Genomic DNA, 72,089 nt, shown 5'->3' on the forward strand with positions numbered 1-72,089 from the left:
ACAAAGACTAAACAGCAAACCATAACTTTCATGGACTTTGCAGTGATTTTCTTAAGCAAAATAAAGCCACTTAAGTTTGCATTGCAGCAGTTGATTGAAATTTTAGTTTTAAAAGAGTAAAATGCTCAATAAATATACTCTCTAAAAACAAATTAATGTATTGTTTCAGAGATTTTTCCTTTGCTAGAATATTTTTTTTTTTCCCTAGAAAAAAACCCCCAGCTCACAGAGTTCAATTTTGGAGTGATAGAAAAGGTTTGTTAATGGACAGTGGCACACATTATGAATGTAATTAACACCACTGAATTGTGTAATTTTGAAAGTGGATAAAATGGGAAATCTTAGTATGATATATGGTACCAGAAAAAAACTATAATTTTTTGTTGATAGCTTTACCAATCTAACATTGTTATAGTAAAGAAAGTGTTCGGTGTTATCCTCATTTGAAAAAGAAATGTTTAGAGTCCTTTTTAAAAATGTACTTACAAAAAATATTTGTTGAATATACCGAGCAGACCAACATCTGGAAGTTAGTTAGGCAGTTGTTCTTGGTGCATTTTGTGTGATATTGTGATGAAGGCTGTTACTCACACTGTTTGGCTCCTGCACGAAATTCTTTCATTATGTCTGTACATGTGTACATGCACATCCATTAATTGATACACCTTGTGAAAATAAACAAAGAAGAAGAACAGAAGCTAAATGCATGGAGAATTTCTTTGTCAGTGCTTTCTGTTTCATTCCGTATATCTGAGACATCAATTGAGTTATTTAATAGTGTCATTACATAAGGATACATCTTTCTTTCTTTCCTCCGCTTCCTTTGTTGCCCCCATAACCTGGTCCATAGCTACAGAATGAGGCCTTGTCACATTTTTTTTTCCCCCTAGGATAATGAACTCATCTTCCAAGATGATTCTAAAATTGGCCTCAGGAAAGACTACTTACACACTTAAGAACTATTTTTGTTAGAATTTGACTTTCCTTGTATTAGTCATAAACCTGATTTCTTCCATTCAAATTGCAAAAAATTGAAGTAATTTTTTTATCTGCAAGCTTTGTTGCTGTAAATAGGATTATTATATTCGGTATTATTTTGGGATTTTTTTTACCAGGACAAAAATGGCAAGTTTCCAGCTCATTTCTATCTCCATCATATGACAGCCATATTTTTAATAGGCACTCTAATAATAATAACTAAAATTCATTGAAAAGGCATTAGTACTATGGCCAGGATATGTTCTAAGCACATTTTTGTACTAACTCATTTAATGATCAAAACAACCATATAAAGAAGGTGCTATTATTAGTCCCAATGGGGCGATGGAGGCCAGAGAGGTCAAGTAACCTTCCCTAGTTAAAAGAGTTGTAAATTATTGAGCTTGGGATTTAAAGCTCAGGCAATCTGGTTCTATAGCATATACTCTTAGCCAATAGGTACCTTCCAATGATTTTAGTGTAACTACTGCTATTTTCCATAGCTCCACTAATTGCAGCTGAGGTAGTTAGTGCAGCAAATTATTTCACTGATAACTTTATTTAAGGGAAACTGAGGTACAATTCCACAAGTGTCTGATTTCACTTTGCCTTATTTCAGGTTGTCTGGATGTCCATTATGATCATGCATATTTAACTGGCTTTAAACTTACATTGAAAAAGTTAATTTTCGAACACAGAACTGATCTCCAATTAAAAATAAAATTCCTAAGCTTTTAATTTATTATTTTACTTTATTTTATTATTTTTAAAACTGATTTCAACTTAAAAAAATAAAATAGACAAAAGGCAGCTTAACACATTATGGAAGCATTACTTTAAAAAATCGTGTCCAGGCACATTTATCTTATCTAATCTTAAAAACAGACTCAATTTTTTCCTCAGTATTCTGAATGATGAATAAACAAAGCACAGATTTGTGATATGACATATCCAAGATCTCTTTGTTAATGCAGAAAATGAAAAAAAATGCTTGATCATTTTTACATCTCCTAAAACTAAATCCCATATTCTTTTTTGTATCTTTAGCATCGATATGCTACCTTCTTTGCCTTTACTATAAAATATTACAATATTTTCGTTAACTCGTCTATAAGTTACATTAGTTGTATTTTTCTCATATGTCACCAAATTCTTAACACTTTGTAATAGAGAGAGAGTCTTGTACCTCTATTATTAACCGCAATCCTCCAGGCTTTCTGACTTCTCCAGGTCAGCACAGATATTACCGTCAGGAGTTGAAAGAGCATCTCAATTTAAGGTGAGTGCCCTTACAAAAGAATTGATTGCAGCAACTGGACCATTAGAGAATCTAATAGGGTGGTTGAGGTAGTGGGTACATGGGTAAGGGCAAATCTCTGGGCCAAATTTTCTCCCCCATCCTGTATACTAGTTACCGTCTTCTTAATTCTTTGTCTGTACATATGTGATCCTGAATATAAAAGAGTTAAGAGCCAGTGGAAATGATTAGAATAACCAAAAGCAAGTACATTGGGAAATTGCTAGCACTACCCTCTCTATTTCTCCTGCTAAAATGGGTATTTCATCATTAGTTTATGTTGGTTCTTTCCATAGTATTGGAAAGGCATGTTTCTTTTAGCTGCAAACAGCAGCAGCAACAAAACACTTCTCGGTTCTGTAAAAGTGTAGATGCACTGACACGTGCACTGACTCTTAACTTGAAAGTACTAGGAGGCTCTCAGAAAACAGTTCTTAGAATGTGATTATGGCCAAAATTATTTGAAGACATTCTTGTATGTTGCCCAGAAGCAATACACTTCTATCCACTGACCTTTCAAGTTCTTTCCCTATGTATTTCTCTTAGACCCTTTACAGCCTAATGAAAACCTTCAAAGCAATTTGTGACTTTGCTTATTCCTGGCCCCCACCCTGATCCATTTCCTTCTCAGTGCTTCCCTGCTCTGCCAGCTGTTGAAAGAGCAGGTCCTGCCTCTGTGTGTGTGTGTGTATGTGTGTGTGTATTATTTAAATATTTTAAATATTTCTACTGCCTATGAAGTCCTGACTGCTAAGTTCAGATCAAACCCTTGAATTTATTTTTTATCCAGCAACAAGAGCGGGTCTCTCTGTGCTGCCCTTCCTCAGCCCTTCCTGAACGACTGTGAGCTTCTGGAGTGGTTTTCACAGCAGCACCACTGAACAACAGGCTTAAACTGTAAGGTAAAATCTGTGTTTTTTTTTAATCCCCTTTCTTGAAGTTTCTGTCTTGTGTCCACAGTGCTTTGTGCTTAAAATGACTTTTGTTTTGAACATGTGTTTGTAATTTGAATATCTTTTGCTTGCATAATTCCACTTTTCCCATGGGAAACTCGGTGTTGTTCATGTTGTGCATTATCTCTCAGGCTTTCCATGATCTCTTGTCATGTTCTGGGTTCAAAGGGATGCTTCTGAAACATGCCAGGATCAGGGGCCTCCTCATGAAACTGCAGGTCACCTAAAGGAAAGCGTGAGTCTGCTTCAAATCCTCACATCTCTGCTCCTATCTCGCCTCCACTGCTATACACACACACACACACACCATGCCACTTTACAACATTTTCTGAAAGATAGAATATGTTGCTTACAACATTTATTTCAGTTTCTGGACTCTGACATGTGCCAGACAGGACTGTACTTTGGTACCGTGAAACAAATAGAAGAAATAGTCATTTTGCATTAAAAGAAATATTTAGTTTTAATGTCAGATAACTCAGTTTGTTATTCCTAAGAGGGACATTGTTTTTCATTTTTCTCTTTTATTGCTTAATCTTCCTTAGAGCCAATTTTAGACATTTTAACTTTTAGCCTACAGCTTACCTTGCTGTTGACTAGCCACAACTTGGACAGGCAGCTTTGAGGTGTCATGTAGACTACAATTTATTACTTTATAAAATCATTTGTCACTTTCCAATAGGGTTTAAAAAGGTTTATAAGAACTAGTTTTTATATTTTAAGGTAAATATAATTCACAAACCATCTCTTGGAGTGACTGGTTCAATGATATTAGCTGTATTATATCATCCACTCACACCTACAGCCTTCTCTTCATATAGTTTTGAAATCAGCATCAACCACTGGTCATGATGAGGTAATGCTAATTCATGAATAATATCCTGTATGTTTCTGAATTGGTCACGCCTTCTTCCCAGAGTTGACTAGACTATAAAGAATCAGTTACTTTATTTTCAGCTTGTTACTCATTCTATCTTTTTCTGGCAACATTTTTCCAGCATGAGTATCTTGAGGTTTTTGTAAGAAGGGAATTTGCTTTGTCAAAGAAATTCCTTACAAACTGTGAACACTCTTCTTTGAATGAGATAAATCTTGGACATCTGTTACTTTAGTTCAGGCCCACAGTAGATTTGCAGGATGACCGAGAGAGTAGAATCAGACAAATCTGAGGTCTAATTCTTGGGTTGTCCCACTCTTGCTGTGTGTCTTTCCGAGATTTCTCTGAAATCTCTGTTTCCTAAACTCATGTAAAAATGAAAGCAAATCTTATCTTCAGGGTGGGTAGTGCTTAGAAACAATACCTATTAAGTATAATCAACACATTTTATTTTGTTACAAGACATTGAATTCCTTTCAATATTGTTACATACTAGATTAAGGTCTTTTAAAACCATGATTCTTAAACTTTCCTGTGCATGCACATTACTGGGGGATTTTGCTAAAATATAGATTCTGATTCTGGATTGGGGACTGAGGGTCTGCATTTCTAATAATATTTCAGGTGAAGCCAGTGGTTCGTGGTACTGTGACAAGAACTGCACTTTGAATAACAATTGATAATAAATTATATAAATATAAAACAATAGTGAAAATTAAATTAAAAGTGAATAAATAAAGATAAGGAAAATGATGAGTTAAGATATGAAGTAGAAACAGGAATGATGCCATAAATGACTCACATGATATTAACTACCTACAACACCAGACCAAATTCGTCTGTAAGATTTGTAGCAAAGAGTATGATAAGGGAATTTGCATTCTAAATATTCATTGAGTGAGAAATGAAGATGAGAAATTCCCATTACCTTATTTTCACTGTCTTTCTAGCACAAAATGTCATCGATTTTAAGGCAAGCTTATGATTTAGTAACAACTTATATGGGGAAAGCAAAAAGAAGCATTGTTTCTGTATGTGTATCCATTAATTATAATATATAAATGTGATATATATGTATATGTGTATATATAGATGAATATATTATGCTTAAATATGACATATAACGCATATCTTAGAATAAAATATGCAGACATTTTTGCCTTAACTTTTTTTTTGTTTTGGGTGGGATGGGGGCAGGATGGAGGAATTAGTTACCTCAAAAAATATCAGGCTGTTACAACAGCATATTTTTCCTAATACAAAAAAATACTGCTTCCCATAAACATTTATTTTAGACTACGAGTATAAAACGGAGCTAATTTTTAAATCAGTAATATTTTTAATTGCTCCCTTTACACAAGTAACTATTGAGAGCTTTATCAGTATGATCACTGCTTCAAACACCCTCAAGAAACTTTGGAATCACTAATATTCTTACAAAATATTTCCTGATAAAAATTACATTATTAATCATTTTGAAAACCTATGAGTGGCAATCTTTTATTTAATTATAGTTATTTTATTAGAAGCAATATAGTTGCACCTGAAAATGATGTAATTCAGATTGTAATTAATTCAAAATCTCTCCTTCCATTCAATAGTATTTATTATTTTTATTATTTATTGAAAGATACAAGAAATAAATGAAACAATAGATTTGAAGGATCTTATAATTTACACATTCTATGTTTCCTTCTAGTTCTGGGATATTTCCATTTTTTGGGGGGGGGAAATTAAAGGAGTAGAAACATTGTTAGTTTAGTAAGAGCAAGGCTACAATTTCACTTACAAATTTCAATGGAGATGAAGGGAAAGAAAGATAATAAACAGTTCTCTTTTTGGAGGGGCTAAGCAGGTCAATGGAATTCTAATTCAAATTTATTATTGTATTATTGTGATTACTATTATGATAATGAGTTTTAATTAAGGAGTATGCAAAGATTTTTCTTGAAATACTGATTTAAAATACTTTTTACTTAAGAAAAGAGCTATTTATTCTAGTTCAAGAGATTTAGTAAACGATAGGAAGAAAATGAGGTCTGTTTTCCTTGCTCACATGTATTATGTATAAAAATTTATGTAGTATATTTATGTGTTGTGTCCTACTGAATCAGCAGCAGGACTTACCCCAAAAGAAAGAATAGGGGACGACCCAGCCACGACTGTTCCAAACCACCCCAAAATGGGACATGTTGAGATTCTGAATAAAGGCACTGAATAACCAGGTGATCAGTCCGTAAGCATTTGTTAGGCAGACTTATATACAGAGAGCTGCAGCTACTTTGCCACTTAAAGTGAGACCAGCAAGAAATAACACTCAAGGATGTCCAAACCTATGTCAATCACTCTACAGAGTGTCTATGACTGGGAGACAAAGATGGCTGAGGGACTTGTTTGCAGAGACTTGCAAACAAGTTTTAGGGAAACATTTGGGTATGTGGTCTTTTCTCAAAACAAGATGTGCCAGGGTTGGCCACCTTCGAGGTTATAGAGCCATAGCTCGGATGCTTCCAGGGAGATATGTGGAAGGATGCCTGGGCGGTCAGGGGCAGGAACAATTCTCAGGTAGGAGATGCTACATGTATCATATATCATGATAGAGAGGGGCAATGTAGTACTGACAATCAGAATCCCTTTGTTTAACTTCTCATTTCTCCGAGTTGAACGCTTTACTCCTCAGTAACGTAAGTAGAATGATCAGAAATAGAAAGTAAGGTTGTAGATAGAGGATGTTGAAAATGAGATGAAAAGGGACTGTTTTTCAACAAAAAATTATTAAGGGGTTTTGTCAGTATCTAAGTGGGAAACTAATTAGAAGTTTTTATCAATATCCCACTGTATATCTTTTAGAGTATCATATATTGTTATGTATTCATTAACAGTATAGTAGTTTTGTAGAGTTCTAATTACTCAATGAATTGCAGTAATCTAAATGATCCATTTTAGGGCCTTATTGTTACCAGATTTTATTGAGGTTCTTGGCTATGTTGCAGAAATGAATTTCAAGAGCACGCCAGGTGAGTTAGGCCAGTAATTTATTCAGGTAGGGAGGGACAAGAAATGGGAGATCAGGGGTCCCAGGTAGAGAGGAAGGGGTTGAAAAGTGATAAAGTGGGTTGATTTACAGACTACAATTCCCCATTATAGGTTATAAATTCCCAGGTTTACTTGCATGGCCACATAGCAGAAGAAAAATGGCAAGAGTGGCACACAGAGGGCAGGAATGGGTCCAGAGGCAAGAAAGCAGAACATGTGCATGCTCTGTCCTCGTGGTCTGCTTTATAAACTATTAATTATTCCACCCCTTTGCTAATGGCAGGGGAGGGGTTCTAGCTGTTTGCTGTTTTGATTGATAACCCCTCATCAGTCCCTCAGTGAGGACCCAATGATAAAGTCCTTAGGGAACATCTGGGGCTTTTCTTTGCATCCAGAAGAAGCCTTTGTTCTAGATAGCAGAATGTTGGGGGTGGGGGTCTTCCGGCAGCCATCTTGGGGTTACTGATGTCCATGTGGACTCTCTGCCAGATTGCAGATCCGTCTATTAATTCACTGTCTTACTAGCCTGCTTCATTATAATGACCATTTCCAAAGAATCCCTCCGGGCACACTATATAAAGTGTATATACGCTACCTAAATATGTGTCCTAAAATAAGCCAAAACTTCATTTATAATTATGCTAACTACACTGGAAATGAGAAGGCAGTTAAGAGCTACTGCCAAGTACTAGATTTTAGAAGTGAAAGTGGACTTCTGCTTCTGGGCAAGATGGAATAACAGGAAATGGATTTATTCTCCTGTCTGAAGCATCCAAAACACTGGACCAAGTATATGAATCAATGTTTGTTTGTTTGTATTTTTAAAAAATTAAAACTAAGGAACAAAGGGCAGAGAACTTTGAGATTCAGGGAACAGACAAGCTTAATTCTACAATTACCCCAGTTTACTGCCTTGACAGAATTCTCTGTTCATAACATAGGGAAGAGAAATACAGGCAGGATTTGGTGGACTCCCTGAAATAAGGTGATGGAGCCAACAGCCCCAGGAGAGAAAGGCAGTAAGATTTCGTAGGACAAAGTACTGGAGAAGAGAGAGCTGAACAAAAAGAATATTCCAGAGATTTACAGAAGGGACCCCTCCAGACTTTAGATGAGTAATGATATGAAGATGCCTATTATGAAACTACTCCAAGCAGGGAAATACCATTAGCGAATTATAGGGAATAATGTCAGGTGTACTTATAGAGCCATATTGGAAAATCTCATGATTCACAGGCATTGGATGGAGAACTCAGAAAAATCTTGCCTTGGGGGGGGGGGGGGGGGGTTGGAAATTAGGCCAGACTGAGCACAAGACCAGAATGAATCAAAATGTTACCAAGTAACTCACTTGTGTCCCAGAACAAAGCTCAAGGTTATTTATAGAAACAATATCCAGCACCAAACAAAATAAAATTCATAACACCTGGAAGTCAATAAAGGAATTAGAGATGCAAATAAGCAAAAGTATACAACCCTTAATGAAGAGAAAAACAATCAAGAAAAACTGATCAAGAAAAACAACTAGAATTGACACATTATCAGTAGTAGATAAAGACATTAAACAGTTATTTCTGCCCATATGTTCTAAAAGTAGACACATGAAAAACATTAAAAAGATTCAAATTGAACTTCTAGAGATGATAAAAAATGCACTGAATGGGATTAACAACAGATTGAATATTGCAGAATGAAAGGTTAGTAAACAGGAAGATAAAGCAATAGATGTTATCCAAAATGAAACACAAAGAGGAAAAAACCTGAAAATTAATAGAGCATCAGTGAGCTGCTGAAAATTTCATATGACCTAGTATACAAGTAACTGAATTCTCAGGAGGAGGATTAGGAGCAGAGAAATATTTAAAGAAATGATGAATTAAAAAATTTCCAAATTTAATGAAACCATCATCCACAAATCCAAGAAGCTTAGTGAACTTAAAGCACATACACACAAAATGTATGTAAAGAAACTATGCCAAAGTACATATGACACTATTGTGGGAAAAAACCACATTACATACAGAAGAATAAAGGTAAGAGTGATAGCAGTTTCCCTACGAAGAAAAATGAGGTTCAACTGAAGTGCTAAAAGGAGTGATGGATATATTTTGCTGTAAGTCCTGATTTTTTAACTGTCATATTACTGTGAAATGTGATTTTTAATTCAAAGTAGGATGTGCAGTTCCACTTTTTCCAAAGCTTCCACTTTGGAAGAGACCTTTGTTCTCTTTGTCACTGAGCCAGTTGCTGCCCTTGCAATCTGCAGTTTTATATCCACAGCAATGCCCTTTGTATTTCAATCTCTGTGAACTCAGTGTTTTAAAGGCTGATTATATTTAGTGTGAAGTTGTAGTGCCTTAAGAATAGCAGTAGCTACTCAAATTCTAATTTATATCCTCTTTATTTCTCCATGCTTTGAATTTTAGTAAATATTTCATAAAATATTTGTACAATTTGGTACAGAAATGACTTCCCCACAAGATTTCATGAGAAAAGATCTGCAGGTGGTTCATGGTTGTCCTATGATCCATGCTTTTACAAGCAACTGGGAAAGAATCGAACAGTTCCAAAACAGACTGGATGACATCGTGATAGCCACCTACCCCAAATCAGGTGAGTTTATTGACCTGACAAATGAAGGTCTGACTTTATCCCTTGTTTTCTGGTAATGAACCCATAACAAAATCACTGTCATCCTAAGCAATGTTAATATTCATTTGAGTCGGCAAGTCATTTACTTCTAGTATATAGAGATGGATATTTGAAGTACAGAAAGGGAGGTTCTGCATAATTAAATTTACACAAATAGAATATAATTAAGATTCTGGGCTTTCAATCAATATTTTTACCCCACACTTGGTTGATGGTTATAAAAATTTTACCTTTGACACAGGTACTACCTGGGTTAGTGAAATTGTGGACATGATTCTGAATGATGGAGATGTTGAAAAATGTAAGCGGGATTTCATTACTGTTAAAGTTCCAATGTTGGAAATGGCTCTCCCTGGAATAAGAACTTCAGGTAACTAAAATTTTGTAATCTTATTTACGTACCGTATTCATTGTTGTATTTGTGGTTCTAATTCCAAGAAACGAGTAGATTTGGCAACAGAAAATGGATATTTGCAAGCAATGCAATAACCGAGGCATATGAAGAAATTGTAATGCAGTTTATTGCATATCCAAGTGTGATTACCAAAGATAAAAGAGGTTTATTGTCAAAAACACTTGAACATTTGATTGTTCCTTGTTTTTTTTTTATTTATGTGTGTGTAAAATTTAACAGACTGCAGTGAGCAATAAGATCCTAACTTAGGTCACTGCTGCAGTTCAAAAAAATGGGCAAAGAAGTATGAAACTGCTCGTAAAACATAGGATTTATTATTAATAGAATTAACTTTTATTTTGCATATAATTATTGAGGGCTTCTTAAGGATTATGCAGTCTTCTATAGGTCAGATATAAAATCACTAATAATTTAGATACCCTAACCCCAAAGAGCTTACAGCAATATTATGACAATAAGCAAATGAATGAAAAAGACATAAATGCTATTAGACTTATATATCCAAAGAATAGACCTCTTTGAAAGAGAAAAATTGAAGAATTTACTTTAGATTACATGTTCAAATAAATCTACTCTGAAATGAGACTTCAATCATACACATAGTTGAGGAAAGCATGTTCCAGGAAAGTGAGGTTTTAGGTGTGAGGGCCTTGATACAGAAATGCAGTAGTATGTAGTCCAGGACTAAGAAAAGAACAATGAAAGAAGAGAAAACTGGGATACAAAACAATTAGAGATCAGGCAGAGGCAGATTATTTACGGTTTTGTAGTTCTTAAAAGATTCTTGAATTTTAATCTAAGCACAAGGAGAAAGGCATTGAAAGTTTTTAGACAAGAGCTATTATCTTTTTAAAATTATTATTATTACAAAGACCCCAATGACTGCTGTGTGGAGATGGAAATGAAGATACTAGGCAGGATATACTTTGGTATGGTTGATGGACTGTAAAAGAAAGGTGATGGAAATGAATCAATCTTTGACTCCCAGAGTTTTATTTTAATCAACCATGTGGACTACGGTACCATCTGTTTATATGAAAAACACTTGGGGAGGAACACATTTGGAAGAGGTTAGGGAGGGGAGGTATTAATGCTAATGCTAGGGCTGAGATGTCAGTGGATATTTCAAATATTTAGTTGAAATTATAGTGTTTGGGTTTCCTTCAAGACATGCATTAGGCAGCTGTCAGCATAATTGAGCCTTGGAATCAATGTCATTTCCCAGAGAAAGCCTGCAGAGCACTGTGAGAAAAGTGAAGAACACTAATAGAGGACTGGTAGAGGAGGAAGAGCTAGCAAAGGAAACTTACAGAAAAATAAGACAGTGAGCTAAAAGGAAATCAGAAGAGAACAGTATTCAAGGAGTGAGATGTGGAATTCTCAAATGCAGTTGGAACCTGGGATAAGAAGATGGAAGGATGTTACTAAATTAATCCTATCCTGCCTGTTGGTAATTGATTGATTTTCTAGATTATATTTTCACCCATTATGGATAATTAGTTCTCCATTTTTTTTGCCAAGAAGCCAGTAAAGAGAATATTCTTTTTCTTCTGTCTTTATTTTTTTAACGTTACATTAAAAAAATATGAGGTCCCTATATACTCCCCACCCCCCTCATCGCACTCCTCCCCCCATAACAACAACCTCCTCCATCACCATGAGACATTCATTGCACTTGATGAATACATCTCTGAGCAGCACTGCACCTCATGGTCAATGGTCCACACCATAGCCACACTCTTCCACAGTCCACTCAGTGGGCCATGGGAGGACATACAATGTCTGGTGACTGTCCCTGCAGCACCACCCAGGACAACTCCAACCCCCAAAAATGCCCCCACATCTCATCTCTTCTTCCCACTCCCTACCCCCAGTAGCCACCATGGCCACTTTCTCCACACCAATGACACATTTTCTTTGATTACTAATCATGATAGTTCATGAATAGAATATCAGTAAGTCTACTCTAATCCATACTCTATTCCTCCATCCTGTGGACCTTGGAATGGTTGTGTCCACTCCACATCTGTATCAAGAGGGGGCTTAGATTCGACATGGATGTTGGATGCAATTCTCCAGCTTTCAGTTGTAGGCACTCTTGGCTCCCTGGTGTGGTGTTTGACCTTCTTCACAGAAGACATAAGGCTTGGAAAACACTGATTAACTTTAGGGTAGCATATTTCTATTTTTAAGCAGTCAGAAAGAAGGGACACATGTCTCAACACCTGGCAAAATGGAATCTTCTGTAGTGGTTTCCCAACCAGTGCTCTGGGGACACTATCTCAGGGACAAGTCAGTGTAGTAGCCCGGTGTCTCAAAAACTTTCTTTCCATTGTCATTGCCATGAAAACATACACCAAAGGGAATTGCCAAGGACATGGACTTTGTGGCTTCCATCTTGTGGAATATAACTAGAATTTTACTTTTCCCTGTATGCCCTCAGGAGGCAAATCAACTATAGCCAATTTTTGCAGGAGAAATTATAATATGAAATCTATTTTCTCATGAAACATTTTGATTTCCCAGCAGAAAAAATTTCTCATTTTTTCCTCAAATGCCATAGCACTTTTTAACCTCTTACATAGTGCAACAGTATACCATGCTTGGTTACTTAAATATTTGGAAAGATGTACAGGTTTATGATTGTTCTGGACATGTAAGTCAGATGCAATTTTGTTAGTTGTGCCCTTCTACGCAAGATAATATAGGCTTATCAGGGAATCTAGACATTAGGGTGGATGTAAGTAATATTGTGAAAAAAGAATACATGGGACTTTGAGATTTATTAGATAAGAGATCTGAAGGAGGAAACAAAGATGACTGAATTTAAGGGATTGGTAATTCTAAAGCATTTGGCATCATTAATATATACACCTGGGACATGATAAAAGCTACTCAATTTGTTAAAGGAGTAAGAAGTTAAAGAGTTAGCCCAGCTCTTCCTAGTCTGATTCAGAAATTCTTTAAGTATGCTTTTATCAACAAAGTGCCTTCAGACTGGTCAAATCACTGATGTAATGAAATCCAAGGCTCTGAGGTTCTCCTAGCTAAAATGTAGAAAATAAATGGATACATTCTGCTTCAGGAATGTTCATATATCCTTTATCCAAAGATCTGAAACTGAAACCAAGTTCTACTATCTATGCATTAATTGTATGACTTTGGAGAGGTCAGCTAATAACTGAAGATTATACAACATTTTAATTTTTCATATTTGTATATTTTTATTTAGAGAATTTAGGAAGGGCAGGGAAATAGTAAGAAAATATGGTGAATACAGAAGGCCATTTATACTCTCCCCATATTCAAAACCCAATCTCAGGAGTTGAGATTGTGGCTTAAGCAGTTGAGTGCCTGCTTCTCACATGGGAGGTTCTGGGTTCAGTTCCTGGTACCTCCTGAAAAAAACAAAACCAAACAACAAGCAAAACAAATGAAAGAAACCAAAATGGGGGGGCGATGTGGCTCAGTGGTTGAGCACCAACTTCCCACATACAAGGTCCTGGGTTCAATTCCTGGCCCCCGGTACCTAAAAAAATAAATATATAAATAAAATAATCTCTTTACCCTTCTATGTACTTCAACTTGGCTGGAATATAAGAGGTGTGATGTACAGAGATGGACACTTAAGGGAAATAATAAAAAAAATTAGCTCCAACAGCTGAAGCTATACAAAAATATCATCATTTGTACTAAAATAGATGACATAGCACAATAGCTGATGTTAGAATTGCTAGTCATTGATACCTATTTGATGTACAGAAAATATGTTTAGAATCATTTATAGTAATGCATAAGTATGATAAAACTCCAAATTACTGAGCTAATTGGAGATGGGGAGCTGAATCATAGAGTATCTGAGATACTTTACAAATGATGAGTGATACAGTCAGAGCCAATCCCCTGATTTAATAATTGAATAACTATTACATTATTCTACCCTTTAAAACACAGAAAAATTACACATCTAATTGATTAAAAATTTAGTAGCATTATATATTGCTAAAAATGTATGGTCAATTTGACTGGAAAGATAAGAAAATACAGAGCGCTTGGAGACTCTAATATCTCTATATAACAAACTAACTATTCCCAGGTATAGAACAATTAGAAAAGAATCCATCACCTCGACTTGTGAAGACACATCTACCAACTGATCTTCTTCCTAAATCCTTCTGGAAGAACAACTGCAAGGTATACTCCTAACTGTATGTCAGTTCTTCATTGCTGCCCTATATATACCTTTAGTCACTCACATTAGTAAGTAAATGTCCAACTGTTTTGTTTCTTTTAGACATGAGAATGGAGCTACAGAAGAAAGTGCTTCATTTTTAAAAGAATATTTTTTTCAGGCTAAGACTTACATACCCTAATTTCCAAAACTTGAGTAGCAACAGAACCCTCATGTCAGCACAATTCTCCAGCTGCCTCTAGATATTCTGTGCTTCTCTGAAAACCTAAACATAAGGACTGAATTGGAGAAACAAGGCATAAAATTTGCAAAATGATGAAGTGGTAGGAATGTGGTAATATGAGGGTACTGAACTGGCATAGTGCAGAGCGGTTAGTTTCACTCTGATATTGAGATCTTGCTACCATGACTTGGTCAATTATTATGATAATAGTCTAAGAATGATCTGTCTACAAAGATATGCACCTTGACTTTTATTTTTTAAACAGTTTGTTTTGAAATATATATAGGTTCTTAAGAATGTGCAAAAAAACCTAGAGGTAGGTCCCATGCAAATTTCACCCAGCACTTCACCCTGCCAAAATAGTTAACATACTTCATAACTATAGCACAATATCAAAAGTAGGAAAATTGAAATTGGTGTAAACCTTAGAGCTTATTCAATTTATGTATGTATTATTTTTGCATGTGTACATCTCTATGAACTTTTATCATATGTATAGCTTTGTGTAATATCATAATCAGGATATTTAACTGTGCCATTACCACAAAACTCCTTTAGGCTACACCTTTATATAGCACACACCATCCATAATTCCTGAGCAGTATAATCTATTTCCCATCTCTATAGTTATGTTATTTCATGAATGTGCATAACTGGAATTTTGCAATATGTATCCTTTTGAGATGGAATTTATTCACTCAGAATAATTATCTTTTAATCAAATTATATAATTAATTATTGATACATGCAACAATTTAGATGAACTTAAAGATAATTATTCTGAGTGAATAAATTCCATCTGAAAAGGATACATACTGCATAATTCCATAGTATGGATGTACCACATTTTGTTTAATTATTCAACACCTGAAGGATATTTGGGTAATTTCCAGGTATTGATTATTCAAATAAAGCTACTATGAACGTTTGCATTCAATTTCTGTGTGAAAATGTTTTACTTTCTCTGTGATATATGCCAAGGATTGTTTGTACTGGGTCATATGGTAAGTCCATTTTTTTTGTTTTGTTTTAAAAGGAATTGATAAACTGTTTTCAAGAATGGCTTTATTATTTTACATCCCAACCAGAAATGTATCAGTAATGGAGTTTCTCTGTCATTTCAGTAAGGGAGTTTCTCATCAGTAATTGGTGTTATTAATGTTTTTAATTTAACCATTCTGGTAAGTGTGTCTTTTCTGTCATCTTTCTGTTATTGATTTCTAGTGTGACACCATTATCGAGGTCAGCATACTCTTTCTGGCTTCAATTCTTTTCAATTTGTTACAGTCTGTCTTCATTTATCTGGATTAATCCTAGTGAATGCTCTCTGGGGCACTTGAGAAGAATATGTGTTCTTCTGTTTTGGGGTGGGATGTCCTATAAATGTTAACTTGATGCCGTTGTTTAATGGTATTCTTCAGTTCTATTGATGGCTGAGAGTGACTTCAAGTCTAGTCATAACTGTGAATTTGTCTATTGCTAATTTTGCCTCTTAATTTTGAAACTCTGTTGTTTGGTGCATACACATTTAAGATTACTCTATATTCTTGGTGGATTGATTGTTTTATCATTATGTAATGTTCCTCTTTGTTCTTAATGATTTTCTTTGCATTGGAGTTTACTTTTGTCTTATTTTTGTCTGATTTTAATATAGCCCCTCCCCATTCTTTTTTATTAATATTTGCATGGTCTCTTTCCATCTTTTACTTTCAATCACCCATGTCATTTTGTTTAAAGTGAGTTTCTTGTAGACAGCATATAGTTGTGTTGTGTTATTTTAAATTCATTCTATCAATCTCTGTTTTTTAATTGTTTGTGTTTATGTCACTTATATTTAAAATAATTATCAATATGTGCTAGGGTTTACATCCATCATATATTATTTGTTTTCTATTTTTTCTGTTTCTTGTTCCTTTATTTTTAACCTTCTTCTGGCTTACTGGAATATTTTTGAGTTCCATTTTGATTTATTTATGTTTTGAGTATATTCTTTTGTATAATTTTCTTAGAAGTTGCTCCAAGTATTACCATATTCATGTTACTGCCTACTGGTATCAGCTTTCCACCACTTCAAGTGAATTGGTATAGAAAACTCACTTTCATTTATGTCCCTGTACACTTCCCATATTTTAAACATAATTGTCTTGTGTTTCCTGTACAGATACTGAGCATCACATCAGATGGTGTTAAAAATTTTGCTTCAAGTTTTAAAACATGAATAAAGAAGCTCATGAGGTGAAAGATAGTCTATTATGTACATTTCTACTTTTATATATTATCTTGCTCTTTCTTTTTTAAAGGTCTCAGCCTCCTTTTGTTATCATTTTCTTTCCATTTGGAGAGGTAAAGGGAATTGCTAAACTTTTTTCCAGAATGGCTGTACCATTTTACAACCATTTTACAACCCAACCAGAAATGTTTGAGTAATGGAGTTTCTCTAAGTTTTCTTTAGTCTATTTTTATTTATTTTTTAGTCTATTTTTATTCTTTTCTTCAAATTGAACACAATGTCATTCAGGACAATTTTCAAGTCCTGAAAATGCCCCTATATTACATCTGTTTTCTCTCTCCCTGACCTCAAAACCTCCAGTGGCCACTGCCTCCACATCAATGATAAAAGTTCTTCCATTGTTAGAATCACAGTAAGTTTATAGTAGAATACCAGTAAGTCCATTCTAGTCCATAGTTCATGCCTCAATCCAGAGGATTCTGGGGGTGGTGATGCCCACTCAACCTCTAATAGAGAGGGACTTCAGTCCCATATGGCAGATGAATGGGACTCTCTTGCTTGCATTTTGTAGACTCTCTTGGTTCCTTGGTATGATGGTTGTCCATCATCACCTCCTTATTAGTTGTCCTGGGTGGGTTTACTGAACTGAAGAGTAGGTGTTGCAACTCTGCTGAGGCTCAGGGCCCAGCTGGCACATGAACAGCTCAAAGATTCAAACATCTTGGATGTACATCTACCAACTCCAGCACCAACTATAGGTTCAAGAAGGAGGGATCAAAGAGCCATGTGTAGGGAAACCACAACTGAGTCCAATTCTATCACCCTGGGGAGCATAAATCCCAAAGTAGGGCCCTTTGGCAAGGCACCAAACTCATGAGTTATCTACCCTGCCCTTAGTGTCTGGGTGTCTCCAGAGCTGGGTGTCTCCAAATCCCTCATGAGTCACACTATTTAGGGTAATGTCTAATTTGGCAGTCAATGAGATCCTGCTAAGACGTGCATAAGTGTAACCTCTGGAATGATCTCCTGACTCACTTTGAAGTCTCTTAGCCATATAAACTCATTTGTCTTTACCTTTTCCCCCTTTTGGTCAAGATCTTTTTTCCAATTGCTTTGTTAGTTGGTGCTTGGTAGTAATCTCTCAGTGCCAGGGAGGCTCATTCCTGGGAGTCATGTATCATGCTCAGGGGAAGTTATTGCATGTATATGCTGAGTTTGGCTTAGAGAGAGGCATGACCCATGAACATTTGAACAAATGTGTATGCCTTGTATATATGCCCATGTGAACCTTCTTCCATGTATCCACCTTTACTGACACCCCACACAAATGGTCCTTCCCTGCCATAGTTGAAACCCTTCTGTTATCCAAAACTTCTTAAAAAATGAGGCCTATAAAATAGCCAAATACATTAATAAGAAAATGAAATAATGATAGTTTTAAAAATAGGAGATAAAATTTAAAAATTTTTTAAATAAATAAAATTTGGGGATAATGAAAATAATCCCCAATAATTTGTTTTATATTTTGCTTTTCATCACTGAGATCTGTGGTTCCTGTATGTGCAGTGACATTTTCTTCCATTTATTCCCCCAATGTCTTACTTTTTTTGTTTGTCTTCAATGAAGTTTTAGGTCACAGCAATGTCATGTACTGAATATATGGGACTCCCATAAATCCAACAACCTCCCTCTTTCCCCTTTCCTTTATTAACAACACTTTGTATGTAGATGGTACATTTGTTACAACTGATGTACATATACTGAAGCTTATTTACCAGCGATGGTCAGTGGTGTACATTATACTTTACATTTTGGACCATGCACTTTTACAAATTTTGATGAAATTTAACATCACCCATATCTATTTTTGCAAGTCATGTAGAACACTTCCATCTCCCTCAAAATGCTGCCTGTTCCATCTATTCTATTCCTACTTCCCTCTCCCCTTGGCACCTACAGCAACCACCAGGCTTCACTCTTTGCAGGACCAGATTCATAGTTACTTGCAGTAACACTGAGGGCTTGACAGACTAGTCTGTCCTCCCCACAGGGCACTGCCTATGCTCTTGAGAGAGTCCTGCCCCTCTATATGAGAACATAGCAGGACTCCCCAGGATGGGAGTCCAGCACTTCCTGTTCATCATGTGGGTCTCAACCCACTGATATAACACACTATGTCAAGAGGAACATTCACATACTTCCTGGAAGTCTGACCCTGGTGCACCCTGTCCCAAATGCCCCCCATATCCAATGCCCTAAACCTGTGACCCTACCTTGCTTTATTGCCAAAAGAACATTTACAATATTGTAGTTTCAACCACAGACCCACCAATCCCCAATGTTCACCTGCTCCCTCCCCCAACCCTTCCCCCAATTCCATGGACAGCCCGACCCCCCTCCACACCCTATCCCCTTGAAATACCTGCACTACTTAACCCAATAGTATCACTGAACCACTGTCATGTCCTTTCACTGCATAAGTACACACTTCCACCTTATCATAGATTTTGTGCATATGGGCATTGGCTCACAGCCGTATTCTTCTTTCTATTTCCTAAAAACCAATATTCCAGACTCTATCTCTGTGAGTCTGCTCAATTTACTTAATTCATATCAGTGAGGTCATGAAATATTTGTCCTTCAGTGCCTGGTTTGCTTCACTCAACACAAGGTCCTCAAGATTCATCCATGTTATCCCACATATTAACACTGTATTCCTTCTTACAGCCGAGTAATATTCCATTGTATGTATATACCACAATTTATTTATCCATTCATCTGTAGAAGGGCATTTGGGTTGATTCCAAATTTTGGCAATAGCAAATAATGCCACTATGAACATTGGTGTGCATGTATCTCTTCATGTCCTTACTTTCAATTCTTCTAGGTATATACTTTCAATTCTTCTGGGTATATACTTTCAATTCTTCTGGGTATATATATCCAGAATTGCTGAATCATATGGCAATTCTATAGTTAGTTTTCTAAAAAACCACCATACTGTCCTTCACAATGGTTGCACCATTCTATATTCCCACCAGCAGTGGATGAGTGTTCCCATTCCTCCACATCCTATCCAACCCTTGTAGTCCCATTTTTTTTAAATAGCCATCAGTCTAATGGGTGAAGATAATATCTCATTTAGTTTTGACTTGCATCTCCCTAATAGCTAGTGATGTTGAGCATGTTTTCATGTGCTTTTTCACCATTTGTATTTCTTCTTTGGAGAAGTGTCTATTCAAATCACTTGTCCATTTTTCAAATGGATTCTTCGTCTTTTTATTTTCAAGATGTAGGATTTCTTTTTATATGCAGGATATTAGGCCCCTATCAGATATATGGTTACCAAATATTTTCTCCCATTGAGAACCTGCCTTTTCACTTTCTTGACAAACTCCTTTGAGGTGCAGAAGTGTTTAATTTTGAGGAGTTTCCATTTATCTATTTTTCCTTTCACTGCTTGTGCTGTGGGTGTGAAGTTCATGAAACTTCACAAGACCTTGTAGATCCTTTTGCAAGACCCTGTAGATGCTTCCCTACATTATCTTTCAAGGTCTTCATGGTCTTGGCTCTTATATTTGGATCTTTGATCCATCTCGAGTTAATTTTTATATAAGGTATGAGGCAGTGTTCCTCTCCAATTCTTCTGGATATGGATATCAAGTTCTCCAGGCACCATTTGTTGAAGAAGCCATTCTCACCCAGTTGAATGGGCTTGGTGGCCTTATTGACTATCAGGTTATGTGAAGATCTATATAGGAACTCTTAAATTGGTTCCATTGATCAGTGTGTCTGTCCTTGTGCCAATTCCATGCAGTTCTGACCACTGTAGCTTTGTAGTATATTTTAAAGTCAGATAGCATGATTCCTCTGTTTCTGTTTTTCTTTTTCAATATGTCTTTGGCTATTTGGGACCTTTTGCCCTTCCATATAAATTTCATAGTTAGTTTTCCCAATTCAGTAAAAAACGCTATGGTGATTTTTATTGGGATTACATTAAATTTGTGGATCAGTTTGGGTTGACATCTTAATGCTGTTTAGTCTTCCTATCCATGAACAGGAAATATTCTTCCATTTATTTAAGTCTTCTTTGATTTCCTTTAAGAGTGTTGTGTCATTTTCTGCATATAAGTCATTTATATCTTTAGTTAAGTTTATTCCTAGGTATCTGATTCTTTTAGCTGCTATTGTAAATGTGATTTTTTTTTCTTGATTTTCTCCTCAGATTGTTCATTGTTGGTGTACAGAAATGCTACTGATTTTTGCACGTTGACATTATAATATGCGACTTTACTGAAATAATTTAGAAGCTCTAGAAGCTTTGCTGTAGATTTCTCAGGGCTTTCTATCTACAGGATCCTGTCATTTGCAAATAGTGAAATTTTGACTTCTTCCTTTCCAATTTGGACATCTTTTGTATCTTTTTCTTCTCTAAGGATTTGAGCAAGTTCTTCTAACACAATGTTAAATAGGATAGGTGAAACAGGGCATTTTTGTCTTGTTCCCAATCTTAAAGGGAAATCTTTTAGGATTTCTCCATTGAATATGATTTTAGCTGTGGGTTTTTCATATCAACCCTTTATCGTGCTGAGGAAGTTTCCTTCTATTCCTATCTTTTGTAGTGTTTTTATCAGGAAAGGGTGTTGTATTTTGTCAAATGCTTTTTCTGCAGCTATAGCAATGATCAAATGATTTTTTTTCTTTTGATCTATTTATGTGGTGTATTATGTTGATTTTCTTATGTTGAACCATCCTTGCACACCAGAGATGAAACCCACTTAGTCATGGTGTATAATTCATTCGATGTGATTAGCAAGTATTTTGTTGAGGTTTTAAGCATCTAGCTTCATTAGAGAGACTGGTCTATAGATTTCCTTTCTTGTGGTGTCTTCATCTTTGATATTAGGGTGATGTTAGCATCATAGAATGAGCTAGGCAATGTTCCTTCCACTTCTGTTTTTTAGAAGAGTTTAAGCAGAATTGGTGTTATTGATTTCTGGAATGTTTGGTAGAATTCATTTGTTAAGCCATCTGGTCCTGGGCTCTTCTTAGTTGGGAGGTTTTTGATTACTAATTCTGTTACTTGTGATTGGTCTGTTGAGTTCATCAATTTCATCTTTCATAATGCACACTGATTTTGTGCTTCAAGAAATTAGTCCATTTCTCCTAAATTGTCCATCTTGTTGGCATATAATTTTTCAAAGTATCCTCTTATGATATTCTTTATTTCTGTGGGTCAGTGGTGATATCTCCTTCCTTGTTTCTTATTTTATATTTCTCTTTTTTTCTTTGTTAGTCTTGCTAAGGTTTGCCAATTTTATTTACCTTCTCAAAGAACCAGCTTTGTTTTTTTTTTTATTTTTTCTAGTTCTTTCTTATTTTCAATTTCATTTAGTTCTGCTCTGATCTGTTATTACCTTCTTTCTACTTCCCTTGGGGTTAGTTTGTTCTTCTTTTTCTAATTCCTCCAGATGTGTAGTTAGATTTTGATTTTAGCTCTTTTTTAAAAAAAATATAGACATTTATGACCTTTTCCTGTCAGTGTAGCTTTTGCTCCATTCTGTAGATTTTGATACGTTGTGTTGTCATATTCTTTCATTTCAAGGTAGTTACTGACTTATTTTGTGATTTCCTCTTTGATCCACAGTTTATCTAAGATAGTGTTGCTCAGTTTCCATATCTTAGTGCCTAATCTGGTTCTCTGTCCCTTACTGGTTTCCAGCTTCATTCCACTGTGGTCAGAGAAATTACTTTGTATAATTTCAATCTTTCTGAATTAATCAAGTGTTTTTCTGTGGTCTAGCATGTGGTCTATCCTGGAGAATGATCCAAGAAGAATGTATATCCTGCTGTATTGGGGGATAATGCCCTGTATATATCCATTAAGTGCAGGTTCTCTAATGTATTATTCATAGTATTTATTGATTCTCTGTTGAGATGTTCTGTCTAATAGTTATAATAGTGTATTGAAGTCCCCCACTATAATTGTAGTAACATCTATTTCTCCACTGGACATCTCTGATTAGTTGCTCCATGTTCTGCATCTCCTCCTAGTTTTCAGTTTGTTTGTTGGATTGGACTCTTCATGTTTCTTAGTATGGGTTGTAATTTACTGTTGGTGTCTAATCATTAGTTTATCTTGATGGGTTTGTTTAGTTGATTAGCTTATCTTTTTTATCTAGGTTTTTGTTGTTTTTGTGTGCATGATAAGTTTTCTCTTTGACACTTTGTTCCTCTTATTCTATTTCCTTGCTTTTGTTTATGTTCCCTTGAAAAAAATATTAGGAGCAGAGAAAATGAAAGAGGCAAGAAGAGAAAAAGGATAATAGTAATAATAATAGTGAAAGGTAGAAGAGGAACAATATAAGACCTAGGAAAATGAATAATTAACTCCTAAGTAGTGGAGAACAATAAGAATAACAAAGTGAAGTACAAACAATGAGATTAGAAACCAAATAGAGGAAAATATATAGGATGAATTAAAAGTCTAGAAAGATGAGAAGAAAGGGAAAGAGAAAAGACAAGACAAAAAATGTAAAAAAAGAAAGAAAACAGAGAAAAAAGGAGAGAGAAATGAAGACAAGGAAAATTGAAAACCAAACAAAAAGAGGTGGAATGTAAAAACAACAACAGAAAGCAAGAGATAGAAAGATGAAAGAAGAAGAAATAGCACAGGTAGACAAATTTGTTAAACAACAACAAAAAAGGGAAACAAAGGAAGGGAAACACAACAAAGAAGAAACAAGACAGCAGCTCCTGATTTAAAAAAAGAGGGGTTGGGAAGAAAGAGGATTAAAAAGAAAAAAGAATAGAGAACAAACAAGCAAACAAAGACCATGGAAAAACAACCTTCCCTCTTAGGCCTCTAAGAAGCTTCTAGGGCTGCTGATGTTCTTCAGTCAATCACTCTGCAGCCTGCCCTCTGCAGGTTTTGAACTGGATTTTAGCAAGTAAACTAAGTTAAATTTTAAAAAAGAACTTTTTTATTTTAAGAAAAATAAGAGATCCAAGAAAAGCTAATACAAAAAGGATGTCTATATGTTCCCTGTTCTGAAGTATGAAGGGGACGTCTGATAACCCAGGGGATCACTTCTCTAAGAAGAGTTGGTATCAAACCAGGGATCATGTAAATTCATGGCAAACACCTCTACTGAGGTAAACTTTATCCTTGAGTTGGTTAACCTTTCAGAAATGGTCTCCCCACCTTCCCTCTGGCAGTTTAGAAATTGCAGTTGGCCAGCTTCCTGCTGATTAGGTGCTTGTCTGTCCACGTCCCCTTTCTATTCTAATTGCTTTCTCTCCCAGGGCAGCTGGTCATGGTAGCATATATGAGTGGATTCCCCCCTCCACTCTTCTGGTCAGATCTAGATTCCTTCAGAGATTCAAAGCGGACCCTGGTGACCAAACTCACCACAAAGAAACTGCTCTCAGCCCTCTTCCAGGCCCCTCCTCTTCCCAGGGTACCCTAAATAGTTCCTTGAAAGCATGGCTGCTTCCTACCACCTGCCTCCCTTAGGTGGGCTGGAATTTTGATAGTTTTGTGCTCTGTAATAATCAACTGCCTGTCTCTGCCCTCTCCCACCCAAGCTCCTCTCTCCCAGGGTGGATGGATACATCAGGCTGCCTGAGCAGATTCCCCTCTTCCCTCTTCCTGGGGCCACTTGGTGCGGGCTGGTATGCTCCCTGAAGTTCAAAGGGGGCCCAGGCAAGTAAAACCCACAGATAGGGAACCTCTCTCCACACTTCTCCAGAACCCTTTTCCTACGGAGAATGCTCTCTCTCGCTGGGTGGCTGGTAGGAGTCAAGGGATTCCTGGCAGCTTTTGCCTTGAGGGTGGGGCTTAGCCACCCACCACCGTTTCTAGCCTTTTGAGGCAAGAAACTCACGTTTTCCCTTGGGCTCTTTATCTCTTTGTCCAGTTCCCTTCAGATCGATGCCCTAAAGCCTGCTCTGGGGCTTCCCAAAACAGTTCACTAGGATAGGATTTTGCACCGTCTAAGATGTTTTTTGCGAGAGAGGTGGGGAGGGCACACCTAAGTCAATGCCACCTTGCCAGAACTCTTTCGAATGGCTTTTACTTTGCACAACTTCCAAGTCAAAAAGCGCTTTGTGGATTTTTTGCTAAAGCTCAATTATTTTTGACTAAATAAAATAATTTCCATTTGATTTTCTTCCTCCTTCTCCATGCAGATGATTTATATGGCTCGAAATGCCAAGGATGTTGCAGTCTCATATTACCATTTTGAATTAATGAATAATTTACACCCTCTTCCTGGCTCCTGGGGAGAATATCTGGAGAAATTCATGACTGGAAATGGTATGTAGACCATGGCTTGAAATTAATAGATTATTTTTAAATAATACTGATAACCATACTAATGTGATTTTTCCCTTCAACTCGCTTATTTTTCCAAGTCAGTACAAAATACATTCAAAATCCTTTTAGAAAATTATATCAAATGCATTTAATGTTTTAGTGTCATGTTCAATTCATTAACCAGGTATTAATCATTGGGATAATGAAAATATTCTGAAATCCCTTTTCTGTTGCTAAAATATAATTTTTAGTTCCTGTTCACAGTAGACATAGTTTAACTTGCCCAAATCATTGGTTAAATCTCTTGCTATATTTATAATACTTGGATGAATACATGATATTGTACTTCATAAAAATGATTAGTACCTTCTATGTGAAGCTAATTATCATCAGTTGGAAGTCAATGAATTATCATCTGAAATGCTTCCTTTGTACTTTACATTTTTATCTGATAGTTGTACTTCAAAACTGGGTAATTTTATCTATTTAATAATTGAGCATAAGTTCTCAAGTCCCATGATTAATAAATTATGTTTTTTACAATTCAACTTACTATTTAGAAAACTTCTTTAGTTTGATCAATGCTTATGGAAATAGATTGTGTCTCTGGTTTTAGTGGCCTATGGCTCCTGGTTTAATCATGTCAAGAGCTGGTGGAAGAAAAAAGAAGAACACCCAATACTTTTCCTATACTATGAAGATATGAAACAGGTAAAAATGGTAGAAATACATCCAGATAATGCCCTGTTCCCTACTACATCCTGAGGCAAAGTAAATAACATTCTTCTTCCAGTTAAAAAATTTTTTTGAACTGTCTTTCATATGTGAACATAAACAAACAATAAGTGTATAGTAAAAGTTATAAACTTATCAAACAAACATGCATGTCATCATATAGGGCTTCCACACATCACGCCACCACTGATACTTGCATTTTTGTAAAACATTTGTTATAAACAATGAAAGCATCATCAAAATATTGCTACTAGTTATAGCCCATATCTTACATTTGGTGTATTTTCCTCCCAATCTACCCAATTATTAACCTCCTGTACTAGTGTTACTGGATTTTGTCTAAGTTCATGACTATGCTGCAGAAGTGAATTCCAAGAACATGTCAGGTGAGTTAGGCCAGTAATTTATTAAGGTAAAGAGGGAAAAGAAATGGGAGAAAATAATAGATCATGGGTCCCAGGTGAAGAAGGGGCTGAAAAGTGAAAAAGTAGGCTGACTCACATACTACAATTTCCCTTTATAGATTATAAATCCCGAGGTTTTACTTGCACATTGATCCATGCAGTGGGACATGGTGAGAGCAAGGCACAGAAGGCAGGACCAGGGCAAGACTGGCACCAGGACTGGCACCGGTACAGGGCAAAGGCAAGAGAGCAAGAAAGCTTGCTGCTTGCTTTTTAAACTATTAATTATTCAGCCCCTTTGCTAATGAGAGGGGAGGAGTTCCAGCTGTTTGCTGTTCTGATTGATTACCCCACCCATCAAGACCCTAGGAGGGTACAGTTATAAAGTCCTTGGGGAATATCTGGGGCTTCTCCTGGCTTCTGGGGAAAATCTCATTCTGAATGGCAGAATCTTGGGGGGGCGGGGGAGGTCTTCCAGCAACCATCTTGGGGTTATTGATGTCCATGTAGAGTTTTTGCCAGGGTCCAGATCCATCTATTGATTCTCTTTCTTACTAGCCAGCTTCATTAGTATTTTATGTTATAATTCATGAGAGAACATTCCCATATTTGTTTTGTTAACCACAGTTCATCTTCCACCACAAGATTCCCTGTTATATGGTTCCATACCTTATACAATCCATTGAAAGTATACACACACATAGGGGCTCTCATTTTCAACACAGAGTTGTGCTTTCACCCAAGTCCATTTTAGAATGTTTTTCTTACTCCAAAAGGAAAATGCCATACCCCCTTATACCTCTTAGAATTGCTATCCCTTAGAATTGATATATCATCTTTGCCTTTGCTATCAAAATGTTACAATATTACTGTTAACTATTTTCAATAAATTATATTATTTGTAATCACATACTTCATCCCTAGATTATACAGTCCCTAGATTATTCTCTAGCTTCCTTTCAATTGACATTTACATCCAGTCTACCCCTTTCAGCTACAATCACATTTATATATCAGCAGAGTTAGTTATACTCATTATAATGTGTTACCATCAACTCTTCCAGTTTCCAAACTTTTATAATGACCTGATTAAAGATTCTACATATATTAATCATCAGCTCCCATTCTCAACATGCATTATATCTCCTAGTAACCTATCCTCTAGATTTACTTTCATGAGTTTATTCATTGTATTTAGTTCATAAAAGTGTGACCATACAAATTTGCCCTTTTTCCTCTGGCTTATTTCAGTCAACATAATGTCTTCAAGTTTCATTAGTGCTATTATATGCATCCTGATTTCATTTGTTCTTACAGCTGAATAGTATTCCATTGAATGTATATAACATATTTTTAAAATCCATTCATCGATTGATGGATACTTGGTCTGGTTCCATATTTTAGCAACTGTGAATACTGCTGCTATGAACACAGGTGTGAAAATGTCAGGTTTTATCCTTGCTTTCAGTTCTTCTGAATATATTCCTAGTAATAGGATTGCTCAATTATATGGCAATTCTATATCCAGCTTCTTGAGGTACTGACAAACTGTCTTCCACAGAGGCTGCACCAATCTACATTCCCACCAAGAGTGAAGGAGTGTTCCTATTTCTCCACATCCTCTCCAACACTTTTCTGTTGCTTTTGAAAAAATAATGGCCTCTCTGTAAGGTGTGAAAAGTTATCTCATTGTAGTTTTCATCTACATTTCCTGTGATGTTGAACATTTTTATGTCCTTTTTAGCCATTTTTATTGAAAAATATCTATTCAAGTCTTTTGCCCATTTTTAAATTAAGTTACTTGTCTTTTTATTACTGAATTGTATAACTTTATAGAAGATGGATATCAAATGCTTCTCAGATATGTAGTTTCCAAATACTTTATCCCATTGAGAAGGCTGGCTTTTTGCTTTCTTGACAAAGACTTTTGAAGAACAAAAGTATTAATTTTGAAGAGATTCCATTTATATATACTTTTCTTTCATTGCTTGTGTTTTGGGAGTAAGGTTTAAGAAACTATTGCCTACCACCAGCTCTTGAAGATGCTTCCCTAAATTTTCTTCTAGGAGTTTTATGCTTGTAGCTTTTATATTTAGGACAATAATCTATTTTGAGTTAATTTTGTATAGGGTATGAGATAGGTGTCCTCTTTCTTTCTTTTGGATATGGATATCTAGCACCATTTTTTGAACAGACTATTCTGGTCCAGCTAGATCTACTTGACAGCCTTGTCAAAAATAACTTGACCATACACAAGAAGGTCTATTCTAAGTTCTAAATTCAGTTCCATTGATCAATACGTCTATTTTTTATGCCAGTATCATGCTGCTTTTACCATTATAGCTAAGTAATTTGACTTAAAATCGGGACTTTAGAGTCCTTCAGCTTGGTCCTTCTTTTTTAAGGTATTTTTGTCTATTTAGGGTCCCTTACCCTTCCAAATAAGTTTGAATATTAACTTTTCCATTTCTAAAAACAGAAAACAAAACTCCTGGAATGTTTATAGAGATTGCATTGAACTGTTAATCACATTGGGTAGAATTGACATCTTAATAATATTTAGTTTTCCAATCCATGAATATGGAATATCCTTCCATTTACTTTGGTCTTCCTTGGTTTCTTTTAGCAATGATTTGTAGTTTTCTGAATATGGGTCCTTTATGTCTTTGGTTAAGTTTATCCCTAAATATTTGATTCTTTCATTCACTATTATAAATGGATTTTTTTTTCTGACTTACTCCTGAGATTGTTCATCAGTAGTGTATAGAAATGATACTGACTTTTGCTGAACTCATCTGTTTTAGTAGATTTTTGGTGGATTCTTTGACATTTTCTAGATTTAAGATCATATTGTCAGTGAATAGCAAAAGTTTTACTTTTTCCTTTCCTATTTTGTTGCCTTTTATGTCTTTATCTTCTCTAATTGCTTTAGCTAGAACTTCTAGCACAATACTGAATAACAGTAATGACAGTGGACATCTTTGTCTTGTTACAGATCTCAGTAGGAAATCTCTGTCTTTTACCATTGAGTACAATGTTAGCTGTGGATTTTTCATATATGCACTTTACTATGCTGAGAAACTTCCTTCTATTTCTGTGTTTTGGTGAGTTTTTATTAAGAAAGGATGCTGTATTTTGTCAGATGTCTTTTATGCATCAATCAAGGGAGTCATGTGATTTTTCTTCTTCAATTTATTAATATGGTTTGTAACACTAATTGATTTTCTTGTGTTGAATTTATTGTTGCGTACCTGGAATAAAACCCATCTGATCATGGTGTGTAATTTTTTTATGTGCTTTTGGATTCAGTTTGCAAGTATTTTGTTGAGGATTTTTATGTCTATATTCATTAGTGAAATTGTTCTGTAACTTTCTTTTTTCAAAGAATCTTTATCTGTTTTTGATATTAGGATGATGTTGATTCATAGAATGAATTTGGTAGTGTTCTTTTCTGTTCAATTTTTTTGGAAGAGCTTAAGCAAGATTGGTATTAGATCATCTTTTAATGATGGGTAGAATTCACTGTGAAGGTGTCTTATCCTGGGCTTTTCAGTTTGGGAGGTTTTTGATGACTTTCAATTTCTTTGTTAATATTTAGTGTGTTGAGGTCTTCTATTTCTTCTAGGGTCAATATAGGTTATTGTTTTGTTTCTAGGAATTTGTCCATTTCATCTACGTTGTCTAGTTTGTATTTGTGTCATTGTTCATAGTATCCTTTTATGATTTCTCTTATTTATGTAGGGCCAGTGGTAATGTCCTCTCTCACATTTTTTTTATTTTATTTATTTGTATATTTTATCTTTTTTTTTTTTTTGTCAGTCCAGCTAAGGGTTTGTCAATTTTGTTGATCTTCTAGGAGAATCAACTTTCGATTTTGTTGATTCTCTCTATCATTTCTTTGTTCTCAATTTCATTTATTTCTGCTCTGATCTTTATTATTTCTTTCCTTTGGCATGGTTTGGGATTAATTTGCTGCTCATTTTCTAGTTCTTACTGATATGTTATTAGGTCTCTAATTTCAACAGTTGCTTCTTTTTTAATGTAAACATTGAGGGCTATAAATTTCTGTCTCAGACTGATATGTTTTGATATGTTGTATTCTCCATTTTATTCATCTTGACTATTTCCTGATTTTTCTTACAATTTGTTATTTGCTCTACTGATTATTTGAGAGTGTATTGTTTGATCTCCATATATTTGTGAATTTTCACTTTTTCTGTACATTATTGATTTCCAGCTTCATTCCATTATGATTACAGAAATTGTCTTTATAATTTGTCTTTTTAAATTTATTGAGACTTGTCCTGTGAATCAACATATACTGGAGAAAGATCCATTAGCACTTGAAAAGTATGCATATCCTGTTGTTTTGGGGTATAACAATCTATAAATACCTGTTAGATCTAGTTCACTTATCATATTATTCAAACTCTCTGTATCCTTATTTACCCACTGTCCAGATGTTCTATACAATGCTAAGAATGGTGAGTTGAAGCCTGCAACTATTATTTTAGAGACATCTCTTTCATCCTCCAATTTTGCCAGTGTGTCTCATATATCTTGGGGCTCCCCGGGTAGGTGTACTCATATTTATTTTAGTTATTTCTTCTCAGTGAATTACCCCTTTTATTAATATACAATGAACTTCTTCATCAGTTGTAAGAGTTTTGCATTTAAAATGTATTTTGTCTGATATTAATATCACTACTTCATGTTTTTTTCTGGTTATAATTTGTGTGGAATATCTTATTTAACTTTTCACTTTCAACCTGATTGTGTCCTTACATCTGAGGTTAGTCTCTTGTAGACAGTATATAGATGACTCTTTTTTTTTTTTTCATCCATTCTGTCAGTCTATATATTTTTATTGGGGAGTTAAATCTTTTAATGTTTGTTATTACTGTAAAAACATTACTTTAACCACTTTATCCTTTGGTTTTCATATGTAACATCTTATTTTTATCTGTCTCTTTACTCTATTTACCTTTACTAATAATGTTCATTTTTACACTCTTCTTTAAGTCTCTCACCCTTGTCATTTCCTTTTAGGCTGTAGTACTCTTTTTATTATTTTTTGTAAATCTGGTCTTTTTGTTAACATATTCTCTCAGTTTTTGTTTGTCTGTGAAGACTTTAAATTCACTCTCATTTTGGAAGGACAGTTTTGTAGGGTCCAGAATTATTGGCTGGACATTTTTCTCTTTCAGCATGTTAAATAAATCATACCACTTTCTTCTCATTTCCATAGTTTCTGATGAGAGCATAACAATTAGTCTTATTGAGTTTCTTTTGCATGTTATGCATTACATTTCTCTTGCTGTTTTCAGAATCCTCTCCTTATCTCTGGTATTTGTAATTCTGAATAGTAGGTATCCCAGGTAGTTCGATTCAGATTTATTAATTTTGTGCTGTGTTGTTCTTCTTGGATATTGATATTTATATCTTTCATAAGGCTTAGGTAGTTTTCAGTTATTATTTCCTCAAATATTCTTTCTGCCCCTTTTCTCTTCTCATCTCCTTCTGAGACACCAAAAACCCATATGCTTGTACATTTCACACTGTCATTCAGTTCTCTGACACATGGCTCCATTTTTTCATTCTTTTATCCTGTCTTCTCAAGTTCAGATGCTCAGTCCTCCAGTTCACTAATTCTCTCTCCCATCAATTCAAATCTGCTTTTATATGCCTCTAATGTATTTGTGACTCCATTGTGACTTTCATTCCATAAGTTCTGTCAATTTTTTTAGCAGGCTTTCCAATTTTTCTTTATGCTCACAAGTGCCTTCTTAATATCCTTTATCTCTTTAGTCATATTTTCTTTCAGCTTCTTGATTTGATTCAGGCAATTGTGTGATTTTCATTGATTAGTTGTCTTAAATCCTTTGTCTCATCAGGATTTTTTGTTTGCTCTTTTGGCTGGGCCATCTTTTCCTGTTTCTAAGCAAGACTTGTAAATTTTTGCCAAATCTAGGCATCTGAACATGTTGGTGAATTTACTCTAATAGTCATTTTCTCTGTCTTGCCTAGTGGTTTTGTTTTATGGCTTTTCTTTGATTTTGCTTCATGTCTTTACATTGCCAAGCTTAAGTTATCAAAATAGGTCCAGGACTCACTAATAGTTGCAGAACCTATCCAATGGTTCTATAACAATGGACTCAAAAGTGTTTTTCTCCCTGCAGTTTCCCAGCTGGCCAGCAGATCATGCCTGGCAGTAAATGTTTCCACAAAGGTGTTTTTTTAACCTCTATTTACCTATGATTCTGGTCTGACCAGAACTGAGACTCAGAGTGGGCTCTGCTGGCCAAAGTCACTGAAGAGAAACCACTCTGCTCTCAGCTATACCCTCTTTCTTCCCAGTGAAGAAGATCTTTGTTACCTGTCATTTGGCTGCAGTGAGCAACAGGTTTTATCCAGGCTGTTCACCTTGAGGGTGGGGGATAGGTGTTGTTGCTAGCCATAGGGACAGTAACTCATGGTTTTCATTTTGCTTTTTTCATCTCTCTGTCTCTTGCCCTCCTTAAGGATGTGCGGTACTCTCCTGATCTGCAAATCCCCAAAGCAGCTTCCTCAGATAGTTGTTTGGACTTCTTCTATTGTTTTTGTTAAAGTTGAGACTTGTCTAATTATTCTAATATCATCTTCCCAGAAGTCCATTAGCATTTATTTTTAATTTTAATTTTATGACATAAAAAATGATATAATCGGTGTGCCCAGTATCTAGGTCTACTTGCTTAAATCTTGCTAAGGTCATCAACGCCTTCCTATTTGTTAAATCAATGCCAATTTTATTCCTCATCTCCCTTAACTGCCCTGTTGTATTTTGGCCACTGTTTCTTTTTGGAATTTTCTCTTACATTATTTACCAGAGTGTCATACTCTCATGGTTCTCCTGGGACTCTGTATCCATCCTTTAGTCATTTTTTTAAATTGTTTGCTACATTTGGGTGATCACTTCCTTGTTTACTGTTTCCACAACCACCTATACACTAATATCCCCTAAATCTATACTTTGACATATTGACTTCTACCATGTAGTTCAAATTCAGGCTTAAACTATCAAATTTGACGTGTTCAAAACTAAACATTTTGCTTTTCTCACTTCAATGTGATGTATTTCTTCTTTTAATTTGTCTTAATTAATGATATTTGTTCCATTCAGCTTTTCAAAGTGTGAAAGTAAGTTGTTCTCATTGGCTTCCTCTTCTGTTTCCTTCATCCAATTGATACACATCTTATTTATAATATAGTTGAATTGTGTTCCCTCCTTAACTTTCAAACTGCTTCTCTCTTAGGTTAGGGGCATACAATCATTCATTTAGTTAGCTGTATGAGCTAATATTAATTCATTACTGCCACAATGTTTCAAATCACTATTTTGGGGCTATTTGTTTAAATTGAGGCACACCAATTGTATCATTTTTTATGCCATAAAATTAAAATTAAAAATAAACGTTAATGGACTTCTGGGACGATGACATTAGAATAATTAGGCAAGTCTCAACTTTAACAAAAACAATAGAAGAAGTGCAAACAGGTATCTGGGGGAACTGCTTTGGGGATTTGCAGATCAGCAAAAAAAAAAAAAACAAAACTGGGAAAATATGTGGACACCAAGTTCTCCCAGTCTTAAATGCATGGGCATATAAATGTGGATACTTCTTAGACTTTCAACCATAATTGAAACTACCATTTCCATCATCCTTGTAGATTCATTCCTAATACCTAATACAACACCTACTACATAAATAGGGCTTTAATAGTGATTTATTGCAAGAATCATTAATTGTTTGAATGAATAAGTGAGTGATAATAACCAAAATTTTAGTGACATCAATTTCATTTCACATAATACAGAAATTGTGCCCCATGTAAATTACCCTTGCTCCAAGTATTTCTGACAAATGCCAATGGTTTTCCTCACACCTTATAAAAATTTGTTCTCTGAGTTTTGCTCTGCCCAGATTACTGTCCTCCATCACAGTTATTTGCAGCCCGCAGAAATTCTGTAGTATAAAACTTACCATTGCTCCTCTACAGCTCCTCTACTAAGTGCTTTCTTAAAAACAATATCAATCTCCTGGCACTACACAGCTGCAAAACCTAGTAATTTTGTGAAATCACATTAACAAAGTGGTGATGTTCCTTGAGTATCTGGTTAACTAGAGTTATGTTGCAAATTCTTCATAAGAGGAAATGGCCACTCCTCTCTTTAAGCTTTTTTTTTTCCTGGACACCAGCAAAATACTTACTTGCCTTATGAAAACGGCAATTGCAGATTTTGATTATAGCCTCTTTTCTCCATAGGGCTGGAAAATACATTCCTAGATGGAGTAGTATCCACATTCTAAGGCAGACATCATGCTGCTCCCCACATAACAGTCAAATTTTCTTCATAGTTAGTCAAATTCTTATTAAAATCAACTATTTCTCATTGATTTGTAGTCTAGCCCAACCAGTTTTATCATCATATCCAGATTTGCTGAATCCCACTCAAATTAGCTACTAACATCATACTGAATAGGCAATGTTTTTCTCCTGTCATACATAACAGATTTTAGACAATTTTATATAAAGAGGTTTAAATAACAAGAGCAACAATAATAGACCAAAATTATAGATTACATATCCAGAACAAAATTCAGAAAGAATTCTAATAATTTATGTCAGGTTTATGGTTATCTGTATAAATTCTCATTCCACAAGCTGAAAGAGAAACAGTGCAGAAATATTCAACAGGCACCAGCACTCACTGGTTTATTTTCTACTGGTCTACAGACTAACATCATCTTTGATACTTTGGCAGTGACCACCTTAATCTTTAAATACTTTGGATCCCTAAAAAAAATTGTTCTCTTTCTGTCTTTCTGTTTCCTAATACCACTTTACCCTTCCTTGCCCTCTTTCTCCACTATCCTGATTTCTGTCCTTTAACTCATTTTAACCATTACCATCCCTTAAATATCCATCTCATTCTTCTGTCACAGAAGTCTGATACATGAAATATTACCAGAAATTCTCTTAGAAGTAATTCCCTTGCTAAAACATATATTGTATTTACATGAATATACACCCATACCCACAGTTAATCTTACAAATGCTTAAATGCTGTTACTTCCCTACAGTAAAAACAGATACAGTCCAAACCCTCAAGCAAGAGCTTCAAGGATGTTCACAATTTTGCCCGAAATTATGTCTCCATTTTTATAGTCTCTGCCACTTGTATGAATGATTCAATCTTAACTATGCTATTTTTCTTCCTTAACCACACTGAGACCTGGTACTTCCAAGTATTTTAACTGCCACTTCCTATACTAGATCTTCACTCTCCAACACCTCAGTATATCACACATTCTGGTAAATTCTGACTCCTCTTTCTCAACTCAGATTAGATGTCAATTCCCCAAAAATCTTTCTAAATATTTCCATGTAAAAAATTACTTCATAAAAAATTACATTATTAAATTTTCTTATTAGAATCTAAAAAATGAACCCCTTTTCAGATTTTTTTCTTTTTCTGAATTTTCAATGATAAATGAGTAAATTAGGCCTAGATGTCTTTGCACTTTCATTGGAGTGTTTTTTTTTTAATTGTTTGTGTCCAGCAATGTCAAAACAGTTTTTATTCTTCAAAAAAGTTACATGAAATTGTCCATGAGTTTATTTACTTTCTTTCAAAATACTGTCATAAACAAACAAGAAAGAAAGAATTTTTGACTAAGAACAGAGAAATGAAAGCAGGGAGAATAAAAAGATGCCTGGTCTATGAAATATTCATAATTCAAATCTGATTCCAAATTGAGTTTAAAATTACTGTGAAAAATTTTTCCTCTAAATATTGTTAATATTTGGCAATGAATTGTTCTAATTGTGCATTGAATATGAACTAAAAATGTGAAAGTTGGAATAAACAAGATATTTCTACTTTGTTTTGGGTAAACAAATTATTTACTTTAATTTTTATTACTAATTTTAAAAGTTCTTATGAGTAGATGTAGTCAAATATGGTACGGTCTTCCCTCAATATTCAGATTCAACATTTAAGAAAAGAGATTTAAATGTTTTATAATTTTTACATTGTATTAATGATTTTTTTGTTTACCATTTTCTTCATTATATCTTTTTAACCACTGATAGAATCCAAAGCAGGAAATCAAGAAGATTGTTAAATTTCTAGAGAAGAATCTGAATGATGAGATTTTGGATAGGATTATCCATTACACCTCATTTGAAATGATGAAGGAAAACCCTCTGGTGAATTATACACACGTACCAACTTCAGTGATGGATCACAGCAAATCCCCTTTTATGCGCAAAGGTGTGCTTACTTTTCTGAGTTTAATTTCTCTCTTTACTTTCTTACAAATTGCCAGGAAGTAAGGATAGCTGGATAGTCTCCACCAAGTCTTTTAACCTGTATAGCATCAATTTCTTCTTCTGTAAAATAAGGACACAAAAAATACCTTAGACAAGTTGCTGAATTAGATTACAAATTATTACATGAAATAATGCATGTACAGCTGTTGACAGAGTGCCTTAAGTGTTTAAGAAATATTTTTCGTCTTCTTTTTACTACTTTTCTGAGAAAGTGGTTTTGGCAATTCTAACGTGAACCATTCCAAATTTGCCATTCCTACTCTCTTAAAGCTTTGTCTGAAATGGCATGGGCCTTCTGCTCCTCTGCAGTGATAAATAATGCCACTTGATACAGAACCAGCTCCTTTAAATCCTCCACATCATTTAGAAGGAACCGGCCATTTTGTAAAGACCATCAAAAGTAGGGACATTTTTTTTTCACCTTAAGAAGATTTTGTTCCCTAAAAAAACCCATCTGCATTATAGGAAACATACAATCCAATTTAACTCAGGAAGATGACAATAGAGAAATATGACATTCACTATTAAAATACAGGTTTATCTCCAGTTAAGCAAAATCTGTTTTAAAGTATATGGTGTGTGTCAAAAATATGTTATTAACAATTCAAATAATACATTTAACAAATTATTAACTTAGGTAAATTTGGGAAGTTACCTGTTTAATAATGCCACCCTCTATTTTCAATAGTCTTTATTGAGTCGGAGAGAAGAGTAGAATTTCTGTTAGTGTTTGGGTAAGTAAACTAACCCTGAGAATCTGTTGTGCATATGAACATATGAATCAAAAGCTTCAATTTTGAAAAGTTTTATATTATTAATTTGTTTCTAAAAGCTTTTTCTCTACAATTTATTAAAACAGTAAACTGTCCTAGTGTATTCAAATTATGCCTCTTTTTTATCCCCAAAAGACTTGGCATTGAACTACTCAAAAACAGCCTCTAGTGCTAGAGGGCAAGGCAAAAATTTACTTGTAAATGGTACATTATAAAGTTGAGCAAAGGACACTTACATGTGTATATGCATGTATGTATACATCTGTGTGCATGTGTGTGTGTATGTATATGTTGTTTTTCTGGTGGAACAATAAGAAAAATCTATCCTTTATCAAATAACAAAGCAAATTTCCATTATGCCAGATCACTGAATGTAACTTCTAGGAGAATTTTGTTCCCAGTCATATGAAAATCAATGCCATTCCATGATGACTCATTAGGATGTAGAGGTAGAAATAAAACAAGTTTAGTATCTGGATTTTGTGGCTACTTCAATTTCAACAGAAAATAATACATTCTGGTCTAGTAATGGAAGTGGTCTTCTCATCATCTCTGGAGGTGATAGAGACAGATCCAGGGTGTATCCAGTCCCCTGGTAGTACTCCACTTTCAAATCTATGACCATGACTACATTAATTAAACCTCCAAACTCAAATTATATCAGTGAAAAAATGGGGAAAATTATAACACCAATGTCACAAGTTTTAGGGCAGGATTATGTTAAAAAAAACATGTAAGTATTTAGGATATTTCTTGGCCATAAGTAATACATAGAGAAGTAGCAAATAGCATTAGTCAAGATAGTTCAAGATTCATCCATCCATTCAGTTATTCAAGTATTTACTAAACATATATCCATTCATGCATAATTCACCTATTGATAAAGTTCTTCACGAACATACATATATAGAATATATAGCACATATTCTATGTAATATGCAAGTATGAATGGCACATAAATCTTGCTCAAGAAGCTCACACTGTAGTACAAGAGACATGCATATAAATGGAGTGAAGTAAGAAGAACAAGCCAGGTACATGCAGTCTTGAATGATGCTGAGTTGGATAAATCAATATCATTTTGTCACAAAATAGCAAGGGTTGTCCCCAAATATAACAAAACGGAAAACTCTTGGTTTTGGCCAGGATTTATTTTATCAAAAGAATTTTTCATACTTCTCTTATTCCCATGAAACAAATGTGTTTGTCATATTGTGTAATTTATAATAAAAATACAGTATCAGTGAAATGCTTTCATATATAATTCTCTTTTATAGCCTGTGTTTTCCTCTGTCTTTAATGACATCTGAATATGTTTATGCCAATCCCTCACATACATTACATAGAGCTGTTGAATCTTGTGAATGTAGAAAAAAGTATGATAACAAATGGGGAATAAACGTGTCTGTGGGAATGCTTTTCATTAAAATAGTTTAGAAGCTTCATCCAACCATCATGGATTAATATAGCTCAATAAGCTATATTTAATATTTCATAAAATATAAAAAATAAACTTTTCACTCTAATCACTTGGGCATTACATTAAAAGTTATTCATCTTTCAAATAAATATTTATAAGCATTCAAGTATGAGTGATTAAATGTAACTTTATATTGCAAAAGTTTTACTTTTAAAAAGATGGTTTAGTCATGTTATATAATGTTTTATTTCAGTGTTATTCTTTTTACCTAAAATGGACAAAAAGTATAAACATAACATCTAATAAGTATTCAAATACAAGAAAAGCCTTTCTTTAGGTCTTTTAACCTATTCTTTTTGATATATATTAGCTTTTCCTTCAAAATGGAAATATATTCTTTCACATGTTTTTTATTTATTATTTTTAGGGGTTACAGGTGACTGGAAGAATTACTTCACAGTGGCCCAAAATGAGAAATTTGATGCCATTTATGAGAAGGAAATGTCTGGAGCTTCACTTCAGTTCTGCACAGAGATTTAAAGGGCCTAAATCACAAAATTGTAAAAGAGAACAGATGACCTGCAGTTTGTTGAAACAGGGACAGTTACGGCATGATTTGGGCAATCAAATGGATTTATAAAAGAGAAAATATGGTTTTAAAACTTTATTTTTTTGTGTGTCAATGTCATTAATCAGTTCCACTTTCATTCCTCTGGCTCTCAATTTCCAACTTCTCCAGAGCCTGGGCCATTTATTACCTCTTCACAAGCTGTGCCCATATTTTCCTAAAATAGTACCAAAGAGGGAGGGAATTTTCAGCCTACTCAATCTTCTATATAACATGGCTTAGAATTAAGTTCCCCTCCCTTCTAATATGGCCCAAGATCTGCTGCTCATATGTGCCCGCAGATTGATCTTTGCTGAAATCTTGGCCCAGGACACCTTGTTGCACTGCTGTCTGCTGGGTTTCAAGCTGTTCCTTGAGTCATAGCTCATCTTCTTGCAGGGCCTCTGTGTGGAATACGCAGTGCATGTCTTGGGTCGTGTGGATCAGATTTCAGAAGTGCTTCTATACCCTTTCTAACTTTCCAAAGGGATAAGACCTTTAATTAGTCTCTCTAGGGCTTTTTTTCCTGGGAACTGGAACACTGCTCTGAGGGCCGGACTGAATCTGGACCTGGTTTCCTGTGGAGAGCCCTGCCAGGTCACAACAGGCCCCTGTGAATTTCAGAAATTCTCCTATGGCCGTGGCCTGGTCACCATTTGGGAACTTTAGTTAAACCACCTTGAGCATGAACAGCTATGGACTCCCTAGTTGCTCCTTGAATGCACCAGAAGACCATAGTTGCTGCTAGAATATTTCCAGTCTGATGCTTTAGGGAGATTTTCCATGTGGAATCGCTATTCTGCCTTCCTGACCTAAATTTCCCCCATTTCCTGTCTAGTTGTCCCTTAATTATCTCTATCTACTTGGATTCCTTGATATATTTTTCTTGGAACATTTTTTTCTCAACTCCAACTTTGCCTAAGAAATAGTTATTTATATCTCCAGGTGCAGCAAAACCTTTTGCCTGTACACTGTATTGGCAAGTGTCAAATTACTTGCCAAATCGCAGTTCCGTAATTCAAGCGTGACTAGAATTCCCTTCTTGTGCTAGAGGGGAATTCTGACAGTTTATAGGTTTTTTGAGCCATAACTGGAGATAGTAATTGTGGAGTGAGTTGCTGCATGGTGCCTTGTGGAAACACAGGCTCAGGCACAAGAGAAACTTTTAACAAATAACTGCTTTATTACTTAAATAGTAGAAAAGGTCCAAGAGAGCAGGGAAAAAAGATCCCATCATGGTCAGACTACCTCGAAGGCCAACTGCTCCAGGCAGGGTTGGTGGATGGCAGCTCCACACGCTCCACTTCACATCAGGGAAGCAAATCTATGCTGCCAAGGGTGGCGTATCTACATGACTGGGGGGAGGGGTTGCTGCCACTGCAATTTCCCAAACTGACAAGTAGCTGGGACTGCTTGTTTCAATTTTCCAGGTTTAAGGTCTGGTCAGGCCTTTTCATTGGGCCTAACATCTCTCCCAGGTTGTGGGCTGGTCACTCACTAAAGCATCTTCGCAAAGTAGAAAAGAAGGTGGGGGGAAGGTGAGGGTTGGGAGGCTGCTGAGTGTGTGTCTGTGACTTCCCCAGCAGTCCACCCTCAGCTTCTTGACCAGGACCAGCCTACTCCTCCAAATTAGCTTTCACAACATCAGCCACTGCCTACCTCAGACACAAAGGCAGAGATGGGTTGGGCCTACTAGCCTTCGCTCTCAACAGTGTTGAAAGTGAAGCTTTGGGAACACCAGCAGCTGCAGCACATTAAGAGGGCTGTTCCTATGCATACAATTACTCCAAGCAGTATCATCAGGCCTGTCTACAGCAATGGTTACGTCCATATCCCCTTATCCCCCTGGCGCCAGCTGAAGGGCTTCCACATAGAATGTTTCACTTTGAAGCCAGTGAGCTGGCCATTGGACTTTAGTCACCTCCAGTTGCACCTCCCTGAGGTAGTAACCTGTGTACAGCAGGAGGTGTTAGCGATAGCACATAAGCATCCTCCTTAGCTACTAGAGTCTAAAGCAATGTGATTATCATCCTAACATCATCCAGAAGTTTGAGGACGAAGAGTATACAGCCAGTGGTAGTGCAGTTTTCTTTGCTACAAGGCATAAGTGAAGGATTTCTTGGTATTAGTTCAACTGTAATATAGGGAAAATTAGTTCCTTGAGTGTCAATCTGGACTTGGCAAAGAGGTCAGAGAGAGAAAGAGAGAGAGAGCAAAAATCAGATATCAGACCTGTCAGTCAGGTTACCTGCTGGCCCATCTCAGACAGACTTAGGTGTTTTCCTTCCAGGTTGCTGCCAGGTGAAAATAGGAGAAGGGAGCAGTAGTTAGCACTGACAGGGAGGTTGTGCAACCACTTCCCATCAGAGACACCATTATTAGCCTATTGGCAGTGGCATTATTTTCCTCTGAGTTCATCAGTCTGTCTGCCCCTTGCCCTGAGCTATAACCTCCTTTTCCCCATTGATCTGAGTTCCTTACCCATATCTTCCAGCCCACTTTCATTCCTTTCTGATAGATGGGCTTTGTCAGGTCTCCTCGAAGTGTCCCATGACCATTTCCAAGGGGACTGGTAGACAAATAGGGGTTGGCAACACCTGCTAAACTGCAGTGTGTTGGTCCCTACAGTTCTCATCTACTGGGCTGTCATCTCATGTGTCTATTATGCATTTCTAGGCCCACCGCTGTCATCTGGCAGCTCTAATCTCCCACCATCCTGGGAATCATGTGGAAGGTATAAAGGGGTAAAAAGCAGGATGATCTCACAGTGGCTGAAAAGAAGAGTCATAAGTGGTGTGTCCTTGTTCCCCCTTTCAGGGCCAGTGCCCATCTTGATAGGTGTAATAGCAGACATGCAGCAAAGCCTTGGTTCCTCCTATAACCTCTTCTCCTCCCTGTGCTAAGGAGTGGGATAAAGCCATATTGCCACATGCTGGAACAAGATGGCTGCCAACATCTGCAAGAGTTCAGGCTTCCTGGGTTCCTCTCTTCTCAGGGTCTGTTTCTCTCCTGGGTCAGCTGCTCTGCTCTCTCCACAAGGCCAGCAGTAGACTCCCAGGTGAACAGCTCATCTCTCTTCCCAGGGCCTCTGCTGTATCTAATGCAGCCTTCTCTCCTTTCTCACATATCTGCTTCTCTGTGTTCACTTCCCATGCTCCAGGATAAAAACTCTAAACTCTGTTCTCTGCCACATCTTTTCTCTGCCACGTCTTTTCTCAACATCCTATTGACATGGCCCAATCAAAGCATTAATCATAATTTAATTACACGCAGAGGAATAGACCAGTTTACAAAGATAATCCAATACCTAATTTTGGAATTCAAACTGCTATAGTCTCTTTCCTGGAGCAGGAAATATTTGAGTACTCAATTACATTCCCTCCATGAACAGACCAGGCAGCTAAGCCATTAGCAGCAGTCCATGAATCAGGGACACAGACACACAGGGGTGCTTGGGTCTGAGTGTTTCAGAGCTAAGAAGACCATTTGCAACAGCTCACTGGGCACTTTTTCTGGTACCTCAGGTGCTGTGTAGCCTGCTTGTAACAAGGGAAACAGGGGCTGCTACCCAGTGGATGCCAGATGGCTTTGGCTGGGCAATACATCAGTGAGCCAACACTGAGCATCTGGTGGGGCATCTTTTGTTGGAGTCCCCAAGATGTCAATGCCAGGAAAGGCAGCAGGATTGTTGTTAAGAGTGGACTTTGCCAACTGCTCATGCAAGAGTGTCGCACACTGGGGACCCAGGCAAACGCAATCCTAAATATACCACTTTCATTTGATGATGCTCTGTTTTTGGGCATTGCCTGATTACCCAGAATCCAGGGCATGATGGGGATTTTTGTCCCAGTAGGACTTGCATTCTCTCAGTAATCCTTTCCATTTTCACTAAGGCTCAATAGCACACCAGAAACTTGTCTCTTGAAGGGATAATAGCACTAGGCTGTATTTGGAAACTGGTCCAAAAACCCAGGGATCTGTGAATTCCTGTTGTTCCCTCCTTCTGTCAGAGGGGCCAGTCAGCCTTCATCTGGATAGCAGAAACCTGCAGCTTGAATGCGAATCTAGGCTCCAGAGGCTCCAGAGACAGGGCAGCTGAAACAACTGCCTTTACTTTGTGCAGGACTTGGTCCTCCACCATTCCCCAGTGGAAAACACCTGCTTTTAGTTTCATCTGATATAGGGATGCCGGATGAATAACAAGATGGGGAATATGCAGATAGTGGAATGTCTATGACTGTGAGGGTTAGTGGGGTCACTTCTGCATTTAAGCCCTGACTGACTATAGTCAGCCAGTGGAAGGTAGAAGCGGGAGATCTGTAGACTCCGTTTCCTCCATTGCCTGTATCTGGGGATTGTGGGGAGGGTGTTGGACAGGAGCAGATTATCCCTGTTGATCTGTGGCCATCCTTCCATTTTATATTTTTCTCAAAGTACTTTATTGGTGATCACATTTATGGTGTCCTTTGGGATCTTGCTCTAGTAGCCATAAGAACATAGCTCCACGAATGGGAGCTTCCTAGAGGAAGGGGTAGCCACTGACCCATCCGGCACAGCCTAAGACCCAGGTTAACAGGCATGTACCCACTGCCTGCCAGCCTTGCTCCCCTGCCAGTCAACATGGTGGCCATTTTCCCCTTATGGGAGCCCTGCCCAAAGCTGCAAGAGCATGATAAACCCATTCACCCACATCTCCCAAAGAAAGTGCTGGGGTGAGGGCAAAAGTCAGCTCATCACCCCACTCAGGAGGCCCTTTCTAATAAAATTATTAATGTCTTGCCATGAAATGGGAATCTGGTGAGGGTCTAAATCCCTCCAGTGGGGATGGAACAGTCACTTGCCAATACAGTTGACACAGAATTACTACAAGTTCTTCTCATTACTCCAAGACTTAGTTGGAATTCAGGGAGATCACCCACTTGGTAAAGTTGGCACAGGCATGACAGGAGATAATCTCCTCTGCTTCTGCCCACACCCATCTTTCATATTCCCTATCTATCTCCTCCATAAAAGCTTACACTTCAATTATCAACTCTTTTCCCCATCTTTAGTTCTAATATTCTCCTGAATAATAACTGTCTTCACACTAACCTCAATATCAGTCTGGGTGGCCTGAGTGTGGTTGTGTCTGGTTCCAGTAGGAAAGCAGATATAAGCAGCATGAGTCAGGGGTGTGTATGCTGGATGGTGGAAGCCCCAACTTCATTAGCTCAGTGTGCAACCAGCTAGCCAACTCCCTGGCATTCTTGGGGGTGGGGTGTTTAAAACTATCATTTATTGCTGCCTTTCCCCCAGAGAATGGACATAGCATGCCTCAGGTCCCCTAGCCATGGTCAGTACCTCTACCCAGGTTGTTAGGGCAGGAGCAAACCCTCTGTTTAGCCCACAAAGCCTTGAGATCTGTGTTGCCCATGGCACTCTTGTAAAAAAGGAATCTAAGATTGATAAAAAGAACCATCAAAAAATCAAGCCACTCCATACTTCTCAGTGCTCCCTATTCACCGAACCAAAATCTATGGAGGAAGTTGTTACATGGTACATCATGGGAACACAGTCATAACAAAAAACCTTCAGCAAATGACTACTTTTTTTTCTTATACACACACAACACAAAGGGTCCAAAAAAGCAAGGGAATATGAGGGATTCCCATATACCCAACATCTTCTCTCCTTTTTCCTTTTCCCTATTAATGATATTTTACATTTACAAATGGTACATTTGTTACAATTGATGTACAAATATTGAGACATTGCTACTAGCTATGGTCAATGATTTACATTATGGTTTACATTTTCGACCGTACACTTTTCTGTAACCTAAAATTTCTTTACAGAAAAAATGAAAAAAAAAAAAAAGACACTAGGGGAATAAATGGAAGAAAGTAATACTGTACATTCAAGACAACAGACCTTAGATGAAAGATATAATGTCAGATTTTTAAAAAAATTTTATATTGCATTCTCTTATTAATTGTATTTGGTTATTTTGCTGGCTTCATTTTTTGAAGAAGTTTTGAAGCACAGAAGGGTTACAACTGTTGCAGGGAAGGATCATTGGTGTGGGGTGTTAGTGATGAGGGATGAATGGGAGGAGGTTCACCTGGGGCATACCTATAAGGCATATGAATGTGTTCAAGTGTTCATGGGGCATTGTCACAATGGGTGCAAATTCACACAATAACCAAAAGAATATCAAATTCCCATCCTGGGGAGCTCTGCCACATTCTTTAATGGGACAGCAAAAATCCCCCAAGTACAAAGGCAGTGACTAGTAATAGATGGGCCTTGATACTGATGACTGTACTTATGAACCTTTACTTTTTTTTTTTAAAGATTTATTTATTTATTTAATTCCCCCCACCCCCATCCCCCACCCCGATTGTCTTTTCTCTGTGTCTGTTTGCTGCGTCTTGTTTCTTTGTCCACTTCTGTTGTCGGCAGCTGCACGGGAAGTGTGGGCGGCGCCATTCCTGGGCAGGCTGCACTTTCTTTCACGCTGGGCGGCTCTCCTTACGGGGTGCACTCTTTGCGCGTGGGGATCCCCTATGCGGGGGACACCCCTGCGTGGCACAGCACTCCTTGCGTGCATCAGCACTAAGCATGGGCCAGCTCCACACGGGTCAAGGAGGCCCAGGGTTTGAACCGCGGACCTCCCATGTGTGAACCTTTACTTTTGAAATTGAAACTTAGCCTAGTATTATAGGGTGCCTAAGAGTAACCTCCTGAGAGTCTCCTTGTTGCTCAAATGTGAACCTCTCTAAGTCAACTCAGCATATAAATGCATTACCTTTCCCCTGCATGGAACATGACTCCTGGGGAAAATCCTCCCAGCACCAAAGAATTACTACCAAGCACCAACTAGCAATGCAACTGGAAAAAGACGTTGACCGAAAGGGGAAACAGGTAAAGACAAATGAATTTCTATGGCTTAAGAGACTTCAAAGTGAGTCGCGAGGTCATTCCAGAGGTTATGCTTATGCATGTTTATATTAGTCAGCAAAGGGATGCTATGCAAAATACCAGAAATCTGTTGGCTTTTATGAAGGGTATTTATTTGGGGTAGAAGCTTATAATTATCAGGTCATAAAACATAAGTTACTTCCCTCACAGAAGTCTGTTGCCATGTGTTGGAGCAAGGTGGCTGCTGTCATCTGCAAGGGTTCAGGTTTCCTCCTCCTCCTAAGGCTCCATGGACCCAGCTTCTTTCAATATCAGCTGAAGGCTGGGATAAATCTCATCTCGCTCCAAGGGCTCACTTCTCTCCAGGCTCAGCTGCTCTGTTCCTCCACAAGGTCAGTTGTAGACTATAGGCTTTCACTCTTCCTAGGGCTTCTGCCATTTCTATAGAGTCATCTCCATTCCTCTGCGTTCATCTCCTGCGTGCTATTTCCTGGGGCTCCAGATCAAAACTTTAGTATCAAACTCTAACATTCTCTTCTGCCATGTCATTTTCTCTGTAAGTCCCTGCCCCTTTGGTGGGCAGGGACTCCATGTCCAATCAAATCCTTAATCATAATTTAATCACACCCAGAGGAACAGACAAGTTTATAAACATAATCCAATACCTTTTTTTGAATTCATAAACAATGCCAAGCTTCTGCAACATCTCAGCAGTATCTCATCTGCCAAAGTAAATATTGCCTCAAATAGTGTTGCTCCTGAGGGCTCTAGAGACATCCAGACACTATAGGCAGGGCAGACAGCTCAGGAGTTTGGTGACCTGCCAGTGGGCCCTACTTTGGAATTTATGCCCTTCATTGTGACAGAGTTGGACTCATTGTGATTCCTCTACACATGGCTCTTCTGCCTCTTCTATTTGAATCTATAGTTAAACACTAGAGTTGATAGGTGTGTGTCCAAGAGACTTAAATCTTTGGGCTGTCCATGTTCCAGTTGGGCTCTGAATCTCAATATAGTTGCAACACCTACCCTCCAATTCATTGGACCTACCGAGGACAGTAAGGAGATGATAATGGATACTGACAGTCGCAAGGAACAGAGAGAATCTGCAACTGCAAGCCGGACAGTCCCATCCATCTGCCCCATGGGATTCAAGTCCCCTCTCAATTAGAGGCAGAGTGGGCATCACCATCCCAGAATCCTCAGGATTAGGGAATGGATGATGGACTAGTGTAGACTTACTGGTATTCTACTATAGATTTATTGTGATTCCAGCAATTGAAGAACTTTTTTCATTGATATGGAAGTGCTACCAGAGATTCTGAGGGGAGTGAGAGGGGAAAAATAGGTGTAATATGGGGGCATTTTCAGGACTTGGGAATTGTCCCAAATGACATTGCAATAACAGATACAGGCCATTATATATCTTGTCATAACTTACAAAATTATGCAGGAGAGCATGTAAACTATGGTGTAGACTATTACCCATGCTTAGTGGCAAAGCTGCAAAATATGTCCATCAATTTTAACAAATGTACCACACTAATGAAGGTTGTTGTTAATGTGGGGGGAGTAGGAAGCAGGGCATAGGGAAATCCCCTATATTTTTTATGTAAAATTATGTAATCTAAGTACCTTAAAAAAAATTTTTTTTACAGTGTATTAAAAAAAAAAAGCCAGGATAAAAGATCCCATTGTGGCCATTCTCCTGGGAAGGCCAACTTTTCTAGTCAGGGTCTGTGGATAGTGGTTATGCATGTCCCTCTTCACTCTGGGAGAGAAAAATCTCTGCTGCTAAAGGTAGGGGATTTATGAGGTGGGCCTGACACTGACATTTACTGTCTTAATAAGCAGTTGAGGTTATTTGTTTCTAGTTTCTAAGTTTAAATCAGACCTTTTCATTAGCGTTATTATCTCCCCAGTAACATGGAATGAAAACAGACTGAAGCATCAGTCCATAACAGAAAAGGTGCAGGAGTAGGGGTAGGTGAAGGTAGGGAGATGGCTGCTGAGCATGTGTTTATAACTTCCCCAGCAGTTATGACAATTGTATTCTAGGATTTTGTGCTCACAGGTGAATCTCTGTTGTCAAACCTTGCAGCTTCAAAAATTCCTCCGAGTTCTAGCAGGGTATTTTCCTAGTGCCAACTGTAAAACCCCTTGGTGCTTGATACCTGTGATTCTGACATAGTTACTTTTATAAGTTTAACATAGTTATTATGTTATTATAGATTATGAAACTTGTGTTTATGCTTCCACATGTTTAGAAACATGTTTAGTTTCTATTCCTGAATACCTAGAAGTATTGGGAGCTAGTCTGTGCTTTCTAGAATACACGTGCCAACAAGGAAATAAAACTAAGGCAATCATGTATTTACTTACTTTATTACTATTATTAAAAAATTAAGTGGCCTGAATACATATGGACTTAAACTATGGTTTATTATTTGAAAAAAATTATATATCCCTAAACTAATATTTAATCTGCTTAGTACATTGGCTACACTGTCTTCACTAGCAAGATGACATAATTTCTACTCTTCCTAGTTTTCCATTGTAAAAATAAGATTCTGTAATTGGACTTCATTCAGTAACATTTTATAAACTTTAACTATGTCTCAGGTGTTTTTCTAAGCACTGGAGATTTTCGGAGAAAGAATTAAAATTTAATGTTTCTTTTACCTTTCTTACAAGTTGTTTCCTTTTATCCATTATTTGTTCTATGATTCAAATGCCATCTCCCTGATTTACTCATTTATCAGCTCATGCATAACACATGGTAGCACTTCTACTATAGAATTCCAGCTTCAAAAATATTCTATACTGTTTGAAATCATCCAGAAAGCTACCACGAAATTCATTTAAAAAGCAATGCTTTTATCATTATTTCTCGTATAAACAATCAACACAATTGTTGAGCCAAAAAAAATTACAATAATCTCATTCTGATGCTTTACTCCAACCAAAGTACCACACGAAAGGACAGTGATAGCAAATATCTGACAATGATGTGATTGTTCCCTAATCCATGGTTAATAGATGACATCACTAATCAATTCAAGCACAATTTTCCGAGAACCAAATATGGCTCAAAAATCTTTTCATCACAGCATGCAAAGTCCACACTCGCCCTTGTTTAATATTTGTGCCTGCTTTAAAACTTTCATTATTACTGATAAAATAAAAGACCCAGTAAAGAAATTCTCCCAGGGAAAAAAAAAAAAAGACTCCTGGGGGAACCAGTATTTTAATCTTGGCTTGGTCTTCAATGAAATGCTGATACTTGAGAAAAACAAATAACTAAAATTTTGTCATCTGTAACATTAGATAATCGGATTGCATTTCTTCCATTTTCTAAAATTTTATGGTCATTGTCTCATACTTCTGTAATCAAACAGTTTACATCTGTGCTTGAATATTTCTTGTGTTTCTTACATCTACATACACCCAGAATATCACATGTTCACTTACCTACATTAAGAGCCCAATTATGGGCGGCGGACTTGGCCCAGTGGTTAGGGCGTCCGTCTACCACATGGGTAGTCCGTAGTTCAAACCCGGGGCCTCACTGACCCATGTGCAGCTGGCCCATGTGCAGTGCTGATGCGCGCAAGGAGTGCTGTGCCATGCTGGGGTGTCCCCTGCGTAGGGGAGCCCCACGCGCAAGAAGTGTGCCCCCTAAGGAGAGCCGCCCAGTGTGAAAGAAAGTTCAGCCTGCCCAGGAATGGTGACCACACCTGGAGAGCTGACACAACAAGATGACACAACAGAGAGAAACACAGATTCCCGTGCCACTGACAACGACAGAAGCAGATGCAGCAAATAGACACAGAGAACAGACAAGGGGGGGGGAGGAGGAGAGAGAAATAAATAAATGAATAAACCTTTAAAAAAAAAAGAGCTCAATTATAATTTCACTTTAATGAAAGCTTCTCTTGCCACCTTTTCTAAAGGTAATATGTCTCATTTCACCCACGTCTCCCAGCATTTGTTCTCTGGATAATTTATCTGACAGTTGCTAGCCTATGAAATCTCTCTCTCTTTTTTTTTTTCCCTCCTAAAACCTGAAGTACTATTATTTTTTGTAGCTATTTAACTATTACCAAATCAAGCTGTGTTCATTGAAGACAAAGACTGACTTTTACCTTTTAGGGCTCTAGGCAATGCTTAAGATAAGAATTATAAACAAATGGCTCTGTTTTTCCAAATTATGTCAGGTGTAGAAGGATAGAAATTTATCTCATCCAATAAAGTATTTTTTGAAAATTCACAATCACTGTATTTCAGCACACATTAAATGACACAAACTGAACAAACACAACCTATACATTGCACTAATAGATCAAGACACTTTTTCCTGCTGGGTTAAATTATAGCCTCAGACTCCCTCTTAACACAATGCTATATTGATATATTGAATCATCAATATATCATTTAGATTGGTAAAAATGTTGAGGTTTATTTGCCATTTCATGCTGGATTAAAGTTTCGCCCAGGTCATTTGATCATTCATAGTCATTAAGTTCTTTTAATAAATGTTGTGAACCTCCAATTTGTGAGAAGTAGTTAAGGTCTATATGAGTCCTTCATCACTGTTCTATCAGGACATATGAAAAATATCACAAAATATTCTACCTTACATGCAAACAGTTATTAGCGACTAGGCAAACATGCAGCTGTATAATCTATTTTGCAAGCTCAGTGACATCCTGGTTCTTGTCCTTTTAGGTATACTCCAAAATATCTTTCATGGAAGATGCCCCTGAGTTAGATGTAAAAAATGCACTTAACACTAACTGGAATCAGCTGACAAGTTCAGAATAATAATTCTAAGGCACCATTCTAAAAAGAACAGTCTGGTAGTCTTAAAACTTTTACTTGCAATTCCCCTAAAAGAATTTTAAAGAAAATATGTTCCATCTTACATATGTAAACTGACAGATAAATGTTTTCATTGTAACCTTGAATAATTGCAGAGAAGGCAATCTATAGCGTCCTGAAAATGGTATATTTTAAAATAAAACTTTACATCATTTCAAAAATGTTTCCAATGGAATTCAGATGCTACAGCAATTTGATGCCCATTATTATTCATGTAAAATGCATGAAAAGTTATTTTACCAGTAGAAAGTCATATCATTACTTTTCTTTTTAAAATCCTATTTCAATGTCATTTTCTGTATGGAATTTTATCCTAAAACTATATTCTTGTTTTATACTGAAGTTCTTCTGTTTATCGCTCTATCATATTTCTCTGAATAAAAATTGAAATTTTAATTTTAAAATGTCTTGTGATCATACATTTTAAATTAAATTTTTATGAGAAATGCCTCATTTAATGAGTTAGATGAGGATTATTTTTTACTTAGCTCATGAATCTAGGTACGAATATTAAAAATTGTTAAAATGTTTAGAGTATGCCATCTCGAGGTTGTCAGAAGAGTTGAGCACACTTTTGTAATATAATTAATACAACAAGAGACAGACACAAGCTAACAACGGCAACTAGAATCATTATTTTAAAACTCAGTATTTGTTCCTGTATTCATCAAACCAAGTATCGATTGAAAATCACCAAGAATCATCTCTAATCATCTATATTAGTTTTAATTTTCTTTTGGAAATGGTTGATGACCTCAGCATCTTTATCAGGTATTAAAAAAACAGCATTAGGTTTTTCCTTTCACTTCTTTAATACAAATATTTTTATTAGCGAAGTTGCAAGCTTACAAAATAATTATGCATAATTTGAAGAATTCCCAAACATCATACTTTCAACAACACCTGATGTTATTGTGGAAAATTTGTTACAGATTATGAAAGCACATCATCAGGCTATTACCAGTATCCATGGTTCATAGCTGACATTTGGCATATTTTTTCTATATATCCCCTTTTATTAACACCATGTATTAATATTGAACATCTGTTACAGCCCATGAGAAAAAACTCTCATATTTATTTGTATTGTTAACCACAGTCTGTCTTCCACCACATGATTCACTGTGTTATACAGTTCCATGCTTTGTACACTATATATAAAGTGTATACTCAGTGGCTCTCACTTTAATCACAGAATTGTGCAAAGTTTTGGTTATATAACTAGTGTCTCCAATTATGTCCTATTAAAACACTAACACATCAGTAATATTCCAAACAAAATCCATAATCATTCTTCATTAATTCATTTAATCCTAAGTAATTAATTATTGTTCTGCTCTATCTTGTGCTAACAATCTCAAGAACTCATCAACTGTATGCTAGATTTCTGGAAATCCTGATTCAGTACAATGGTATGGTCTCAAAGTTTCTTAAGCAATGTCATTAGAAGTAGGTGCCTCAGAGTACCTGGCACAGTCCTTTTCATGGCTCTCTGAGACAGACCTTTTTGTTCAAGATGAAGTGCTTTGGCTATTGCTGATTATAAGTGTTTTTAGAAAAGCATCAAAATAAAACAAACTATCTGTGGATTGCAAAAGGTTTAAGACCCACAAGACAAAGAATGGTCAAGTTTAACTCATTATGGTGTTTTACAAAAGTGAAACATCTAATGAGAGTTCATTACAAAATTATGTAATTGAGAAGGAAATTTAGTTGTGTCTGTGGCATGTAACACATTTCTAAGAATAATTGAAATTATTATGATATCATTATACTGTTCTCTAATATTTTGATGGACAATGGGGACATTGACAAATGTCTAAGAACTTTGTATAATTTCTGGAATTCACATTAACAACATTTTACCCATACAAATCCAACCAATAGAAAGTTTTTTAAAAATCCCTTTTAATTTGACTACACTTCCCATGCAATTCATAACATATGAAATAAACCTACCTCCATCATCTCTCTTTCTGTAGATGAAAGAACAAATCATTTGTGATTTTCCAGGACCCTATGGAAATCCCAAAGATGGTAAAATAATACATACATATAATTTAGGTTTTGATTTGAGAAGACACTATGTCAAAAAAGTGTCAGGAGGTTTCAACACTAGGTTAAATAGGATTATGGGTCACTGTGAAAAAATACTTGACTCTCTATTTAACCAAAGTGATAATAAAAGATTTTAAAAGTAAATATAGGAGATAACATGATGGTCAAAAAAGAAACCTAGTTTTATTTTATTTTTTTCAAATGTGACAATACTTGTTTCTCTTAAATGATCAAAGACATGGTAAAATCAACATGAAGTACAAGAAGTTATTCTGATAAAACACAGACTCTACCTTTTACACTGGTTATTTAAAAGAAAAAAGAAAAAACAAAAAAACTTTTACAACCTCTAAGTAAGAACAGACCAATAATTCAAAAAAAAATTTGTAAATTTAACAGGGAGAAAACCAAATTCTGGTTTTGCATCAGTATACTATCTGATACTAAGGTTCTTAATTTTTTATAGCTAGGTGTAGTAAATCTTACCCAACTTTAACCACAAGAAGTAAAATTCCTTTTCCACAAACCTTCTACAATTTTCTACACCCATCAGTTTTTTACCCTATGATTTTCTCTTTCTCATTCAGCAGCAACTAGTCATTTTACTTTAGGACAAAGTTACTCTCTTTTTTCTTAATAAAAACACATTCTGTATACCTTACATATTTAAGTTACCAAAATGATCTTAGAGATTTTCTTTAAGGTGACATCCTACAAAAACACAATTTCTGTCAAGATAAAACTTGTCAGAATAATGACTCAACTGATTAAATGTAAATTTACATTTTATATATATATATATATGTTTCATTTTAAATAGCTAATAGAAGTGATACTAACTTGTTTGACCAGTAACTGTGTTCTTTAGGAAAAACATCTCTGAAAATGCATACTTGTTTTTGTGCTCAATATTGACGACTCAGAAGTCATAGCTGTTTTTCTTTTAAATTAACAATATTAAATTAGTATACAAATAGAGGACTTAAAACTTAAGATTTTAAACCATAAGTCAGAAAAACAGACTCAGAAATACAGAAAGACAAACCACAGAGATATAAAACTCATTAGTTCACATGAAAGAGCTGGCTTTCTGTCCTTGCCTTGTTTTTTTAAAAATTTTAATCAGGATTGTTTGTGTTTCTGATAAAGAGGTTATTTTAGAGTTATATCTTTTGAAAGTTTTTTTGAATTCAATCAGAGTGTACCTCACTCCTTGGAAGAGTTTGGGAACTTCTTTTTTTCAAGTGCAACTCTGAATTTTATAACCTTGTCCAAAGTAAAACTTCCCCATCACAACCACTGTAGCACCGAGACATAATTTGAATAAAACACTGTTTTTGTTTCTTTTTTGTGTGTTTTGTTATAGGTTTTTATTTAAAACACTTTATTTTTTTTAAAGAAAGCACATGAGGAATCCATTTTAAATTGCCTCTTTTATGCACCCAACACTGGCTTTTTTTTCCTGAGAAACTCACAGTTTTGCATTCAGTGTCTTTCCTGCTTGCAAAACAGAGAGCCACTGTCCTTTATATTTTTTCCCTTGAAGAGACTTTTATTTTTTAATTGCTTGCCATTAAAGTGGAAATCATGGACTCCTTTATAATTTTTATTCTATTCCTTTGAATTTGCAGAAATTACAAAGCTGTTATTTTTTATTTGATTTTATTTTATCCTCATCAAGTTCTTCCAAAACGTTTACTTTATTTAACAAGCTCATCTAAATGAGCAGCTTCCCGCACTCAAGTTTGTTTTCTAATTAACTCTCCAGTATCTGGGTTAAGCCCACAGAAAAACAATGAAAATAGTGCCTCTTCATGTCTGTCAGTAAAAGATGAAAGACCTGTATGAGCACCAAAGTTCTGAGATTTCTCTTTATAATCTCAGATGGATTCATCCTCCTATTTTTGTTTTTAAAATTAATTATTGACCAATTAGTCTTTAAGGAAAAGCCTTTGGTATGGCTTTTAATAAATCCTTAGGAACTCGAAGGACCTTTTTTGTAGCATCCCTACCATAACTTTGGTAGGGTCCCTTGTATCATCCTCTGGCCTTCCTATTTAGCTACCTCGAGCTACATTTCTTGTCTCATCCAACTCAAAGCCATATGTATGATTTGAAAAACATCAGACAATTCTGGGTTATAAACTCCAATTAGAATTATATTCTTCATAAAAATTTTCTGGATCCTGCTTTCATTTTCTTGTCTACTCAAGCAAATGCCATGCAATGGGTTGTCTTAAACGATGGGAACTTATTGGCTCACAGTTTTAAGGCTAGAAAAAGTCCAAATCAAGGTATCAAGGCAATGCTCCCTCCTGAAGACTAGCATTTTGGGGCTGGCTGGAAGCCTTGGTCCTGGGCTCCTCTGTCACATGGCATTGCACACGTTAGCCTTTCCTTGCCTCTCCTTTCTGCTGAATTTCAGCTTCTTACTTTCCATGTTTTTCTCTCTGTCTTAATTTCATTCTGCTTTTAAAGGACTCCAGTAATAGGATTAAGACTCAACCTGAGCTGGCCACAATTTAACTGGAGTAACCTCACCAAAAGGTCCTACTTACAATGGGCTCACACCCACAGGTATGGACCAAGTTAAGCACATGTTTTTCTGAGGTACACAGCTACAAATTGTCACAGATACATTTTAAGATGAGGAAATTCCTTAATAATAGGTCTCAACTCTGCTCTTGACCAGATCTAAAAGTTGCTAATGGTGCAATTCCCAAAATTTCATAAGGTCTGGTCTTACAGAGCATTCACAGAATTTTAAAAGTCATACAAAGAAGGATATAAGGAATTAACACAAAGGGAAACAGTAGAATCAGAAGACAAATACGGTTTTATCAAGAGGGCCTAGCTCAAGGGAGAGAGAGAAAGGTTTCAGAAAACTCAACACAGTCGTGGAATTTCAAATTAGGTGCTTACTTGTGAACCCCTAGAGTCGGAGAAAGGAGTAGCCAAGCACAAAGGGCTCTTGTGGCTATCTTCACATAGTCAATCAGCAGTATTCGGATCCTGCTTGTAGTCAAACTGTCAAATAAAACAGAAAATTTAAAAGCCTGGTAAAGAGAATATATTTATCATAAGGAGACAGGTTGCAAATTTATGAATGCTTAATACAGGAGCAAATGTACTCCATTCTTCCCTGAGAAAGAGGCAGCTTATACTGTAAATACAATGAGGTTACACAGAAAAATATGATTGGTTAAGTAAAAAAAAAAAAAAGAAAGAAAAAAAAGCAAGCTTTATAAAGTGATGCAATGCTAACAAGTGACTAATGAAACTTATCTGTTCCCTGCCCCAGCCTTGGTTTCTGAAAAAGCCCTTGTTTCAGGAAAATCAAAGCTAGCAGTTGTGCAAGTTCTGAGACTCCCAGATAAATGGTCTCACAGTTACCTTGTCTTATGTTTGTGTGGGTGATTTCAGCATGCACAGGAAAGTTAGCTTTTACTTTAGTCATGTGGAGATAAGTTGGCCTTTGCTTTAGATATGTATGAACAAAGTTGCCACTAGGCCTTTTCCAATTTATTTAACAATCTTTTTTTTTTCTCCTGATGATACTGGAGTAATATATTTTGGGAAGAAAAAGACAAGAGAGTAAAGTGCCATTCTCATCACATCCTGTCAACAGTATATACTAACAATATGTTTTACCACTCTTGATGTTAATCTTGATGCCTTTGCTTAAGGTAGTGTTTGTCAGGTTTCTCCACTGAAAAGTTAGTCTACTTTTCTCTCCCTTTCTACACTGGACACTTAGGAATTAAATCAATGTGTGCAGTCAGACTCAACAAATGGGGAGTTACATTCTACTTATTGAAGGGAAAGGTATTTATATAAATTATTTACAGTTCCTCTGCACAGGAGATTTGTCTATTTGCCACCATTTATTTATATATTTAATCATTTATTTTTATCAATATGGAATTATGGCTATTTATTTCATAAATGTAGTTATAATGCACTATTACTTTATTTTCTAGCCAAATTTTTCTAGTTTTGGTCATTAGGAACTCTTAAAGTTGGCTCCTATATCCCTTTGACATTTTCTCATCATTGTGAGTTGCTTTTCTAAAGGAGACCTGTTCCTTTTATTAGCTTAGACACTAGGCCTGGGTCCTAGATGTGGTCATAGCTACTGGGATGTAAATTGATTCTAGGCCCTTATAGCTGACAGAGGAAGGATACGTGTGTACACTTATCCAAGAATAAACAGATATTTTAAAATATTTTTGTATCTAGCAATCTGTGTTCATATTAAGCTAAACAGACACCTTCAAATCTAAGACATTACCACATGAATCATACTGGCCTCTTCTACTTGTTTATTTGCAACCTCCCACTGCAACCATGAGAAATCTGACTTCAACATCATTTATTAATTTTTCAGTTCCATTATACACATTTAGTAGTTTCAGAATTGCTAATCCATATTCCCATAGGAGAAAAAAACCTTTATCATCTCGAGTACAGTGCTTTTGTGCAGTTCTTTTTGCCTTTAGTCTTACAGAAGACAGTCATTCCCAAAGTTACTTAAGTCAGCATCTTATTCCTCACCCCCTTCAGTGAGGTTATTTCATTTGTAATATGTTTTAATTCTTTAGTCTCATTCTGCATTCCATCCTGAGATCCCCTGATCTCCTAAATATTTTTCATTATTTTACATATATTATATTTTACTTTGTGAAGCAAAGTTATATGGCTTTTGACAAATATTTAATATTTTGTGTCACCATTACAGAATTATTCAGAATAGTTTCATTGCCCTAAAAAATCTGGCAGCCACTGATCTATTTACTCTTTCTATAGTTCTGCCTACTCCAGAATGTCATATAATTGAAAGCATACCATATACAGCCTATTAAAACTGGCTTATTTCACTGAGCATTATAAATTTACATGAAGTAATTAGTGCTATTTAAAGGTGGACTTAGATTAGTAAAAATGTGTGTTGCAAACTCTGGTAATATTGCTATTATTTCCACATGAGTTAATCAGCCAATATTCTGTTACTATTATAACTATAAACAGTTATCTTTTAGATCAATTAAGGATAAGGAAAATAAAGGAGTTTATTTTACCATTATTTATTCATTCTCTGATGCTTTTTCTTCCTTTATATAGACACAAGTTTGTGACATATAATTTTTCTTCTGCATGAAAAAAATCTCAACATTTATTACAGGACAGGTTTGCCAGCAACGCATTCCCTCAGTTTTTGTTTGTCTGTAACGTATATATTTCGCCTTTACTTTTGTTATTAGAAAAGTTGTAGGTTTATGGGACAATCATGCATACAACACAACATTCCCATATAATGCCCTATTATTAATACCTTGCATTGGTAGTTAATTTGTTATAATTGATGAAAGCATATTTTTTACTTCTATTGTCAACTATAGTCCATGATTTAACTTAGAATTCACCATTTGTGCTGCACAGTTCCAAGAATTTAAAAAGAAATTACTCTAATACAATATAAACAACGTAATATTTCTTTTAACCACATTCAGACATATATTTCAGTGCTATTAATTATGTTCACAATGTCGTGCCACTATTACCACCATCTATTACCAAAACATTAACAAATAGAAACTGTATATCTTAAGCCTTAACTCTCTGTTCCCTATTCCCATCCCATCCTCTGGTCACCTGTATTCTAGATTCTGATTCTATGAGCTTGCTTATTCTAATTATTTCAAACCAGTGAGATCATACAGTATTTGTTCTAGTGTGTCTGGCTTATTTCCATTTAACATGATGTCTTCAAGTTTCATCCATGTTGTCTCATTTATCAGGACTCCATTCCTTTCCATGATGGAATGGTATTCCATTGTATATATATTTACATGTATTATTTTTCCCACTCATCAGTTGATGGATACTTGGGTTGCTTCCATCTTTGACAATTGTGCAAAATGCCACAATGAACATTAATAAGCAAAAATCTGTTCAACCCACTGCTTTCAATTCTTTCAGGTATATTACATTTTTTCAATTTCTTCTTACAATTGTTCATTGCTTGTTTATAGAAACATGTTGATTATGTGCAGTCTATATTTTTTAACTTAGCCTTTGGAGAGGGTTCTCATACCTACAACTTTAGAAACATCTTGGTAAAATTTGGTAATATAATACCTCAGTGATTTACAGAAAATTTCAGTGAATACATAGAAAATATTTTTTTTAAATGCTTGTAATTCTTAATGGCAAATTTTCTTTGCCTTGTGACAATCACAGATTTTGTGGTGTGGGTTTGGCAAATGGTTAAACAGACAGGTCTTTACTTTCTCATCTCTTCTAAGTGTAATGGACATGCCTCTTGATAACCCCAGCCTACTCTTATTAGTTTAGAAGAAAAAATAATATTCTTACTAATTATAGTATGTGGTAATAAAATAGCATATATATTAATAGTATAATTAAAAATTACACATTAATGTTATATAAAATAATATATAACAGTATTTAATTTATATCATATTATTATTTTTACTGATCATTTATTAGATGTTGGAAAATCTTTTAAAAGTGCTAGTTTACTCATTTTAAAATAGATAAATTGAGACTTAGAAGTAGGATTCAGACATGTTTGACTCCAAAATGTCATTCTTAACCACTACATTGTACTATACAGAATTATATATAAATAAGCTCCTTCAGTTATTAGTCATAGAATATATCGGACATTGTTATAGCAATAATTAGGTAATCATGCTTAAGCTGGCAGTGTAAAAGTCCCAGCTCTGTTCACTTTTGGAGCATTGTTGTCACAGGGGCACTGACTGAACACCTGCAAAGTTTAGATTTTTGAATGCCTTTTTTCCCTCGTAAATAGTGCCTGTTTACAATTTAAATAACAAAATCAATAGCATGATTCAGGCTTATCTAGGTTAAGTTTAGTTTGGGGTGTTCACTTAAAAACATTCTAAAAATAAAGTGATGTCTATGGTAAAATGCAAGAAGTCCCAAACAAATGACTAATTAAAGGTTCAATACGGATTAGCTAATAAGATAGTTTTTACAATGCTGCCTATTCAAAAGTTCGGTACTGACTGTACCTTGCCTGGTACTCTCCTATTCAGGGAGGAAGAGAACAAGCTGCCATACATCTTATGGAGAAATTTTCTGTGCAACATTGAATATGGGAAGAAAATGAGAAAACAAAATATTTTCTCATAACTTTCATTTCCTAGATTCTCTCCCTTCCTCTAGTCCTACTACTAAGTGTACTCCATTAGTCAGAGTTCTCCAGGGAAACAAAACCTACAGGAGATATTTGTAAATAATATGTGATTTTATAAAACTGTCTCATGTGACCATGGGGATGCACGAGGCCAAATTCCATAGGGCAGGTTGCTAGCCAGGAACTACAATGAGTTCCCCAGGAGACACTGGCTGTCTGAAGTAGAGATGGAAATTCTCCCCCTGAATGCCGAAATCACCTCTCCTTTTAAGGCCTTCAACTAATTGGATGAGACATCACTCTTTGCTCACAGCAGTATCCTCAGTTGATTGTAATCAGTCATCTGTGCAATCAACATATTGATGATTAAAGTCCATGAAATTTCCTTGTATTACAATTAGCCCAGTGCTTCCTTGACCAAACAACTGGACTAAGTTGACACATTAGCCTAATCATCACAGTCCACCCCTCATTAACTTGATAACCACACACATTACCTTAAACCATACTTAGTCTCTGAATAAAAAAATAAAAGATTTATATATTTCCACCTAACAAAACTCAATGTCCTATGTGCAACCAGAAACGCACTAAATCCCTGCAGAATAGGGTACAGGTCCTTGGATAATATTCACTCTAATGTTGACATCCTTAAATACTATGACACGAAACTAGTACAAATTATGTCATATGATAAGGGAAAAAGACAGGGAAAAAAGTAAAGATATTTGTCTTATGTACATATACAAACATAACAAAACAAGGAAGAAAATGTGCGACAATTACAGTCTTTGTTTCTGTAACTGGTCACAGGGTTGATGTTCATATTTATCACTACCTTCTTCCACTACCCATTCCATGTTCCCTTTACCCTCAGCAAGCACCTTAGTTGGACATGGTTATTTGCCCTATTGAGTAACCTAAACCTTCATTCCTGAAAATTCTGGACCATTTTTAGTCCTGTTGCAATTTTCCATTGGCTTTAATCACAGGGCATGGTAGTACTAAGAGGCACTACAGGGCATCTCCTGTAGTGCAGGCAAACTCTTCTTTACCTCCAATGTGTAGGTAAAAAAAAAAAATAGGATCAATCACCCTAGCTAGTACAATAATTTCCTTCTTTGCTTATAGATTCAGAGGGATAAGAAGAACAGAGTATGTAGGTGACAGTCTTAACTTCCAGTTCAATGGAATAATTGCTCTGTTCACTGATGGAAATACTCATCCTTTTGGAACTAAGACCTGTAGACCAGCAGAGCTTGAGGTTGCAGGGAGAGTAAGCAAAAATTTTTCTAGTGGATCACTAGGTATAATAGTGAGTGGTGCCACTCCCATTTCCACCCCTTGATTCCTGGAACCATGAATCCTGGCTATGGGAGAAACAGCACCATAGAATGAATACTGATTTAGATCATACATAGCCTTCTAGAGAAAAATGCCCCAGCCCTGCAAGGTATTGTCACCTAGTTGGTGACATAACTGAATCCTCAAAAGGCCATTTTACCATTCTATCAATCCAGCTGTTTCAAGATGATGGAGAACATGGTAAGACCAGTGAATTCCATGAGCATGTGCCCATTGCCATACATCATTTGCAGCGAAGTGAGTTCCTTATCACAAACAATGCATTCTGAAATGCTAAGGCAGTGGATAAGACCTCCAGTAAGTCCACAGATGGTAGTTTTGGAAGAAGAATTGATAACAGAGAGGGCAAACCCATATCTGGAGTATGTGTCTATTCCAGCTAGGACAAGTCACTGCCCTCCATGACTGAAGTGTTCCAGTGTGTTAACCTGATCACCTTGGGGAATAGTGCCACATTGGGAGCTGAGTGTGGGTTTCTGCTGCTAGCAAATTGGGCACACAGCAGTGAGTGTCTCACTAGGCTGGCCTTGGTGAGGGGAAGTCCCTGTTTCTGAGTCCATGCAAAACCTGCATCCCGGCCACCATGGCCACTTTGTATGTGAACCCATTGGGCAATGACAGAAGTGGCTGGGGAAAGAGGTCATTTACCCATAGAATGGGTTATCTTTTCTACTTGATTATTAAAATCTTCCTCTGTTGAAGTTACCTCCTGTAGAACATCCACACAGGGCACAAATAGTTTCATTGTTTTTTGCCTAAACAGAAAAGTCTACACACATAACTCTTTCCCACACCTCTTTGTCATCAATTTTCCAATCATGATCCTTCCAAGTCCCTGACCATCCAGCCAAACCATTGGCAAGAGCCTCTGAATCTGTGTACAAACGTACCTCTGGTCATTTCTTCTTCCAAGCAAAAACAAAAAACAAACAAACAAAAAAAAACAACCAAGTGCACTGCTTGAAGTTCTGCCCACTGGGAAGATTTTCATTCACCACTGTCCTTTAGGGATGTCCCAGAAAGGTGCTGCAGTGCTGCAGCTATACACTTTTGGGTGGTACCTGCATATCATGCAGAACCATCTGTAAACCAGGCCTGAGTTTTCTCTTCGTTATTGAACTAAGTATAAGGAACTCCCCAAGAAGCCAAAGCTGTGGGCTGGGAAAGAAAAGATAATGTGGCAGGAGTAGTGACCATGGGCATTTGGGCCACATCCTTATGGAACTTACTTGTGATTTCAGGACCTGCTTGAGCCCTGTCTTATTTATCCCACTTCCACTTTATTGTGGAGTGCTGCAGTGCACACCCAACTTTATTGTTTGGTGGGTCAGACAATACACAGCTCATGATAGGCAACTCAGGTCTCATGATAACCTGGTGGCCCATGGTTAAGTGTTCAGTCTCTACTGAGACCCAGTAGCAGGCCAAAAGTTATTTCTCAAAGGACAGTAGTTACCTGCAGAGGATGGCAGGGTTTGCCCCAAAATCCTAAGCATCTGCATTGTGATTCTCTTATAGGGGCCTGCCATTATAGGGGCCACTGACACTTCCAGTGCCATTGGATCTGCTGGATCATATTGCACAGCAGCCTGGACCTGTCACAGAGCCTGAACCTGTCACAGAGCCTTCTCTTGTTCTGATTAACACTTGAAACTAGCAGTTTTTCTGGTCACTCATTAAATGGACTGGAGTAGCACACCCTAATGAAGACTATTTTGTCTCTAAAATCTGAAAATGCCAAATAAGTGTTGTGCCTCTTTTTTGTTTGTAGGTGGGGTTCAGATAAAATAACTTATCCTTTACTAACAAAGGGATATCTTGACATGTCCCACATCACTGGGTACCTAGAAATTTCACTGAGGTAGAAGACTCCTGTATTTTTGTTGGATTTATCTCCTATCCTTTCTCATATAAATGCCTTAAAAATAATTACAGAGTAGTTCTACTTGTCACTCACTAGGCCCTACCAGCATGATATCATCAATATCATGGACCAGTGTGAGGTCTTGTGGGAAGAAGAGGCAATCAAGTTCCCTATGAACAATATTATGACATTGGGCTGGAGGGTGAATGTACCCCTGAGCTAGGACAGTGAAGGTATATTGCTGGTTTTGCCAGCTAAAAAAAAAAACTGTTTCTGGTTGTCCATATTAATGGCAATTGAGAAAAAATCATTTGCAAGATCAATAGCTGCTAATCAAGAACCAAGGGAAGTGTTGATTTACTCAAACAATGATACCACATCTGGAACAGTGGATGTACTTGGAATCACCACCTACTTAAGTTTATGATAATCCACTGTCACCCTCCAAGATCCATCTGTTTTCTGCACAGGCCAAATAGGAGAGTTTGAATGGGGATGTAGTGGGAATCACCACCCCTGCATCCTTCAAATCCTTGATGGTGGCACTGTTCTCTACATTTCCTCCAGGAATCAGGTATTGCTTTTGATTTACTATTTTGCTAGGTAGGGGCAATTCTAGTGGTTTCCACTTTGCCTTTCCTACCATAATAGCCCTCATTCAACAAGTCAGTGAACCGATATTGAGATTGTCAGGGCTGAGTATATCTTTTCCAATTATACATTCTGGAACTGGGGAAATAACCACAGAATGGGTCTAGGAACACACTGGACCCATGGGAGATGGAACTGAGCTAAAACTCCATCCATCACCTGACCTCCATAAGCTCCAACTCTGACTGGTGGACCACAGTGATGTTTGGCTTTCCTGGAATTAATGTCACTTAAGAGCCAGTGTCTAATAATCCCCAAAATGTCTGATCATTTCCTTTTCTCCAAAGTACAGTTACCCTGGTAAAAGGCCATTGGTTTCTTTGGGGAAAGCTGAGAAGAAGATTAAAAGTACAAATTTTTGGCTACGCAACAAGAGCCTTCCCCAAGAGACCCAGCCTTCCCCTCATTCAAGGGCTCTGGGTCTGTAAACTGCCACAAGTCTGGGAATTGATTAAGGAGCCATGACTCTCTGTTTCTGTTATTCAAGCTGGGGTTTGTTCACTTGACCTAGACCAACTTTTCTACTTATACAGATCAAGTAGGAATTTAGCTGACTGCACATCTATTTCACTTCTATGTACCCCTTGATTTTTTAGTGAATGCCATAGGTCCTTTAGTTTGCCTTTATTTTTATTTATTTTATTATCTTTTTTTAAAGATACATGGATTGCACAAAATGTTACATTAAAAAATATGAGATTCCCATATACCCCACTCCCCACACCCTCCACTCCTCCCACATCAACAACTTCTTTCATTAGTGTGTAGGTTATGGCAGGATATATTGTGTCCTGCATCTGTCCCTGCAATATCATTGAGGACAACTCCAAGTCCCAAAAATGCCCCAATATTACACCTCTTTTTCCCTCTCCCTGACTTCAGCAATGCCCATGGCCACTGTCTCCACATCAATGATATAATTTCTTCCATTGCTAGAGTCACAATATTTTTATAGTAGAATACCAGTAAATACACTCTAATCCATACATTATTCCTCCATCCTGAAGACCCTGGGATGGCGATGTCCACTCCACATCTAAATCAAGAGGAGGCTTAGATCCCACATGGCTGATTTGATTGCTGCTTTGAGTCTGCCTTACATTGTGGTACCCATGCCCTCCTTGTCTTTGGTGATTGAGTGCTGTTGGCTTCTGCCAGCCTGGGATCCAATCTTCCCTAGTGTTGAAGAATCCTAATTCCAAAACAGCAGTTCCCACTGTTGTATCTGATCTACTGTGAAGAACAGCCACAGAGCACTTCAGAAATGATGGCTTTAGTCCACAAATTTTTTCCTGACAATGCTGGTAAAAGGTGTGTCCTTTGGACTGTCCTGGGGTGGGTGGGCGTGTCTTAAATGGCAAATCCGTTCTAGCATTGCAATCTCTCTAAGTTTTTGGATCCCCTCATCTACAGTATGCCAAGGTAAATCTGGCTTCTCATCCTCAGGCATTGTAAGCTCTCTTTTGGTTCATGTTTCAGCCAACCACCTGAACACAATATTAGAGCCCTTTCTAACCCCTTGAACTGCAACATTGAATCTAGAACCTTTGTTTAGTGAGGTTTAGTGAGTCCATACCAGTAAATTCAACCTGATCCTACTTTATATCCCTTCCACCATTATCCCATAGCCTTAATATCTATCCCCACACATATTCCCCTAATATCTGTCTAAACATTGGAAAACTTATGCAGTTCTTTTAGAGTATAGTGTACTTCCTCATGGGCCACACTTTGTACTTTACCTTTGGGTTTTGTTGTGACTTTAGTCTACTTACAGATCTGCATGAGAAGAGGGGTGGTAGGGTAAGGTAAGGAGAAGCATTAGAAGTGCCTTGCAAGCTAATTACTGCAGGGCATTCTCTTGCAATTTCATCTAGTAAAATAGGATTAATCTATTCAGGTGGGGGTTGGATGGCTGACTCCTTAGGACAGGGTGGAGACTGGGTGGTCCTCTCCTCAGGATATTGTACAAATTAGTAGCATTTGCAAAGAAATTCACATTCTTGTGGTTTTCCCAGAAGATTCTGTTTAAGAAACCCTAGAGTGAAGCCCCAGATTATATATTTTATGTAAGCACCAAAGGTAACTTGGTGGTTACTGCTAAATATTTTCAAGAGTGAGGATTAACTCTTCTTGTTATCCAAGTAACTGCCAGATAGTCAGAATATTAGATGATAGATCAATAGATATATTATTTCCAAGGCACTGTTTTTGTACTGATTGGAATCATATTTGGAAATGTCAAAATATAAAATAAGTAAATAAAACTTAAAACCAACAGCTTTAAGTAAAATTTGAAAGAAAGAAAGAAAGAAGTTCAGACTATTTTACAGTTCAACCCTGGGCCTTTGTCCAAAGGTACACTGTGTTTCCAATTAAAGGAAATGACTAGTTTGTCAATATGAGAGGAGCTCATTAACCTAAATACTATAGATTGGGTTTCATTTAGAACATTTCTGCTTATACCCTGAGTAAAATTTCCTTCTGTCATGTAAAAGTTATATTCTGAATGGACTGATATATGTGAAAATTGTACTCTTCTGTTATTTTGCCAGAAATGTTCTTACTGGCATTTTGGGGGGTCTGAGGCTACGAGCATACAGGGACCTCTATAACAGCCAAAAGTAAGGAAAGTAAGCCAGGAAGAGGAAGGAAAGGATAATTATTCCAAATATAAAATAAAAATCTGTTCAAAGCAGCCAGTTGGTTTTGAGGGGGTAAAAAATTCTACCCCAATTTCTGAATTTTTCATTACAAGCACATTTTTTTATTTTTTTAAAGAATAACATACCTTAGAGTATACAAATCATAGGCAGCCAGATAAATCTTTCCAAGTACACATAATTTGGCAAACAAATTCCTATATAATGAAACACAATACTAACAGCACACCAGAGCATCCCTCTCTGTCTCCTACCAGTCAATATTCTTTAAATGAAAACAAGACTTCTAACACTATATATTAATGACAGTTGTGAAGTTTATATTAATGGAATGACACTGATATACCCTTTTGGCTTTCTGACTTTTTAAAAATATACTTTTTCTTATTTTTTTTAAAGACACTTCAATTACATAAAGGTTACATAAAAAAATATAGGGGATTCTCATATGCCCCACTCCCTACCTCTTCCACATTTTCCCATATTAACAACATCCTTCATTAGTTTGGTATATTTGTTACAATAGATGAACACATTTTGGAGCATTGCCACTAACCATAGATTATAGTTTACTTTGTAGTTTACACTCTTTCCCACACAATTTTGTAAGTTATGGCAAGATATATAATGACCTGCATTTGTCATTGCAGTGTCATTCAGGACAATTCCCAATTCCCAAAAATGTCCCCACATAACACCTGTATTTCTCCTTTTCCTGCTCCCAGACTCTCCAGTGGCCACTGCCTCCACATCAATGATAACCATTTTTTCATTGCTAGAATCACAAAAAGTCTATAGTAGAATACCAGTAAATCTCCTCTAGTCCACCATTCATACCAAATCCTGAGGATTCTGGGATGGTGGTGCCCACTCCACTATTAATTGAGAGAAAAGTTAGATCTTATGGGGCAGATGGATGGGACTATCTTGCTTGCAGTTGCAGACTCTTTCTGTTCCTTGTGATGGTCATTGTCTATCATCATCTTGTTAGTTGTCCTGGATGAGTCCAGTGAACTGGAGAGTAGGTGCTGCAACTCTTTTGAGATTCAGGTCCCAGCTGGTACATGGAGAGCCCGAAGATGCAAGTCTCTTGGACATACACCTATCAACTCTAGCATTAACTATAGGTTCAAATAGAAGGGGCAGAAGAGTCATGAAGAGGGAAACCACAACTGAGTCCAACTCTGGCACACTGGGTAGCATAAATTCCCAAGTAGGGCCCACTGGCAAGGCCCCAAACTCCTGAGTTATCTGCCCTGCCTATAGTGTCTGGATGTCTCCAGTCCAGAGCCCTCAGGAGCTCCACTATTTGAGGCAATATTTACTCTGGTAGTCAATGAGATCCTGCTGAGACGTGCATAAGTGTAACCTCCAGGATGACTTCCTGTCTCAGTTTGAAGTCTCTTAGCCACATAAACTCACTTGTCTTTGACTTTTCATCCTTTTTCCAGTCTTTTCCAAGTCTTTTTCCAAGGTCTTTTTCCAGTTGCATTGCTAGTTGGTGCTTGGTAGTAATCCTTGAAGCCAGGGAGGCTCATCCTCCAGAGCCATGTCTCACACTTGGTGGAAGGCAAAGCATTTATATGCTGAGTTCTGCTTAAGGAGGTCACATTTGAGCAACAAGGAGGCTCTCAGGAGGTAATTCTTAGGCAATTCTTAAAATACAAGGTAAGTTTTAATTTCAAAATAAAGTTTTATAAGTACAGTTATCAGTAACAAGGACTCATCAATGGTCCATCCTCCTTCTCTAGTCACTGCCCTAGAACTCAGGGGAGAAACTCACACCTGTTGCATGTTCATTGCTATAAAATATACCAGTGTGGGAATATACAAATATTTATTTATATATTCTTCTCTTGATAGTTATTTGACGAGTTTCAAGTTTGATTTTTACAAATATAGTCCTATGAACAAACATTCTTATTCCTGTTTTGTGTGGGCATATTTTTTGTGCATTTTCTTTAGATAAATACCTAGGAGTTGATTTACCAGATCATAGAATATGCATAGATTTAGGAGACATCAGCAAAGAGTTTTCCAAAAAAGGAATGCCAGTTAACAACTATACTAGCAATATATTAATGTCCCAGTTACACATATGTCATCATTTAATAAGTTACATAATTTCCTTTTAGCTGTTTGGCAAATGTGTATTGCTCAAGCTTATAATTTGTATTAATGAAGTTGAGCAATTTTTCAAGTAATTGGTCATGCTGATTTCCTCTTTTCACAAAAGAGCAAATATTTTGCCTAATTTTCTCTACATTGTCTTTTTCTTGTTGATTTAATGGATATATATGTGTGTGTGTTTGTGTGCATGTGTGTATATTCTGGTTATAAGTTCTTTATTTTTAATATTTATTTCAAATATCTTCCATGACTCTGATTTGAGTTTTTGATCTCTCATTGGTATCTTTTGATATTCCTAGTCTTAATATAACCCAATTTATATTTTCCCTATTTTGTAAACAATTTGTATCCTGTTTAAGAAATCTTAGTCCTTGGTTATTAAGATGCTATAATTTTTTCTAAAGAATTTACTGCTTACTTTTCAGATGTAAATCTTCAACCCATCTGGAAAGAATATTTGCATAAGAGGACTTCAGATATATCATTTGCCCATAGAGATATCCAGTTGTCTTTGGTCTCTTTCTGGATTCTCTATTTTATCTCTTTAATTACTTTTCTATTCTTACATCAGCACCATACGGCTTTAATTACAGTAGCTTAATAGTAGAGGTGACTGTATAAATTCTCTAGTTTCAGCTTTCATCAAGATCCCCTTGTCTATTCTTGCCATTTTATATTTCCATATAACTTTTAGAATAAGCTTATCAATTTCTATAAAAATGCACAGCTATGATCTGGATAGGAATTGCATTTCATCTATAGATTTTAGATTAAAAGAAAAACTGAAATTCCAAACCATAACAAAACCTGTACTGAAGCCTCCACAGGATCAGGGGGGCTCTGAAAACAATTTAACTTCCAGCTATAGCAAAACAATCCCTTTCAGAAGAAATTAATAATGCAGCATCTCTATATTTGTATCTCTTTAATTTGAGGTACCAATAAAATATTACCAGACATTGAAGAAGTATGAAAAGGAGACCCATGATCAAAAGGAAAAGCAGGCAATATAAAGAGACCCCGAAATGACTCAGATTTTGGAATTAACATTAAGGCAGTTGTAGTCAGAATGCAAAATTTAAGGAGAAAAACATTCTAAGGGTTGGGCAAGTGCAGGGTTGGCACTTGCACACTTCTGAGAATGAGTGTCTCCTTAAATTTTGTGCACTAAGCACTTCACTTGCCTCAGCATATTTCCAGATCTAATTATTATAGAAGAACTTAGAAATAAACATTATAAATATGCTAAAGAATTTACAAGGAAAGAATAATATACTGGGTGACAAAATGTGGAATTTCAGGAGTTTTCAAACAAAAACTGGACCAGACAAAAATCCTAGAACTGAAAATATAAAATATCTGAAATTAAAAAGATTATCATTGGGGAGACTTAAATATAGATTAGACACTACAGAAGAAGGAATCAATGAAATTGAAGTCAAGTAAAGGAATCCAACTTTTCAATATCTCTTCTGGGTATATACCCCAAAAAATTGAAAGCAGGGACTCAGACAGATATTTGCACATTCATGTTCATAGCAGCATTGATTACAGTTTTCACAATGTGGGAACAACCCATGTGCCCATCAACAGAAGAATGGAAAAACAAAATGTGATACATATATACAATGGTATATTATTCAGCCACAGGAAGAAGTAGAGTTCTGATATATGCTACAACATAAATGAGCCTTGAACAAATTATGTTGAGTGAAATAAGTTAGACACCAAAGAACAAATATTGACAAATACCATCTCACTTATACGAAATAATTAGCATGTGTAAATTTATAAAATCTGTAATTAGAATTGGGTGGGGGTGGGGAATGCAGAGTCAAGGAATAATGGGTACAGGGTTTCTGTTTGGGGTGGTGGAAAAGTTTTACTAATGAATTGTGATAATGGTAGCACAACATTGTAAAAGTAATTAAAACCATTGAGTTTTATACTTCAAAGTGATTAAAATGGAAAATTTAAAGTTGTATATATGTTACCAGAATAAATTTTTTAAAAAAAGATAGCACTGTCTTTAATTTCACCTTTCCTCAGATGCATTGAGTTTCTTCTATGGTCTTGAGCACTAATTATTGGATTTTGGAAACATAATTTTGTCCTTTAGGGAATGGCTTCTTTTCTAAATGTAGTGGGGGTGGTAGCATGATTGTGAATATTTAATCTTGCTAGCTCTTTCTATATATATACATATTTTTTTTCCTTTATTAGAGAAGTTGTAGGTTTACAGAACAATCATGCATATAATACAGGATTCCCATGTACTACCCCAGCCTTGACACCTTGCGTTGTTGTGAAACAATTGTTATAACTGACATTTTAAAAATTGTACTATTAATTATGCTTCATGGTTTAATGTAGGATTCATTGTTACTGTAGTTAATTTCCACGGACTTTTTAAAAATGTTTTATTCTGTTGCCATAAATACAGTCTTACATTTCCCCTTTTAATCATGTTCAGATATATATTTTGGCGTTGTTAATTGCATTCACAATGTTATGCATTTAGTGTAGCTTTCTTTTCTTTTACTGTAAGGAGCATCAGAAACTTTTCTCAGAATTTTTGAGACCTGGAAGAAACTCATTCTAGTGAGTAAAAATGTAGAAGACAAGATCTGAAAGAACCCCTGGACTCTACTTAATTATGAAGAACCTATTTGACTGTGAAGAGCATTAAAAAGCTGAGAGAAACATTTAGCATATTAAGCACCTACAATCTGATTTATTGGACTTACCACACTCAGCTAAGATGGAGGTGAAGAAGGACAACCACCACACCATGGAGCCTAGAGTGATTACAACTGAAAATGGGAGGATTGCATCCAGCATCCAGGTGGAATCTGAGCCTCCTCTTGACATAAAGGTGCAATGGACACAACCAATCCAGTGTCCACAT

At 36.3% G+C, this 72,089-nt stretch overlaps 1 protein-coding gene across 2 annotated transcripts; it reads left to right on the forward strand.

Annotated features, from left to right (window-relative positions):
• The first annotated feature begins 2,888 nt into the window (after positions 1-2,888).
• Positions 2,889-39,543, forward strand: LOC101435317 (sulfotransferase 1B1). 2 transcript variants are annotated; one of them, XM_004477558.5, is made up of 9 exons: positions 2,889-2,963; positions 3,066-3,177; positions 9,605-9,754; positions 10,035-10,163; positions 14,305-14,402; positions 25,044-25,170; positions 25,787-25,881; positions 36,444-36,624; positions 39,304-39,543. In XM_004477558.5, the coding sequence occupies exons 3-9, from the start codon at positions 9,607-9,609 to the stop codon at positions 39,414-39,416; spliced, it is 891 nt and encodes a 296-aa protein (XP_004477615.1). In that variant the 5' UTR covers positions 2,889-2,963; positions 3,066-3,177; positions 9,605-9,606; the 3' UTR covers positions 39,417-39,543. The 2 variants fall into 2 exon arrangements, with proteins under 2 accessions (XP_004477615.1, XP_004477618.1); XM_004477561.5 differs by lacking the exons at positions 2,889-2,963; positions 3,066-3,177 and adding an exon at positions 3,444-3,463.
• The last annotated feature ends 32,546 nt before the right edge of the window (positions 39,544-72,089 follow it).

Source organism: Dasypus novemcinctus, chromosome 1 (genome assembly GCF_030445035.2).
Source record: "Dasypus novemcinctus isolate mDasNov1 chromosome 1, mDasNov1.1.hap2, whole genome shotgun sequence".
In the NCBI taxonomy this organism is placed as follows: Eukaryota; Metazoa; Chordata; class Mammalia; order Cingulata; family Dasypodidae; genus Dasypus; species Dasypus novemcinctus.

What these genes read in the sequence shown, in the direction of transcription:
- LOC101435317 (XM_004477558.5), top strand. Translation starts at nt 9,607, where the DNA reads ATGACTTCCCCACAAGATTTCATGAGAAAAGATCTGCAGGTGGTTCAT. An exon ending in TCTGGAAGAACAACTGCAAG is followed by an intron (nt 14,403 to 25,043) that starts GTATACTCCTAA and finishes TTCTCCATGCAG; the next exon opens with ATGATTTATATGGCTCGAAA. An exon ending in ATCCCCTTTTATGCGCAAAG is followed by an intron (nt 36,625 to 39,303) that starts GTGTGCTTACTT and finishes TATTATTTTTAG; the next exon opens with GGGTTACAGGTGACTGGAAG.